The sequence below is a fragment of the Coregonus lavaretus genome, assembly GCF_964263955.1.
Source record: "Coregonus lavaretus genome assembly, contig: SUPER_35_unloc_6, whole genome shotgun sequence".
Classification (NCBI taxonomy): Eukaryota; Metazoa; Chordata; class Actinopteri; order Salmoniformes; family Salmonidae; genus Coregonus; species Coregonus lavaretus.
The window spans coordinates 742,494-803,484 of record NW_028167176.1 but is presented as its reverse complement, the minus strand read 5'-3'; the positions used below and the strand labels follow the sequence as shown (position 1 = coordinate 803,484).

General features: G+C 44.2%; 5 protein-coding genes across 6 annotated transcripts; all 5 read right to left on the bottom strand.

The window, feature by feature from the left end:
- Nucleotides 1–658: 658 nt before the first annotated feature.
- LOC311110469 (fibrinogen-like protein 1) lies at nt 659–1,769 on the bottom strand (the record flags this gene model as incomplete). Its single annotated transcript, XM_084189022.1, has 3 exons — nt 659–822; nt 1,126–1,294; nt 1,710–1,769. The coding sequence occupies 3 exons, from the start codon at nt 1,767–1,769 to the stop codon at nt 659–661; spliced, it is 393 nt and encodes a 130-aa protein (XP_084045148.1).
- A 12,080-nt stretch (nt 1,770–13,849) lies between these two features.
- On the bottom strand, nt 13,850–18,712 carry LOC311110468 (uncharacterized protein). Of its 2 annotated transcripts, XM_084189020.1 has the most exons (4): nt 18,217–18,712; nt 15,808–15,905; nt 15,624–15,726; nt 13,850–15,425 (listed from the first exon to the last, which is right to left on the bottom strand). In XM_084189020.1, exons 1-4 carry the CDS (start codon nt 18,518–18,520, stop codon nt 14,590–14,592), a joined length of 1,341 nt encoding a protein of 446 aa, XP_084045146.1. In that variant the 5' UTR covers nt 18,521–18,712; the 3' UTR covers nt 13,850–14,589. The 2 variants fall into 2 exon arrangements, with proteins under 2 accessions (XP_084045146.1, XP_084045147.1); XM_084189021.1 differs by lacking the exon at nt 18,217–18,712 and having other exon boundaries at nt 13,856–15,425; nt 15,808–15,968.
- Nucleotides 18,713–19,040: 328 nt separating this feature from the next.
- Nucleotides 19,041–24,285, bottom strand: LOC311110452 (uncharacterized protein). The gene is made up of 4 exons (XM_084189001.1): nt 23,867–24,285; nt 23,641–23,732; nt 20,672–20,780; nt 19,041–20,408 (listed from the first exon to the last, which is right to left on the bottom strand). The coding sequence occupies exons 1-4, from the start codon at nt 24,117–24,119 to the stop codon at nt 19,213–19,215; spliced, it is 1,650 nt and encodes a 549-aa protein (XP_084045127.1). The 5' UTR covers nt 24,120–24,285; the 3' UTR covers nt 19,041–19,212.
- A 2,299-nt stretch (nt 24,286–26,584) lies between these two features.
- Nucleotides 26,585–54,357, bottom strand: LOC311110438 (uncharacterized protein; the record flags this gene model as incomplete). The annotated part of the gene is made up of 9 exons (XM_084188985.1): nt 26,585–28,205; nt 34,612–34,684; nt 35,147–35,304; nt 49,673–49,882; nt 50,217–50,348; nt 50,505–50,574; nt 53,554–53,720; nt 54,057–54,188; nt 54,345–54,357. The coding sequence occupies 9 exons, from the start codon at nt 54,355–54,357 to the stop codon at nt 26,887–26,889; spliced, it is 2,274 nt and encodes a 757-aa protein (XP_084045111.1). The 3' UTR covers nt 26,585–26,886.
- A 3,567-nt stretch (nt 54,358–57,924) lies between these two features.
- LOC311110461 (zinc finger Y-chromosomal protein 1-like) lies at nt 57,925–60,323 on the bottom strand. The gene is made up of 3 exons (XM_084189012.1): nt 60,079–60,323; nt 59,575–59,647; nt 57,925–59,423 (listed from the first exon to the last, which is right to left on the bottom strand). Exons 1-3 carry the CDS (start codon nt 60,253–60,255, stop codon nt 58,480–58,482), a joined length of 1,194 nt encoding a protein of 397 aa, XP_084045138.1. The 5' UTR covers nt 60,256–60,323; the 3' UTR covers nt 57,925–58,479.
- Nucleotides 60,324–60,991: the final 668 nt, after the last annotated feature.

Here is a 60,991-nt window from a genome sequence, read left to right as displayed (position 1 = left end):
TTCCAAACAATGTCTTAAAATTAACAAAATCAAAAAGGGTTGTTTTTGAGATATTCATATATATATATATTTTTTTTTATGTTGAATAAATGAATGTGAACATTTGTATTTCAGAGTGGAGACATATTCCATAAGTTAGAGAACACTATGGAGTATAAAGACATCAAGATGTTGTCTGTCATGTACGGTTCACAGATCATATGGTCTTACAGGAGGCATGTATAGGTCTAAAAAGGGCCTAAAGTGGCCACTTTCATCACCATTTTCTAAGAAATGTTTTGTGATACAAATGTAAAAAGCATGTTAAACATCATTCCTCCCAATGAAGTTTCTATGTGAGAATTGCCAGAACAAACGGAGATTCCAAAAATATTTTCTGCTCCTGCTGGCGTGGAATCGCCCAATACATGATCTGTGCTGGAGCTCTGAGAAAGCATACCATGACAATTTGTTGCAAACCTAAAGGTGTTAATTAGGCTATCTAATGTAAAATACATCAAAAATTAGTAGTATTTGTTTATTCCTACAATTGCCCTTACAAAAATTAACAGTACTTATATTGCAGTATAACTGCAGTGCACTGTAACTAAAATAGAATGTACTCATTTGAAAAAGTTATCTATCACCCTCTAAGTAGATAGTGGTGTTTTATTTTCACCTACCTGTCGAAGGACTCGGTTCCGTCCTTTCTCCTCTGGAAGACAGTCCAGCCTCCTCCGTCACTCATGTCACAGAACACCATGAAGGAGGAGGGAGACCGGTCCGGTCTGATCATATACAGGCCACTAACTGAGTTCCCATCCTTAAAGATCTCAGCGCAGTCTACACACACAGAGGACATGGTTACAGGGCATGCACACCAAATGGCACTCGATCCATTCCTTATACAGTGCATTATTTTGGACTATTTTAGTCTGTTTTAAAAACGAAATTGAATAGATCACAATTAACAGCTAATCAAACATGAATCACACAAAAAAACGGATGATAAATTCAGTAAAAAATAAAATAAAAACCAACTTTTCTCTGTGTGGAATGCCCATTAATCCTACCCATTCTATGTTCTACGCATAGAATGACACATAAATAATAACAGGACCTCTGTGGTTCTATCCACTGCCTGACCTTTGTACTGGTCCCCGGTCTGGAGGTGTGTCTGGGGGATCTGAGGCAGCTTCTGGGCCTGGCTGTGGTGAAGCCCCTGGATGTAGCGGTGCTGGTCATTGATCACCCTCACCAGGTCCTCCATCTCAGCCTGCAGACGCCCCACCATCTCCCCACACGGCATTGGGGCCTAGTGGACAGGACGGACAGGGGTGAGGGGGACCCTGTTCACTCTCTCAGGCTGTACAACTCATTTAACAAAACCGTTTTTTTAAAGTCAAAATTGTCCGTTCTATCACAGTTTTCAAGATAAGATAAAGGAACAGTTTGTTAATTTTATGTGATACCCTACAAATGTTAATCTCAGTACATTAAAACAAAAAAATGAATAAAGAAACCTGTTATGATATCATCTGCTATTAACTAAATTATATTTGGATTCAGAGACAGATGATGCATGCACACAAAAACACACACACACACGTGCACGTAAAATACACTAAAATGGCACATAAGATGTCATCATCACAACTTGTGTGGGTGTTACGGAAGTACAATTATGCACAATATGAACCAAAGCCAATCAAAATCTAAATAACGCTTACCGAGTGGCATTCCGTGAGGAACAAAAGCCCCAAAACTACTATGGTGGATGCTCCTGCCATGGCGTGAGCTATGTTCAACCACCAGTGTTACTGCAGCTCTGTTCACCCTACCCTCCGACAACCCACCATGGCAGACACCGGTTGCATCCCAAATGGCACCTGGTCAAAAGTAGTACACTATATAGGGAATAGGGTGCCATTTAGGACACACCCACAAGTGTTCTACTGTACTTTGAGAAATGGCTAGTACCTTCCCACCATAGTCTGGCCATTGACCTTCTTATTAAACCTAGTTGTGTCTAGCGATCTATCGCGTAACAGAGGGTTGCCTTTTGTTGCGTCTTCCTTCTGTCTATCCTCCCTTCTCATAACCAAACTGGTGATACAATACCCCTTTTTACTGACATTATCTTAAACATGGTCCTTCCGACTCTTATTTGAGTTCAACGACTTGTAACTTTCCCCTGCCTAAAGTCAACATTCCCCTTGTTTCATGTTTCAACTCTAGTTTTGATTTACTTCTATTAATTCAACAGGCTTGATTCAGATCTTACCAATCCAGTTTATGATGGATAAGTAAGGCACTTAGGCTATGTTTACACAGCCACCCTAAAAACCCAAATCTGATTTTCTTTCTATATCCAATATTTTTTTTCTGACTGTCCACACTCAGTTTTACATGTGACCCATATCAGCTTTCCACATTCACACTGATGTAGCCTCTGAAGTACCAGACAGATGCATAGATGCGATAAAGAGATCAATGGAACTCGACCAAAACAATGGAAACGCCATGGAAACGCCATGCACATGACCTCCTCCTGGGGGGAAGATTCAGAATCTCCTCATTGCCGCCCATCAAATTTAGCCTACCTTTAGGTTATTGTCTGTATGTGTATTTCACACGTTGGGGTATAAATCTTGAGTATAATGCTTGTATGGATGTCAACCACAACACATGTTCATGTCATCATCAACAATCAACTGCATCACACTTAAAAAAGGACTTCAACTACAACCACCGATTTCTATATGTCTAGCTATGCTACCAGCTTATACAAACAAGAGTTTGCATTTAGAATAACTTTTTTCTAAACCCTAAAAATAACAACTTCTAAATATTATGCCGTGAAAACAGCCAGCCAAATATATCCAAATATGGTGTTAGTAACCACATTGTGAGCCTGTTAGAATTTGACGAATATCCACTTTGTTAGATCAGATTTGCCAATGATGGCGTCCTTGCACATTCCTCAATTAGTGTATATATGAATGGACAAAACATTCATTCCTTTTGTGAAGACTTAATAGCCATTGAAGCCAAATTAAGTCGGTTAAGATGGCGTCTCATGAAGACATAACATGAGCAGTTTGAGCTACTCCAGGAAGTGACATTGCAGGCAAGCTCAGTGCTGCCCCCTCTCATTGAGTAACTCAAATTAAGGCCGACCGGGGTACTGCAGGCTTCCATTAGCAACTCAATTATCCTTAACTTCTTTTGCGTGGGATTTTAAAATAATCGGTCCAAGGACATACATCTGGTGTATTAGAAGAAATTATTGGTACCATTTTTGTTTTCAAAACATTGTTTTATTACACGAAGATTGACCACAAAGATTGCCATTTTTCATTCGCCATAATGGGGATCCAGTTTTCTGCTAACAATGCCTGCAGTATTGCAGTCGGCCTTGATTTTTCCGTGGCGTCAACAAGAGTGGGCAGTTTTTCTTCCCTGGCTTTCTCCCACGTTTTGCGTCATGTTGACCTTTTTACTGCATGTATGCTCATTTCCTGTCACTCTTCCTTAACAGTTTGGAGTGGTTGTCATGATAACGGCAGGCGACGACGTGTAAAAGAAAACATCCGATCTGATTGTCCAGACAGGTCACTTATGGAGGATCTGGTTTGTATCAGCATTGAGATCCACATATGGATGTGGTATAAATCAGAAGTTAAAAGATCAGATTCAATGTGGTTTTGTGCTGTTTACACATTAGGGAAAATATCAGTTAGTTATCACTGTACCCACTTTATTTTACAAGCATTTCTTTACAAGCATTTCGCTACACCCGCAATAACATCTGCTAAACACATGTATGTGACCAATAAAATTTGATTTGATATGCAAATCATTTGCAAAAGATCTGAATTGGGCTGCCTGTGTAAAAGCAGATTTACTAAGTTAGCCCCGGAAGATTTTTCAGAGGGAATTCAACATAGAAGATTGAATGAAAAGGTTAAATAAAAGTGATAGTAAGTAAAAAATCAATTTAGGTAAAGTGTAACGATGACCATTTCATGTTTTAGCTTTGTTTTTGAGCATATATTCCCTATTGAAGAAAATGGTACAAACTTTAGTAAATTTGACTATTCATGTCAAGATGGAAAGCTGCGTTTACACAGGCAGCCCTAATCTGATTTTTTGCCCAATTAATTGCAAAAGAGCTGATGTGATTAGTCAAAAGGCCAATTAGTGGCGGGAAATCAGAACTGGGCTTAAACTGAGCCATAGAGTGTGTTATGTTGTTCCTCCACTAGAGGGCAGTCACCACTCAGCCTATTGTAATCACACAATCGCAAACGCAGGTGGTGGAAGTGTTTGTAGCTATCTCTGCTAGCTGAGTGACGTTAAAACAACCCTCTGATGTCCTACAGATTAGAAAGTCTACACGTTCCTGACTGTCTGCCCTAAACTGTGACAAAACAGTAGGTTGGAATCTCACATTTACCGGTGTTAGTTCAGACTAGAGTGATCTATCTTCACAAACAATGTTGAATTTGTTGTCAGTGAATGATGCTACTAATGTTACAACATTGTTGCGTTAGGTTTGTTTAATTTAAACGTGTCCCTTTATAATGATGATCAGGACCTGTTAGTGGTTGTTTTGTGATGTGATTAAAATGTTGTAAAATGGAAAAAAAATACCATTGTTTTTAAGTTAGGTATTTTTTCTTAAAGTTAAAGATCCCAATTTCGTTTAAAGTTTTCATGTTTAAATGTTCACACTAGTTTGTACACTAGGAATCTGTCTAGAATATTAACAAGTACAGGGGCTGTCTTGTGGTTTGGCCCAGGTATGAGTTGTATGCAGGGAAGGGGTTGTTTGTACACAGCAGGACCTACTGTGGTTTGTATCTATGAAGTGTGCTTTTCTATAGTTTCTGTCAGTGTTATTTTTACTTCATTGGAATCCTCCTGAATGTCTCTTTGATAAAGGACCAATACAGTAATGATTATATTGTCGAACAATCTGAAAGCCCATCTATAGTGTTGTGGCTTTTAAGGGAAGCACAACGTTTAACTGAAACTGTTTTGTTTGTTGGCAGAATAATTATTGTGTGTATCTTTGCCCTTGACCAGCATCGAAATGGTCGCTACACCAGGATGCTAAGAGCGGTAAAAAGGATCCCCTGGTCTCAACACCTGTATGGAGATCTACCCAATCTCCACCCGGGGACTGGCTACCCCTCAGAGCCTGGTTCCTCTCTAAGTTTCTGCCTTTCTAGGGAGTTTTTCCTAGCCACTGTGCTTCTACATTTCGCAGACTCTTATCCAGAGTGACTTACAAGAGCAATTAGGGCTAAGTGAGTCAGCTTGGGGATTCGAACCAGCGTCCTTTCGGTTACTGGCCCAACGCTCTTAACCACTAGGCTACCTGCCGCCCCCATCTGCATTACTTGCTGTTTGGGGTTTTAGGCTGGGTTTCTGTATAGCACTTTGTGACATCTGCTGATGTAAAAAGGGCTTTATACATACAATTTGATTGATTGATTGATCAGTGAGAAGGTCAGGGCTGAGAGGCTGAGATTTTCTTGTCAGTGTGTCAGACATCCCAGGCTGGCTGCCAGCAGTCTCAGACTGTGGGTTCCCTCTCATGGGCGAAGACCTCCAGGAAAACCATACGAAACATATGTGGACAACATCTGCCATGGTCTCAGAACACTGATCTCAGAACACTGATCTCAGAACACTGGTCTCAGAACACTGGTCTCAGAACAGAGGACCTTCCAGCTGTAATGAACCACAGAGAGCTATGAGTAACTCTATAGAAATAATGTTATGAGAGGGATTGTGTATGCACAATCACTGGTTGCTAGGGCCCTTGTTAAGGTCAACGGCATCATGAACTTTAACCAGCACCTGGATATTTTAGTCAAAAACCTGGTTTCCTCTGTCAGGAGGCTGAAACTTGACAGTAAGTGCATCTTCCAGCTAGACAATAACCCCAAGCACTCATAAAAATCCATGTTAAATGGTGACAAAATCAATATTTTGCAATGGCCATCTGTCTCTGGACTTGAAACCCATTGAACACCTGTGGTTTGAATTGAAGAAGGCAGTCCATAAGCGCAGACAAAGGATATCAACGATCTGGAAGGATTCTGTATGGAGGAATGGTCTAAGATCCCTCCCAATGTGTTCTCCAACTCATAAAACATTTTAGAAAAAGACTCAGTGCTGTTATCCTTGCAAGGTGAAGTATGGAAAACCGCTGTGTCAATCATTTTGGCCCCTACCTTTTTTGAGAAAAGTAAATATTACTTGTTAAATGAAATCTTTCCCTGAGCAATTGTATTAGTATAAAATAATATATATATATATTTTAGCATACAATATAGCTCAGTATTTTAATTATTTATTTTAGACAGACATTTTTACTCATCTTTATCAAGGGTGTCAATAATTTTGGAACCCACTGTACATGTATAAGGCTTTTCTTCCTCATATCAAAACAAACTAAAAAAAGATTACTGTATAAATTATTTTGATAAAATAATGTATTAATATTTAGATTACTGTAAATTATTTTGATAAAATAATGTATTAATATTTATATTACTGTATAAATTATTTTGATAAAATAATGTATTAATATTTAGATTACTGTATAATTTATTTTGATAAAATAATGTATTAATATTTATATTACTGTATAAATTATTTTGATAAAATAATGTATTAATATTTTGTTGAATGTGTTTTGAATACATGTATCTGTCCATACAGTCTTATTTATTATGAACTAAAAGGCAAAACTAATCCTAGATCAGCACTCCTACTTTGAGAGGCTTCGTGGATACGGACTCAGGACCCCGAAGCCAGTTCCACTGTTGTTGTTTTTTTCAATCTTCCCCTCCAATCAGGGACTGATTTAGACCCGGGACACCAGGTGGGAGCAATTCATTATCAGGTACAACAGAAAACCATCAGGCTCTGGACCTTTTAGGGTAAGATTTGAAAACCCCTGGTTCACATGATAGCTAAGGTGAGTTGTAGTAAGGTGAGTTCAGAGGTGTGGCCTGAATGGTCTAGTTGATCTCTCCAGAGGTTAGCTGTGTTTGCATTCTGATGTGTTTCTGCCCAGAGGTATTTGTCTGATCTGACCTCCAGGCAAGTGTCTGAGGGAGAGCTGTCTGGCGTAGAGATGCCATCTAACCAACTCCAGCTACCTCCAACTTATGCTGGGTGACAGACAGAAAGCCTGTTGATGCCCACATTATTGATAAGCATGGCCCTGACCAGTAGAGGTCACAGGGAAACCCAATGTGGGTACCACAAAGCTAACAGACCACTATTTTCAACTCCAACGTTGGCTTATTAGTGTACTCTTGAACGTTTCCTTGAATCTCAACCTTAGGAAGCGAAGCGGCGTGCGTGAAGGAGCTGGTGGCTCAGTCATAAGGCTTTCGTCTTGTAAGCATGGAGTTGTGGGTTCAATCCCGGGTAGAGTCTATGGGTGTGTTGGTGGAGTGTGTCAACTGATGGGGGTTAATACTTGAGGTTCCCACTCCTGTGAACAGCAGTGATTATGGAGGGAAACATCTGGAAAAAGTAAACACCTCGTTTTTAAATAGTGCTTTTGCCGATTAAAACACTGTCTACTTTTTCCAGCGGTTTCCCTCCATAACCACTGCTGGTTACTGTTCTGAAACCGCAGGATTTAACCACTCCCACTTATTGTGCCCTTCTATGTGTTTCAGTCACCCCCAGTGGATTTGACTCACTCTGCGGCAGAGTCCTCAGTGGTGAGGCAACCCTAATCCAGAGCCAGCACTGGGTTCAAACCTACAGCCCTGTACTTATGGGGTGAGATCCTTACCCCAGCGCCACAGACTCCTTCACACACATTACACCTCTCTTCGTAATTTTGACATCGACATTCAGTGACTAAAGCAGAAGCGATGGGTTTTCGAACCCATAAGCTCATGGATGAAAGGCATGAACTCAACCCTAGAGCCACCATCTCTTTCATATTCAATCGTTTTCTTTGTAATTTTGACGTTGACATTTGTGTCCACTAAAGCACAATAAATGGGATTTGAACCCATGAATGGAAGGCAAGGACTCTGGCCCTGAGCCACCAAGTCTATCACGTTCATCAGCCTTCTCTTCGAAATGTTGGCGGAAATGTCCATTAACGCAGAAGAGATGGGGTATAAACCTAAAACCTCTTAGAAGAGCAGCAGGGATTGAATCCCACAGCCACAGCCCTCTTCAAATCTGCCTGTGTATTTGACATAATGACATTTTGAAATTAGAAGCACAAACAAAAGCACATACATCTAGGTGAGAACCCACAACCTCTGAGACAGTTGCTTTAACCAGTGCTCCTTAGGCCGGGATTCATTCATCCGATCGAGCTGCAGATGTCGGCTCAATTGGAAATTACCTTTAAATGTAAAACGCGCTAGAGCGCGGTTTCGGATTGAATCCTGGCCTAATATCTTTATTCAGGAGGGGACATTCTGAAAGTGTGAGGCACAAATTAGGTAAGTAATGTTTTTTTCATTAAAATTAACATTTTGGAATAGAGCTGGAAGAAATGCCTCTTGTTTATGCATATATCAGACAGTACACATAAGAACACTTGTTGTTGTTTGTAAATGAAGCCTAATATAAAAAAGGCAGGATTTTGGATTTTTCTGCTTTGAAGAAACTCCTGACTGGTCATGACTGTGACAGACGGACAGACGGACGGACGGACAGACACAGAAAGATCGAGAGACAGACAACCATTGATTCTGTTGTTCATTGTGACTGGCATTGTTTCTGTCTGTGTCTGTTCAGATGACAGGCTAGAGCAAACAACTTTCCACACAGCTCACAGCTAAGAAGGTTAGCATTGGTGTTGGTCACACAGTGCCGCACCGCCTGGTGCTTTTGGCAGCTGTCTATATCCGGGAACCACTTGCGGCACTACAACTTCAAACCACCTGACCAATGGAAATGATCAGATTTGTGGGTGTCATTATTTCATAATGCATTTAATGTTTAAAAAAATATGCGAAACCGAAATTGAACCGTGACTATTTTTTTATAACCTAAACGACCTCAAAAAGCAATAATCACTCAGCACAACGAATTGCAATTTGTACAATATGTTACGAATGTGAAAAACGTATCTGTCATGAATTCCAATTCGTTGTGGTTAACTTTAGCTAGCTCTAGGGGTTAAGGTTAGGAGTTAGGTTATAGGGGAAGGGTTAGCTAACATGCTAAGTAGTTGCAAAGTAGCTAAAGTTGCCTGTGATGAAATTCGAACATGCTACCTTTGGGAAAGGCGATACCTAGTCAGTTGCACAACTGAATGCGTTCAACCGAAATGTGTCTTCCGCATTTAACCCAACCCCTCTGAATCAGAGAGGTGCGGGGAGCTGCTTTAATCGGCGTCCACATCATCTGCGCCCAGGGAGCAGTTGTTGTGGGGGGAACTAACTGCCTTGCTCAAGGGCAAAACGGCAGATTTTTCCACCGGCTCAGGGATTTGAACAACCAACCTTGTCGTTTTTGCCTTAAGTAATCTATCTTATGTAACCATACCAAATGTAACATATCATACAAATTTGAGTGACCCGGATTTAAGTTTACTTTGTTACGTCTAGTCTATGAGACCAGTCTGCGCATTTTATCACCCAAAGAATAGCCCGCATTTACTTTGTATGCTGAAATCGTTTTTTTTTTTTTACCCCCTTTTCTCCCCAATTTCGTGATATCCAATTGGTAGTTACAGTCTTGTCCCATCGCTGCAACTCCCTTACGGACTCGGAAATCGTTGTTTTTGCTAAAAACGTATTTTTTGTGACGTCGCGGCTCAACTCCATTGTAAATCTGGGAATTTAGTTTGGTCTGCTCGTCAGAGGGAGCAGGCGCTCCGCGTTAAACGAATGGGGCCAAGAGATGTGAATTGTTTTGCGCTCAAGAAAAGGGCGCCATTGAAATGAGTGATTACTGGGGTAGCAGTAAATGTAAAAGTTGACCAACTGAAAGGGAAGATTCCCGGTGTTTGTGATGCTCGTTGTTTGGTGCGACGCAGACAGGGTGGTGTGAGTGGTGAAACAGAAGAGTCATTGTCTGTTATTTTGAGTCTTTGCCCGACAAAGGGATGTTAGGATATGTAAGTTATCCTGTAAGAGCTTTTGTGCCGAATACATTACGTTGTGACAGGTGTCAAGCTTATGGGCATGTGGCAGCAGTGTGTAGGAGGGAGGTCTAGGTGTGAGAAGTGTGCAGAAGGGCATGAGACAAAGGAATGTGTAGCATTGGGGAAAGTAGTGGTATGTGTTAATTGTAGGGGTGCCCATGGGGCTGGGGACCAGAAATGTCTCGTGCAAGAGAGGCAGGTTGAGGTTTCCAGGGTAAGAGTAGTGAAGAAGTTGTCATATGCTGAGGCAGTGAAGAAAGTAGAGGAAGATGTGTCAAGGGGGAGGGATCCTGAGAGGAGTGGTGTGAGTAGTAGATCTGTACCAGTACAGAGGGATAGGCCAACAAGTGATATGTTTCAGTAAGATGGGATTTTTAGCTTTTATAGCAATGGTTATCATCTTGACTGCAGGGATGGAGCGTAAGTCACAGAAAATTGAGGTTGTGGTGGCAACTGCAGAGAGGTATTTGCGTGTGCGAGACTTGACATCAGAAGAGTTGTTTCTGCTGCTAAAGCCACTTTCTACCACTCTAAATTCCAAGCATCTGCCTCTAACCCTAGGAAGCTCTTTGCCGCCACCTCCTCCCTGCTAAATCCCCCCCCCCCCTCTCTCTGTGGATGACTTCGTCAACCATTTTGAAAAGAAGGTTGACGACATCCGATCCTCGTTTGTTAAGTCAAATGACACTGCTGGTCCTGCTCACACTGCCCTACCCTATGCTTTGACTTCTTTCTCCCCTCTCTCTCCAGATGAAATCTTGCGACTTGTGACGGCCGGCCACCCCACAACCTGCCCGCTTGACCCTATCCCCTCCTCTCTTCTCCAGACCATCTCCGGTGACCTTCTCCCTTACCTCACCTCGCTCATCAACTCATCCTTGACCGCTGGCTATGTCCCTTCCGTCTTCAAGAGAGCGAGAGTTGCACCCCTTCTCAAAAAACCTACACTCGATCCCTCCGATGTCAACAACTACAGACCAGTATCCCTTCTTTCTTTTCTCTCCAAAACTCTTGAGCGTGCCGTCTTTAGCCAACTCTCTTGCTATCTCTCTCAGAATGACCTTCTTGATCCAAACCAGTCAGGTTTCAAGACTGGTCATTCAACTGAGACTGCTCTTCTCTGTGTCACGGAGGCTCTCCGCACTGCTAAAGCTAACTCTCTCTCCTCTGCTCTTGTCCTTTTAGACCTGTCTGCTGCCTTTGATACTGTGAACCATCAGATCCTCCTCTCCACCCTCTCCGAGTTGGGCATCTCCGGCGCAGCTCACTCTTGGATTGCGTCCTACCTGACCGGTCGCTCCTACCAAGTGGCGTGGCGAGAATCTGTCTCCGCACCATGTGCTCTCACCGCTGGTGTCCCCCAGGGCTCAGTTCTAGGCCCTCTCCTATTCTCGCTATACACCAAATCACTTGGCTCTGTCATATCCTCACATGGCCTCTCCTATCATTGCTACGCAGACGACACACAACTAATCTTTTCCTTTCCCCCTTCTGATAACCAGGTGGCGAATCGCATCTCTGCATGTCTGGCAGACATATCAGTGTGGATGAAGGATCACCACCTCAAGCTAAACCTCGGCAAGACGGAGCTGCTCTTCCTCCCGGGGAAGGACTGCCCGTTCCATGATCTCGCCATCACGGTTGACAACTCCGTTGTGTCCTCCTCCCAGAGTGCGAAGAGCCTTGGCGTGACCCTGGACAACACCCTGTCGTTCTCCGCTAACATCAAGGCGGTGACCCGATCCTGTAGGTTCATGCTCTACAACATTCAGAGAGTTCGACCCTGCCTTACACAGGAAGCGGCACAGGTCCTAATCCAGGCACTTGTCATCTCCCGTCTGGATTACTGCAACTCGCTGTTGGCTGGGCTCCCTGACTGTGCCATTAAACCCCTACAACTCATCCAGAATGCCGCAGCCCGTCTGGTGTTCAACCTTCCCAAGTTCTCTCACGTCACCCCACTCCTCCGCACACTCCACTGGCTTCCAGTTGAAGCTTGCATCTGCTACAAGACCATGGTGCTTGCCTACGGAGCAGTGAGGGGAATGGCACCTCCGTACCTTCAGGCTCTGATCAGTCCCTACACCCAAACGAGGGCATTGCGTTCATCCACCTCTGGCCTGCTGGCCCCCCTACCTCTGCGGATGCACAGTTCCCGCTCAGCCCAGTCAAAACTGTTCGCTGCTCTGGCACCCCAATGGTGGAACAAGCTCCCTCACAACGCCAGGACAGCGGAGTCACTCACCACCTTCCGGAGACACTTGAAACCCCACCTCTTTAAGGAATACCTGGGATAGGATAAAGTAATCCTTCTACCCCCCCCTTACCCCACCCCAAAGAAAGAAAAAAATAAGAAAAAATATTGTAAAGTGGTTATCCCACTGGCTATAAGGTGAATGCACCAATTTGTAAGTCGCTCTGGATAAGAGCGTCTGCCTAATGACGTAAATGTAAATGTGAGAGTTACAGGGTGTGTTAAGTGGTGGTGTCCCATCCTTTCAGGTTGTTGACCTGAGGTAGGACTAAATAGATTTAAATAGTGGAGTAGGGTGGTGTTATTTTATTATAATATTATATTATTTATTTATTTTTTGTGAGTGTAGCGTTAGATGGTAGGGTATTTTTATTAATTTTTTTTCAAGTAAAGTATAAGGGAGTTGTACTCCAGTCTAGTAGGTGGCGGTAATCACCTTTAACTGCCGTTAAAACTCATCGAAGAAGAATTTAATTTAGTCTGCTAACCTACCTGTTGGTGTTGTCACTCTGGCTGTGTGGCAAGTAGTCATTCCATTCATGTTTAATTCTTCTTTCATAGCATTGTATTCTCTCTTGCTGTATTGTATTTCTTGAGCCATTTGTTGCGTTATTTCCAAATATAAAGTGGAGTAGGCATCCTCAAAGAGCTTGCAGATTTCTGCTGCGGCCGTTTCGCTCAACATCTCCATGATCGACACTACCTGTGTTGCAAAATGCTGTCTGAACCCGATATAGCCAGAACGTGATTCCATCTGAACGTCGAAATAACGTTACCAAACAATCAGCTTATGAATATGAATGAAACCTGTCTTGTTTGGCTGAAAAACCTTACAAAAGTAGACTGTTGATTGTTTACATGGGTCGTCACTAAAGTTAGTTACCACAGTCATAATAATAAATAATGTATTCTACTTATATGGCGCTTTTTGAAAGAATCTCAAAGCGCTTCAAAACACACACAAAAAGACAAATACTGTAATTTAGAGTTATTAGAAAGTTCATGGTTTAAGTGGTCATCTGAGGGAGGTGGTCAAGCGGGGAGAGAAAGTCCGTAGGCAGGCAGGAAGCGCGGTCTCATCAAGGTGTCTCGCTGTCTGTCTTTTCCGTAGTAGAACTCAAATCAGATTACGTTTGAGCTAAACCACTGCAGTCCATGGAATCCGTAGTAGGTAGCTAGCTACTCCTTCACTACTACCAAAATGAAGCACCCCACTTGGATGACACTTTATGAATCCGTAATAGGTAGCTAGCTACTCCTTCACTACTACCATAATGAAGCACCCCACTTGGATGACACTTTATGGCTAAACCCCGCCTATTTCTACAATTTATCTTCTTAAAATCTGATTTTAAACCTAACCTTTTCCCATAACATTAACTCCACTGCTATCCTTAAATTCAGACCAAAAAGCTAATTATTATTTTCATGAATTACAATAATAACCAGTGTCGCTGAATAATGACGTGGTTACATACGTTTTAATTTACCGTAAACACATGGTATAATCCGCAGTCTAACGTCTAGGGCAGGGGCCTCCAACCTTTTCTAGCATGATAGATACTTAATAGATACTTAGCACATTATTTTGTTCTCCTCTACCCTGCAACTCTTCCCCAGGTCCTTGGTGTACAAGATATACGTTTTCTGTCAATATACCAAGTATTTCTTTGTTTGGTTTTTACTCAATATTAGAATTATTCATAGAGAAACAACGAACAATCCTCAAATCACATCGGAAGACCAATTTTGAGGTGTGGAAAAAAATGAAGTCAGCCATGTCAGATGAGGGCTCAGTCCAATCTACTGGTCTTTGTAATGTCCTGCTTGGTCCTCCTGAACTTCTTCTAGTGGTACAATGATTAGACGATGATGATGCTGCTGAGTGATAAAACCCATTTCCCAAGTTGGGATTAATAAAGTACTACTCTACTCTAAAAACAAGCCTCTCCCAGCGACAACCCCATCTTGCCTTATGACCAAGGTAAGATGGGATGCATTGTACTAAACAGTCACATAAGTCACATTGTCATCTTTAGGTAAATATTAATTTAGAGTTAACACCATACATTTCTCAACTTCTATCTGTGGACCTATCATCCAAGAGACTAAAAGGCTAAATGTTTTGAGCAGGAAACCTATAGCTAGTGTAAATCACTTCAGATACAGCTAACACACATACTGTACAACACCCTTTCTACAGTCAAGCAGAGAGTTCGTTTTGAGCGTGAGGCGGCTCTCCGCACCGTGACTGCTGTCTGTGTCTCCGGACGCTGCAGAGTTGAGTGAAGGACTGGCCGCACCGAGAGCAGATGTAGGGTTTCTCCTGGGTGTGAACGGTCCTGTGTCTCTTAAGGTGACTTGACGAAATGAAACTCTTCCCGCAGATCGAGCACCGGTACCGCCTTTCGCCGCTGTGGATTAGCAGGTGCACCCGGAGGTTGTTGGGCTGCGCGAACGACTTGCCGCAGTGTGGGCAGCTGAATGGCCGCTGTCCCGTGTGGACCCGCTGGTGCACCTCCAGGGACGCCTGGCTGTGGAAGATGCGGCCACAGAAGTTACACCCCATTGGCTCGTTCGCCGTCGCGGCTCCGTGCGGCTGCCTCTGATTCGCTGGCGGTGCAGGAGGAGGAGGAGCTGTCATGTCAAAGGGGGCGAAGACGCCCATATCGCTGCCGGGGAACTGTCTGGACTGGCTCTCCACGTCAGCCTGGGTTTGGTAGGAGCAAGATGGATGCCCGGCGGCCTCTGCGTTTGCGGCTGCTGCCTGGGCTAAGGAAAGCCCCAGATGCCCCAGGACCCTCTCCTGCATCAGAGCCAGATCCAAACCGGGGCTGTTCAGTATCTCTGTGCTGAGATCTGGTCCCGTTGGCTGCTGGGGTCTCTGGTTCACACCCTCTGTCCCCATCTCTGACTTGAGGATGGCGTCGGATCCACTGGTCCTAGGTGGCTCAGTAGGGTCGTCTGTGGCTGCAGTGGGCGAGCTGTGAGTGTCAGCCATGTGACGTCTCTCGCTGTCATCGTCGTTGGGTTCTGGAACTACCATCAAGGATGAAAAAGGAGTGATCAACACAATGATCAGACATAACTAATGCCTTTTAACACGGCACATTTTTCAGATTTCAACTAAATCCTAAGAGTTTGTCTTCAGCTAAAGGTAAGGGTAGTAGTAGCCTACGTGTTGGGTATTTCAACAGTGAGTGAATAAGTGTGATCAGTATCTGCACTGAAACTTACCAGTGGGTCTACTCTCTGCGCTGATGTTTTGTTCTACCTTCAGGTCCACGCCGCAGCTGTCCACTCTTTCCTGCTTGATTAGGGACAATGCAGTTCTGTCTTCCTGTAAAATAATAATACAGATGACGTTTCAGCCTATTCCATGTCATTTACATTCAATGTTTAAGAGACAGTAAAAACGCACCTGAGGCATGTGGTGGTATTGTGAATGGTCCTCGATTGTAGCCAGGGGCCCTCGGGACTGGTCATTACTCACTGGCATGGCAATAGAAGACACTGAAACTACAAAACATTGTCATTATTAGGATAATTGAAATCATTGTATGAAGATCTGGGCCCATATCCAGAAATGTATACAGTGCATTCAGAAAGTATTCACACCCCTTGACTTTTTTCACATTTTGTTGTGCTACAGCCTGAATTTAAAATGGATTAAAAAAAGAGATTTTTTGTCACTGGCCTACACACAATACCCCATAATGTCAAAGTGGAAAAATGTTTATTTATTTTTTATTTTTTTAACAAATTAATAAAAAATGAAGACTATTTCCCTTTGAGCATAGTGATGTTATTAATTACACTTTGGATGTTGTATGAATAAACCCAGTCACTACAAAGATGCAGGTGTCCTTCCTAACTCAGTTGCCAGAGAGGAAGGAAACCGCTCAGGGGCCAATGGTGAATTTAAAACCGTTAGAGTTTAATGGCTGTGATAAGAGAAAACTGAGGACGGATCAACAACTACTAGCCTAATTGTCAGTGAAAAGAAGGAAGCCTGTACAGAATAAAAATATTCCAAAACATGCATCCTGTTTGCAACAAGGCACTAAAGTAAATGTCCTGAATACAAAGTGTTATGTTTGGGGCAAATCCAATACATTACTGAGTACCACTCTCCATATTTTCAAGCATAGTGATGGCTGAATCATGTTATGGGTATGCTTGTAATCATTAAGGATTGGGGAGTTTTTTAGGATAAAAAAAGAAAGGGAATGAAGCTAAGTACAAGCAAAATCCTAGAGGAAAACATGGTTCAGTCTGCTTTCCACCAGACACTGGGAAATTAATTCCCCTTTCAGCAGGACAATAACCTAAAACACATGGCCAAATCTACACTGGAATTGCTTACAAAGAAGACAGTGAATGTTCCTGAGTGGCCGAGTTACAGTTTTGACTTAAATTTACTTGAAAATATATGGAAAGACCTTAAAATGGTTGTCTAGCAATGATCAACAACCGATTTGACAGCGCTTGAAGAATTTAGAAAAGAATAAGTGGCAGGTGTGGGAAGCTCTTAGAGAATTACCCAGAAAGACTCACAGCTGTAATCACTGCCAAAGGTGCTTCTACAAAATATTGACTCAGAGGTGTGAATACTTATGTACATTATATATCTGTATTTAATTTTCAATAATGTGCAAACATTTCTAAAAACATGTTTTCACTTTGTCATTATGGGGTGTGTGTAGATGGGTGAGAAAAAAAAAAAAATCATTTCTGAATTCAGGCTGTAACACAACAACATGTGGAATAAGTCAAGGGGTATGAATACTTTCTGAAGGCACTGTATGTGTATTTTACCCCAATAATAGTTTAATTGAAATTTAAGCTGCCTATCAATAATTGTTTTTGCAACCAGTGGACAGCCAGTGAAATATGAACTCTTGCAAAAGCTGCATAGTGCTGATTCCAGTTCAATGGAATAAAAGTTCCTCCCTTCTAAACTTCTCTGTGGTATTGTGCTCCATACTGTCAAAAACAAGTTTAATTTAAGAAGACCACGAGTGGGGCTTTTATTGCTCAATCTAATTTGTGCTGATTCCCCGAAAATGCCCTTACAAAAAAAGATTGCAGTCAGAGTGCAGTATGTTGTAAATACTGTGTTGAAAATAAGTTTTCTTTACTGCAGTAATTTTGCAGTATAACTGCAGTTACAGTGCAGTATAACTTTTAATAGATGTAAACAGTTGCAAATTATGGAAATAACAAAGTGTCAGCAACAAAAACATAAACAATAGGCCTACGCAGCAGATGGCTTCATTTTTCACATGCAAATAGCACTTTTCGTGCCATTCCATAAGAGCAGCATTTCTTTTTCAACTCGAAGCAATGGGCCCAATCAGTCCTCCATGACAAGATAAACAACAGAGTAGGCTAATACATCCTTCGTTTTGGGGTTATGCTCAGGTTAAACAATTTGGCTAATCTATATTTCCATATTTCAAGTCCTATTCTGACAGACTTTGTTTTTTAATGTAAAGATATAACCTAATTGTATTATTATCTAGTAGAAAGCAATTGGTTAGAAGCAGCCTACATAACCAACCCATACTGTAAAATGCAACATCCATTTATGGCCAGCTATGAACACTAACATTGATTTATCCTGCAATAGACGTGGTTCAATTGGTAATACTCCTTTTTAAATTCTAATGCATTTTAAGGGGAAAGTAATCAGATTACATTACAATCCCAAAATTACGTTGCTGATTACAATTTGACAGGTAACTAGTAACGGATTACATTTAGAAAGTAACCTACCCAGCCCTGTTTATAACCATTTTTGTTTTAAAATATAATAAACTGTCGGTACCTTCATGTGGTCTAAAATTAATTGCATGCATTTCATTCCGTAGGTCGCGTCTTCTGAGTCTTCGCTCATAGCTCCGCATCTTCACGTCCATTTCGCGTAATTTTCGTCGGAGGACATATTTCTCTTTCTCGGTTTGCTCTCTCTCCCTCTCAATTTGCACTCTTTCCTGCTCCATTTGGGAACGCAGAGAGTTATAACCATCATCAACAATTTTGCAGATTTCGACCACCGCCGAATTGGCTAGCACCTCCATTATCGAAGCTATCTGCAATTGATAACCAACACAGTCCGCCATTGTTGCCATTTCTGCTCTTCATGCACCGTTTAGTCTACAACCGAAATACTTAAGTCAAATTGCCTAACGTTTCTTTAAAATGTCTGCTGATTATACTAGTTAGAATACTTATGTAAAGCCCTAGCTTGTTATTGTTGAATAACGATCCTGCTTCGGGTCTGGAAGGATGCTATCGGGTCGCCGGTTGATGACGTAGCTCTCTTCTTGTTTGACTGTAGAATTCAATGTTTTAGGACATTACCGCCACCTTCCGAGTTTGAAAGTGGAGACAGGACAGAAACAGAATTATTCAAACAAAAAAAATTCTGCACGAGAGCTTACACACAAAGCCAATATTTTTCATAGAATTTAAAATGATTAACCATAAGCCTTACTCAACAGAATGGGAATAATTATTGACAACCCACGTTTGCAGAGCAGCCTTTCGATGATGTAGTAGGTTTGTCAGCAATACTCTCATCATTTAGTGACTTGGAGCAGTTTTTTTATTCAATGCACTGAACAAGCACGCTAACTCCACATAAATTTTCAGGGGGAATGTTTTAATATGTTCACATCACACCAAGAGACATCAGTTCACTTCACACTATTATCACAAAACAACAATGTTTACCATGCATGATGTACAAAAAACTCATTATATCCATAATATTTTACCAACACGATATAAACAGAATGCATTGTCCATTATTATTCAAGACTTAATCCTGCTTTCTACTGTGAACACTCTGGTGCCTCATTAGGTTCCCTAGCACTGAGAAACTCTTCCCGCACTGAGTGCAGCTGAACGGTCTCTCTCCTGTGTGGACGATCTGGTGCACTTTGAGGCTACAGGATTGCGAAAACCTCTTCCCACATACGCTGCAGCCGAACCGCTTTTCTCCCGTGTGAACGCTCATGTGTCTCTTGATGTGGCTGGATTGGGAGAAGCGCTTCCCGCATTGGGTGCAGCTAAAGGGTTTCTCCCTGGTGTGTATTCTCTGGTGGGTCTTAAGCTGGTGCAGGTGCAGGAACTGCTTGTCACACTGGGCGCAGCTGAAGAGTTTCTCCCCCATGTGAATTCTTTGGTGCAGTGCGAGGTCTAGCGAGTTGGAGAACAGCCGCCCACATTCCTGGCAGTTTAATAGTCTGTTTGAGAAGAGGAGGCCTCCTTGTGTCGAGTTTGTAGGGCTGACGAAACCGTCGTTGCCAGGATACGGACAAGAGGCCAGCTCCTCGCCTCCGGCGCCGTCACCTTGGTGGTGAGTCTGTATCCCGTCCATTTCCGACGGAGAGAAAAAATAGTCTAGGGAGGTATCGAATCCTTTTGTGTCCGGTTCGCTGGACTTGCGCCCTTCTAATGACTCGCTCTCCCTCAAGTTAATGTTATTCTGAGAACAGACGTTTGTGCCGTTCCCCAGCTGAACACCCTCCCTGTCCTTCCCAGGTATGTCAACTCCACACTGAGCAGCCTGGCCCATTCCCATAGCTCTCCCTTTGGTCCAGGAGGGCATTCCCGCCTCCATTTTAAGAGTGTCAACTCCTCCGGCCTCCTGCTTCCAGCCCAGTGAGGCAGAGGAAGCCATGCTGTCACACAAGGTCGCGACCCCACTCTGATTCAGGGGCGGCTGGGCATCAAGTGACTTAGTAGAGTCCGTTTCCACCGAATAAGAACAAGACGGATCAAGCATGTCTCTGCCATCCTCTATACGAGAGAGGCCAGCTGCTGTATGAAGGTCTCTCTGATATGTCATACAGTCTGAGCTGTGTGTGTGCTGGAGTGCCGTGCTGTGTCCATTTGCGGTCTGTTGGAGCCTCTGGTTGTCGGCGTCCCGTTTCTCCTCACCGACCTCCACAGGTGAAGTTTCTACATTCAGGATTTGGTCGTTCACAGCAACGTGAGACTGAGACACACTAACTGAGGACAAGAATGAGAGAGACGATAAAACATGACTTTCATGCGATTGTGTAATAATATAATAATATGCCATTTAGCAGACGCTTTTATCCAAAGCGACTTACAGTCATGCGTGCGTACATTTTTGTGTATGGGTGGTCCCGGGGATCGAACCCACTACCTTGGCGTTACAAGCGCCGTGCTCTACCAGCTGAGCTACAGAGGACCACTTTTTGCAACCAGACCATTATGGCCCCATCATATTGGTTAAGTGTTGTACCTACTCAGTGTCCTGGGCTGATGGTTATGCTTTGAGCCACAGTCTCTCAGCTCCACTTCCAGTTCCTCCTCCTTCACAACCACTACCTCAGGATGCTCAGTCGTGTCAAGGGTCTGCAAAACAAAAGGAGGAATCGGACTGAACTCTTAACGGTCCTACTGTAATAACCACACAGTCTATAAGTAAAGTTGGAGTGCGCTCTTCTTAAATAATTCCCTATTTATTCTAAAATAAGTTGAAATTATTATATATTTTTTTATAACTTTTGGTCACCACACCTTATTGGACTTTCAACATTGCAGAATCAATGTCATTTTTGTAAACTTAAGTTTCACTGGCCACTCCAGAACAGTCCAGCGTTTCTTCTTGAACCATTCCAGGGTGTTTTTGGCTACTGGAAGACCAATGACCTTCAACAGAGACACTGGGTTGAATATTGCGTTCCTAAACACCTTGATAATCTGCTGATTTCTTGATGTCTTGCACACATTCAAGGCAGCAAAGTAACCCCACAGCATTGTCAAACCTCCCCCATAATTGATTGTAGGGAGGGTGTTATTTTCTGAAGATCCCACTGCTGAAGGAGACACAAGAAAGCCTGATTTAACTTCTCAAAAACCCACCTAAACGTTCTGTGGACCAATAAAAAAAACATTTGAACTCTTTGGCAATACAGATCAGCGCTGTGTTCACTGACGACCAAATTAAACATTCAATGAAAAGAACACCCTCCCTACAATCAAAGTATGGTGGAGGTTTGATAATGCTGGCGGGTTGCCTTGCTACCTCTGGTAGTGTGCAAGGCATCATGACATCAGCAGATTCAGGTGTTTTGTAGTCCAATGTTAAACCCAGTGTCCAAAAACTGGGTCTCTGTTGAAGGTTATGGGTCTTCCAGCAGGACAACAACCCCAAACACACACACAAGCAACCAGGAATGGTTAAGAAGAGAGGCTGGAATGTTCTGGAGTGGCCAGCAAAGAGTCCAGATCTGAATCACATCAAAAACCTATGGCGAGATCTAAAAACAGCAGTTGGTGGAGGGCATCCCTCCAATATTGAACAATTATAGCAGTTTACGGCTGAAAACTGTAGAAAGGTGCAGCAAGCTCATTGATAGCTACAAGAAGCGTTTGTCTGCAGTTATCTTGGCCAAAGGCTGTGCAACCAAGTACGAGCTCCGGGGTACCAATAATTTTGTCCATGCCATTGTCCACTTCAATTTACAAAAATAAGCAATGTTGAAATTTACAAAAATAAGCAATGTTGAAAATCCAAAAAGGTGTGGTGACCAACGTTTTTATTTGTACTTATTTTTTAAGAAATTGGGAATTATTAAAAGAAGTGCAAGGGTGGCAATATACACTGCTCAAAAAAATAAAGGGAACACTTAAACAACACAATGTAACTCCAAGTCAATCACACTTCTGTGAAATCAAACTGTCCACTTAGGAAGCAACACTGATTGACAATAAATTTCACATGCTGTTGTGCAAATAGAATAGACAACAGGTGGAAATTATAGGCAATTAGCAAGACACCCCCAATAAAGAAGTGGTTCTGCAGGTGGTGACCACAGACCACTTCTCAGTTCCTATGCTTCCTGGCTGATGTTTTGGTCACTTTTGAATGCTGGCGGTGCTTTCACTCTAGTGGTAGCATGAGACGGAGTCTACAACCCACACAAGTAGGTTGAGCTCAGGTAGTGCAGCTCATCCAGGATGGCACATCAATGCGAGCTGTGGCAAGAAGGTTTGCTGTGTCTCTCAGCGTAGTGTCCAGAGCATGGAGGCGCTACCAGGAGACAGGCCAATACATCAGGAGACGTGGAGGAGGCCGTAGGAGGGCAACAACCCAGCAGCAGGACCGCTACCTCCGCCTTTGTGCAAGGAGGAGCAGGAGGAGCACTGCCAGAGCCCTGCAAAATGACATCCAGCAGGCCACAAATGTGCATGTGTCTGCTCAAACGGTCAGAAACAGACTCCATGAGGGTGGTATGAGGGCCCGACGTACACAGGTGGGGTTGGGCTTAAACACCGTGCAGGACGTTTGGCATTTGCCAGAGAACACCAAGATTGGCAAATTCGCCACTGGCGCCCTGTGCTCTTCACAGATGAAAGCAGGTTCACACTGAGCACATGTGACAGACGTGACAGAGTCTGGAGACGCTGTGGAGAACGTTCTGCTGCCTGCAACATCCTCCAGCATGACCGGTTTGGTGGTGGGTCAGTCATGGTGTGGGGTGGCATTTCTTTGGAGGGGCCGCACAGCCCTCCATGTGCTCGCCAGAGGTAGCCTGACTGCCATTAGGTACCGAGATGAGATCCTCAGACCCCTTGTGAGACCATATGCTGGTGCGGTTGGCCCTGGGTTCCTCCTAATGCAAGACAATGCTAGACCTCATGTGGCTGGACTGTGTCAGCAGTTCCTGCAAGAGGAAGGCATTGATGCTATGGACTGGCCCGCCTGTTCCCCAGACCTGAATCCAATTGAGCACATCTGGGATATCATGTCTTGCTCCATCCACCAACGCCACGTTGCACCACAGACTGTCCAGGAGTTGGCGGATGCTTTAGTCCAGGTCTGGGAGGAGATCCCTCAGGAGACCATCCGCCACCTCATCAGGAGCATGCCCAGGCGTTGTAGTGGAGGCCACACACACTACTGTGCCTCATTTTGACTTGTTTTAAGGACATTACATCAAAGTTGGATCAGCCTGTAGTGTGGTTTTCCACTTTAATTTTGAGGGTGACTCCAAATCCAGACCTCCATGGGGTTGATCAATTTGATTTCCATTGATAATTTTTGTGTGATTTTGTTGTCAGCACATTCAACTATGTAAAGAAAAAAGTATTTAATAAGATAATTTCTTTCATTCAGATGTAGGATGTGTTGTTTAAGTGTTCCCTTTATTTTTTTGAGCAGTGTATTTAGCTGCAACTATATCAGATATGTAGCTTAGAATCTACTAACCTCCTCACTGACAGTCCTAATACTCCTGTCCCCAAACACCACGGATCCTCCATTTCTCCTTCCACTGGTGGACTGCTTCTCTCCAACATGATCTATATCGGAGTGGAAAAACAATACATTCACGAGATGCACGGCACTGAGAACCTGCAGTGCACAAATAGTATTTCCTGCACCAAAACTCAGACAGCATTGTTTATCATTGCATTGGGAAACAAAATAAACTCACCTGTTCCTTTCGCACCAGAACAGCTCGTCAAAGGGGGCACGAGGCTTCTTTTGACAGACCGTTCTCTAGAACGAACCTCAACCAGGCGTAGTTTGCTCTTCAAAGCCTGGTTTTCGCTCTGAGTTCTCGATATTTCAAGGCGCAACACGGAATAGCCATCGTCTACAAGCTGGCAGATTTCTGCCACTGCCGCGTTAGCCAATACCTCCATGATGGAGGCGAGCTGAGAGTGAAAATGTACAGAATTCGACATTATCTCTTAACGTTACTTCACTCAAAGATTACACATTAAATGTATTGGATGAGTGGTTTGTAGAGTAAAATTGTCATGTCATCGAAAAGCAGTAGCTATATTTCTGTGTAAATCTTCGGCGATATTGTTTATCTTATGTGTGCAGCTCGCTAGCCGTTAGCGTTTCATTGTTTACTTCCGGGTGGCAGAGGTTATGACGGTAGTCTACCGTAAATACTGATTTATCGACCCAATTCATTTAGGTGTCGTGTGCAAGGGATCTATTCTACTCCACTGATCCTGCCTCCCTTCTTCTGTGGGTTTATGGCGAACTACAACCCAAAAAGGTGTATTGCCGCCACAAACTGGACGGGTTGAAACCAAAACAAGGTAAAAAAAAAAAAAAAACAGGTGGAGAGAGTGCTGGGTAGAGTGAAGGCTGTGAGGATCATGAGAGGCGTGCTGGTTTTGATTTTTTGTGCTTCTGAGGATCAGAATAAACGTGTGTTGAGTCTCAACCAATTTGATAAGTTTGACGTGTCGTGTCTCGTAGGAACAGGGCACCCCTCAAAGGGGTTATATATGGAGTCTCGTGGGAAGTAGATGTTGAAGAGATGAAAAATATTCCTGGAGTGATTGATGCACGTCAGATGAATTGTGTGGTGAATGAAGAAAAAGTGAAGATTCTATCTGTTATTTTGATATGGAGTCTCTCCCTACTTAAGTGCAGTTAGGGTATCTTAACTACAGTCAGAGCATTTATCCCAAGACCAATGCAGTGTGATCATTGTACAGCTTTTGGTCATGTTTCAAGTGTTTGCAGAAGGGAGAAGCAGAGATGTCCAAGTTGAGGAAAATATCATATTATGTGTTATAAAAGTGATGAAAATGTGACATGTTGCAATTGTGGTGGGAACCATGAAGCCACGTCTTTCGAATGCCCCACAAGGGTGAAAGAGAATGAGGTGGCCAAAGTCAGGGCTATCCAGAGCATATCATATGCAGCAGCTGTTAAAAAGGTTGAGGGTTTGAATGGTGCACTTGAAGAGTCCATAGTGGAGGATAGGCCTTCACTGCAGGCTGCAGGTGTTGCCTTTCACCAGCAGGATCCTGACATTTTAAAGGTTAAGTGGGTGGACTTTGTGGCCTTTATTGCTATGGTGATAAATGGCACTGCCAAGGTGGAGAGAAGGTCCAGGAAGATAGAAATCATTGTGGAAGCGTCGGAGCGGTTCCTGGGGCTGAAATATTTCTCAGCAAAGGAGTTACATGGAATATTGTCACAAGCAGTACCACCCTCTCAGGCCCTATTTTATTTGGGTGGATTAAGTTAGTTTCCCTATCACGTATGTATTTTATTTTTTACCTTGTTTTGGTTTCAACCTGTCCAGTTGGTGGCAGCAATACACCTTTTTGTGTTGTAGTCCGTCATAAAACCAACAGAAGAAGAAGCCAGAGGTCCCGCCATTCTGACCTTATCCTCCAATTAATTTTGAGGAGAACAGACGCGAGGAGGAGCATTTGAGATTCTCACAGTGAGAGAACGAAATTACTGACGCAGTTGAGTCGGGGTTGGTCGTTTCGTTCCGGACTGCCGAAGAGGTTGAGCCTGTGACATACCATACATACTTGTTTATCTGCCTCCTTAATTTTGACCAGATATCAATATTTGTGTTGTAAAATGATCATGTCAAGATATCAATCAAATAAAAATACATGTCAATTTGAAAAACCCTTAAAAAGGAAAGCTGTTACTGGATCAACTGATAAGTCTGAAGAAAGATCTATCAATTCCATCATTTTGATTTACATTGACTGTACAACCAACCCTTGCTCTCCAGATGCAATAGTGTGTGATTGCTGCTCGCAATTCGGGCGTTCTTGCATGTGGCTTCTTTAAGTGACACTTAGGGTGCGTTCGTAAATTCACTCTTGCCATCTACTCCGATTTCAGAGCACTCTTGTCTGAGTGTTACAGAGCGCAGAATAACTGATGAATTTACTAAACGCTCAACACCTGTTGAAATCTGTCCGGTGTCAGTAAACGTCAGCAAAAAATGCGTAATTAAATTGTTGCCAGCAGCAGTTACCAACCCTCTGGATAACATGAAAACAGCCTAACAAGCTTTGCTACTGCGAGTTAAATGGTCAGTGTGAGGTGTTCTCTCATTTGTGTCTGGAAGTAGCTAGCAAGCTAGCCAGTTGGCTTGGGTGCTTGACTGCCGTTGAGAGGTCAGAATGCTCGCTCAATGCTCTGAATTTACAAACACACCCTTAATATTCTGGATTTCCCCCACATAGCTCCGCATTGACACAAACTCACTTCCTTGTCAACTTTCTTCACAGGAACCCCGCCACCAGTCTGTGTACCTGGAGTTGTAGCTTAAAAATGGACCAATAGAAGTATAAAGAGAGGTTCCTGCAGATGCATGAACACCCACATGCAGGAAAACCACGAATTGCAGGCCGCAATTAGACTCTTCTCTCCAGATTCAAATACGTTTTATTGTCATGAAAGGAAAACTGCAAGTAACAAAATATAGCCTAAAATAAATTTGCATGAGGATTAGAATAAAACAATTGCTTAAAAAACAAATAATCCAGGTGCCTGAAGAAAGATGTACAGTGAAGGCCACCGCCCTCTGTGCATATGTAATCCCTAGCCAGTCCCATCGAATTCCAGTCCCGTTGAATCCCAGTCCTGTCACTGTTCTACATACTATTTCCCCACTATCTGTCGCCCCTTTATTCAGGTCTATCCTTTTCATACTTTACAAAACAACTTCATTCAGTTGAAGCCATTTAACTTGTCATCTTCAGTGGGGACCAAAAGGGAGCAGTCATTTTCGTGCGTAGGCTGTGCTTCCTCGACTTCTATAGGAGCACTCATGTAGATTTTGACATTGTTACTGTGATCATTGTTCAACTCAGGCTGTGGGACCTGAACTTGACCACCTAGGGCACTCATATCTGGCTTTAGGTCACTGTCAATAGAAGGCTGTGCTCCCTGAACTACCACGGCAGTATCATGATTAGAACATGGCTGGTCCACCTTTAAAGGGTGCTTTTCAAGCTGGTGTTTTTTAAGCTGGTACTGATTTTTAAATCCCTTGTGTCTGAGCTGATGTATGGTGAAAGGGGATTTGAGCCTAAATACCTTGCCACAGACATCGCAGGTATAGTGCATCTTTCTGTGTATTACCATGTGACAGCGCATGTTACTTTTAGTCGCCCAAGTTGTTCCACATATTTCACAGGTGTATCGTATCGGTTCACTCCTTATGGGTGCCTCAGAACTCTCAGCTGACTCAAACTGACCCTCTCGGTCCTTTGACTCAAGTTGTTCGTTGATAGGATCTTCAACAATGGACTTGTGCGCGTCACGATCCCTGCGCTCATTTTTTTCCCTGTGAATGCGCTCATGCCTGATTAACCATTTGATGTACATGAACACTTTTCCACACACAGAACAAGTGGGTTTACAGCTGACAGTCTGCTCCACCAATAGAGGGTGTTTTTCCATCTGGTGTTTTTTGAGATGGTACTGCCTTTGAAAGTCTTCGTTACACTCGGAGCAGCTGAAGGGCCGTTCTCCCTTGTAAACAATGCACTCGTGATTGTCACGATCCTGGCGCTCCTTGAATGTCTTGTCACAGCCTGAGCACCAGTAGTCTTCTCCAATGTGTTTGCGCTCATGGTTGTCGCGCTGTTTAGAATATAAAAACATCTTTCCGCACACAGAGCAACTGTAGGTTTTCACACTGTGTTTGAGTCGCTTGTGCTTGTTCAAGCCGATCTGATGCTTGAATTTCTCACCACAGATATCACAACTAAAAGTCCCTGGGTGTGTTATCATGTGACTTGTCATGCATTTCTTGGTCCCAGTCTTCCCACATATTTTACAGGTGTACCTTGTCTTATATTTCTTCTTCTTTACGGGTGCCGGAGGATCCTCAGTTGACACCAGCAACAGATTCTGTTCTCTCTTGAAGACCTCGACTCCAAGTTCTTTGGATCCCCCAGAGGCTTGACTTCTCTCTTCCTCATCACTTTCTCCTGTGATATTCTGGTTGGCCTTGTGAGTCTCTGGAATCCACTCACTGTAACCTGGAAAGGAAGTCACCAACAATACATTTCACAGGGATGTTTCACAGTGACTCATCATATTGGCCATTACAGAAGCTACAGTGGGAGAAAAAAGTATTTAGTCAGCCACCAATTGTGCAAGTTCTCCCACATAAAAAGATGAGAGAGGCCTGTAATTTTCATCATAGGTACACGTCAACTATGACAGACAAAATGAGGAATTTTTTTCTCCAGAAAATCACATTGTAGGATATTTAATGAATTTATTTGCAAATTATTGTGGAAAATAAGTATTTGGTCAATAACAAAAGTTTCTCAATACTTTGTTATATACCCTTTGTTGGAAATGACACAGGTCAAACGTTTTCTGTAAGTCTTCACAAGGTATTCACACACTGTTGCTGGTATTTTGGCCCATTCCTCCATGCATATCTCCTCTAGAGCAGTGATGTTTTGGGGCTGTCGCTGGGCAACACAGACTTTCAACTCCCTCCAAAGATTTTCTATGGGGTTGAGATCTGGAGACTGGCTAGGCCACTCCAGGACCTTGAAATGCTTCTTACGAAGCCACTCCTTCGTTGCCCGGGCGGTGTGTTTGGGATCATTGTCATGCTGAAAGACCCAGCCACGTTTCATCTTCAATGCCCTTGCTGATGGAAGGAGGTTTTCACTCAAAATCTCACGATACATGGCCCCATTCATTCTTTCCTTTACACGGATCAGTCGTCCTGGTCCCTTTGCAGAAAAACAGCCCCAAAGCATGTTTCCACCCCCATGCTTCACAGTAGGTATGGTGTTCTTTGGATGCAACTCAGCATTCTTTGTCCTCCAAACACGACGAGTTGAGTTTTTACCAAAAAGTTATATTTTGGTTTCATCTGACCATATGACATTCTCCCAATCCTCTTCTGGGTCATCCAAATGCACTCTAGCAAACTTCAGACGGGCCTGGACATGTACTGGCTTAAGCAGGGGGACACGTCTGGCACTGCAGGATTTGAGTCCCTGGCGGCGTAGTGTGTTACTGATGGTAGGCTTTGTTACTTTGGTCCCAGCTCTCTGCAGGTCATTCACTAGGTCCCCCCGTGTGGTTCTGGGATTTTTGCTCACCGTTCTTGTGATCATTTTGACCCCACGGGGTGAGATCTTGCGTGGAGCCCCAGATCGAGGGAGATTATCAGTGGTCTTGTATGTCTTCCATTTCCTAATAATTGCTCCCACAGTTGATTTCTTCAAACCAAGCTGCTTACCTATTGCAGATTCAGTCTTCCCAGCCTGGTGCAGGTCTACAATTTTGTTTCTGGTGTCCTTTGACAGCTCTTTGGTCTTGGCCATAGTGGAGTTTGGAGTGTGACTGTTTGAGGTTGTGGACAGGTGTCTTTTATACTGACAACAAGTTCAAACAGGTGCCATTAATACAGGTAACGAGTGGAGGACAGAGGAGCCTCTTAAAGAAGAAGTTACAGGTCTGTGAGAGCCAGAAATCTTGCTTGTTTGTAGGTGACCAAATACTTATTTTCCACCATAATTTGCAAATAAATTCATTAAAAATCCTACAATGTGATTTTCTGGATTTTTTTCTCATTTTGTCTGTCATAGTTGACGTGTACCTATGATGAAAATTACAGGCCTCTCTCATCTTTTTAAGTGGGAGAACTTGCACAATTGGTGGCTGACTAAATACTTTCAGAAAGTAGTCATACCCCTTGCCTTACTCCACATTTTGTTGCCTGATTTCAAAATGATTAAATATATATATATATATATATATATATATATATATATATATATATATATATATATATATATATATACACACACATACCCATCTACATCCAATACCCCATAATGAAAAAGTGAAAAAAATGTTTATACATTTTTGCACATTTATTGAAAATGAAATACAGAAATCTAATTTACATAGGTATTCACACCCCTTTGCTATGACACTCCAAATTGAGCTCAGGTGCATCCAATTTCATTTAATCATCCTTGAGACGTTGCTACAACTTAATTGAGTCCACCTGTGGCCAATTCAATTGTTTAGACATGAATTATAAAGAAACACACCTGGGCTGCGTTCAGTACGTTTTCTTGTTCTGGAACATTCAATTGAACGGAAACGGTGCTGTACTGAACGACCAGTTGAAAAACGGGGAGGTGTTGGATTGTGGGCATATGTAATTGGTTGTGGAACGCTGTCAGCATTGCCACTGCCCTCGCCACACCCACCAAACAGGAGCAAACATACCTCAAAAGTCTGTTCAAGAACGTTTTGGGGGAAACGTGTCGTTCAGTATAAACCATTCCGCAACGTAGCAAAGGTTCAAGCGAACTGAACTCACCTCTGTCTATATAAAGGTACCACAGTGGACAGTGCATGTCAGAGCAGAAACTATACCATGAAGTCCAAGGAACTGTCCGTAGATCTGATAGAATTATGATATGCCATACACTGTGTGCACAATTTAGGCAAGTTGTATGTTTGAGGATTACTTTTATTATTGAACAACTACAGTGCTCTCGGTCAATCCAAAATGTTAATAAACCTCAAACCTGAATATTTAAGAAAGTAAAAGTGAGGTTTTGGCTTTCTTTGGAGAATATCTATGTGTGCACAATTATTGGGCAACTATTAGTGTGCAGAATTATTATGCAACTAAATGAAAAACGAAAAGTTCCCCATCTCACGTGTTTATTTTCATCTGTTAAAGTGAGAATAATAAACAAACAACTCAAAATTTACAAATAAACATTTGACATTTCAACAACAACAAAAAAAATCTGTGACCAATATAGCCACCCTTCTTTTCAATAACAGTCATAAGCTTTCCATCCATGGAGTCTATCAGTTTCTTGATCTGTTGACAATCAACTTTTTGTGCAGCAGCAACCATAGCCTCCCAGACACTGGTCAGAGAGGGGTACTGTTTTCCTTCACTGTAAATCGACCGTTTAAGAAGGGACCACAAGTTCTCAATAGGGTTTAGGTCAGGTGAGGAAGGGGGCCATGTCATTATTCTTTAATCTTTAAGGCCTTTACTGGCTAGCCACGCAGTGGAGTACTTCGATGCATGCGATGGAGCATTGTCCTGCATAAAAATCATGGTCTTCTTGATAGATGCAGACTTTTTCCTGTACCACTGCTTGAAGAAAGTGTCTTCTAAAAACTGGCAGTAGGTTTGGGAGTTGAGTTTGAGTCCATCTTCAACCCGAAAAGGTCCAACTAGCTCATCTTTAATAATACCAGCCCATACCAGTACCCCACCTCCACCTTGCTGGCGTCTGAGTCGAAGTGGAGCTCCGTGCCCGTTACTGATCCAGCCACGGGCCCATCCATCTGGTCCGTCAAGAGTCACTCATCTCATCAGTCCATAAAACCTTTGAAAAATCTGTCTTCAGATATTTCTTGGCCCAGTCTTGACATTTCAACTTATGTGTCTTGTTCAGTGGTGGTCGGGTTTCAGCCTTCCTTACCTTGGCCATGTCTCTGAGCACTGAACACCGAACACCTTGTACTTCTGGGCACTCCAGGTAGGTTGCAGTTCTGGAATATGACAGCACTGGAGGATAATGGGTTCCTGGTAGCTTCATGTTTGATTCTTCTCAAATCTCTGGCAGTTAATTTGCGTCTTTTTTTTCTCAACACGGTTCTTGCGACCCTGTTGAGTATTTGCAACTAAATGTTTGATGGTTCTGCATCCCTCTGAAATACTTTTTACAATTTTTGACTTTTCAGAGTCAGTTAAATCTCTTTCTTGGCCCATTTTGCCTGAGGAAAATAAGCTGCCTAATAATTATACACACTTTGATATAGGGTGTTGATCTCCTTAGGCCACACCCTCCCTCATTACACAAATAAACATCACCTGATATGCTTAAATCCAATAAGCATTCCAGTTTATACAGCTTGGAGTTGGGAAATATGCATAATAATGATATGGTCAAAATACTGACTTGCCTAATAATTGTGCACACAGTGTATATCTGGGTAAGGGTATAAAACAATTTCTAGAGTATTGAACGTTTCCAAGAGCAAAGTGGTCTCCAGCATTCCGCAATGGAAAAAATATGGAACTACCCAGACTCTGCCTAGAACTGTCCGTCAGACCAAACTGAGCAACCGGGCAAGAAGGACCTTGGCCAGGGAGGTGACCAAGAACCCAAAGAGATGGGAGAACCTGCCAGAAGGACAACAGTCTCTACAGCACTTCACCAATCTGGGCTTTATGGGAGAGTGACCTGATTGAAGCCACTCCTGAGAAAAAGGCAAATGACAGCAAGACTGGAGTTTACAAAAGGGCACGTGAAAGACAGAGCATAAGGCAAAAGATTCTGTGGTCTAATGAGACCAACATTTTACTCTTTGGCCTGAATGCAAAGCGCTATGTCTGTAGAAAACCAGGCACAGCTCATCACCCGTCTAACACCATCCCTACCATGAAGCATGGTGGTGGCAGCATCATGCTATGGGGACACTTTTCAGCGCCAGGGACTGGGAGACTGGAAAGGATAGAGGGAACAATGATAACAGACAAATCCTTGATGAGAACCTGCTTCAGAGTGCAAACGACAGACTGGGGGGGCGAAGATTTACGATCCAACAGGACAATGACCCCAAGTATACAGCCAAAGCAATGCTGGAATGGCTTCAGAACAAGAATGTAAAAGTCCTTAAGTGGCCCAGCCAAAGCCCAGACTGGAATCCCATTGACAATCTGTGGAAATACTTAAAGATTGCTGTTCACCACCGCTCCCCATCTAATTTAACAGAGCTTGAGAAACTCTGCATTAAAGAATGAGAGAAAATACCGAAATCCAGATGCACAAAGCTGGTAGATATACCCAAGACGACCCAAAGCTGTAATCGCTGCCAAAGGTGCTTCAACAAATTATTGACTCAGGGGTGTGAATACTTACTGTAGGTAGGTAGGTCCGGCCGGTCAGGTACACTATATATAGAAAAGTATGTGGACACCCCTTCAAATTAGTGGAATCGGCTATTTCAGCCACACCCGTTGCTGACAGGTGTATAAAATCCAGCACACAGCCATGCAATCTCCATAGACAAACATTGTCAGTAGAATGGCCTTACTGAAGAGCTCGGTGACTTTCAACGTGGCACCGTCATAGAATGCCACCTTTCCAACAAGTCAGTTTGTCAAATTTCTGCCCTGCTAGAGCTGCGCCGGTCAACTGTAGGTGCTGTTATTGTGAAGTGGAAACGTCTAGGAGCAACAACGGCTCAGCCGTGAAGTGGTAGGCCACGCAAGCTCACAGAACGGGACCGCCAAGTGCTGAAGCGCGTAGCGCATAAAAGTTGCCTGTCCTCGGTTGCAACACTCACTACCGAGTTCCAAACTGCCTCTGGAAGCAACGTCAGCACAATAACTGTTTGTCGGGAGCTTCATGAAATGGGTTTCCATGGCCGAGCAGCCGCACACAAGCCTAAGATCACCATGTGCAATGCCAAGCATTGGCTGGAGTGTTGTAAAGCTCGCCGCCATTGGACTCTGGAGTAGTGGAAACGTGTTCTCTGGAGTGATGAATCACGCTTCACCATCTGGCAGTCCGACGGACGAATCTGGGTTTGGCGTACGCCAAGAGAATGCTACCTGCCCCAATGCATAGTGCCAACTGTAAAGTTTGGTGGAGGAGGAATAATGGTCTGGGTCTGTTTTTCATGGTTTGGGCTAGGCCCCTTAGTTCCATTGAAGGGAAATCTTAACGCTACAGCATACAATTACATTCTAGACGATTCTGTGCTTCCAAATTTGTGGCAACGGTTTGGGGAAGGCCCTTTCCTGTTTCAGCATGACAACGCCCCCGTGCACAAAGCGAGGTCCATACAGATATGGTTTGTCGTGCTCGGTGTGGGAGAACTTGACTGCCCTGCACAGAACCCTGACCTCAATCCCCATCGAACACCTTTGGGATTAATTGGAATGCCGACTGCGAACCAGGCCTAATTGCCCAACATCAGTGCCCGACATCACTAATGCTCTTGTGGCTGAATGGAAGCAAGTCCCCACAGCAATGTTCCAACATCTAGTGGAAAGCCTTCCCAGGAGAGTGGAGGCTGTTATAGCAGCAAAGGGGGGGACCAACTCCATATTAATGCCCATGATTTTGGAATGAGACGTTCGACAAGCAGGTGTCCACATACTTTTGGTCATGTAGTGTATGTAAATGAGATTTTTGTATTTCATGCTCAATAACATTGTAAACATTTCTTAAAACATGTTTTCACTTTGTCATTATGGGGTATTGTGTGTAGATGGGTGAGAACAAAATTGATTGAATCCATTTTCGAATTCAGGCTGTAACAACAAAATGTGGAATAAGTCAAGGGGTTTGAATACTTTCTGATGGCGCTGTAGCTCACGCTGCAGAGCTTGAACATAGACAATAATAACTATCAACTGACCTTGAGACTCCATGTCATCATCATCCGTTTCCTCCTGTTTAATGACCAGTGGTGCTGACCATGTCTCCACTCCCTTCCAAAAGACAACCAATGCTGTTATGAACTCTTATCAGCCTTTAGGCCAGTAGATCATACAGCAACAGTTACAACCATCTTGTTGTAGGGGTTTTCCATTACAAAACATAATACAGCAGGGGAATGACACTAAAATAATGGAATATGTTGAAGACAAATCATGGAATATATTTAACACGAATAAATATACTTGGAAGGGCATGTTTTATGCTTAAATGAGAATCCTTGTGAAACCAGCCCTTAAAAAGGTTTATCTGTAGCCTAGATGGTATATTGAGTTTATCTAAGGGTCATTCAAAGCCTTAACATACTATTTACAGCTACAGGCCTGCTACACAGGACGTGACATTTTTGCTGGCCGTGAGCTCACATGGTTTTCAATTAAATATGGCTGAGCGTAGTCTCTGTGAGACATATCTACCCTTACAAATTCGGCAGACAGAGCACAAGCTCCGCTCACCTTTTCAGTCATCTGACCAAAAGCCTGTGATGGCTGTTCTTCCTCTGGTACCAGTGACTGTGGACCTTCGTGTTCCACAGTAGGGTCACCTTCTAGCCAAAGACCATTGGCCTCTTGTTCATTGAGGATTTGCTCCACAACTGGGAAGTTTCTGAAACCTGGTGAGGGGGCTAACATACAAATACAGATGAAAATGTCTGAAAATGTTGTTCATACAGGGATAATGAGGCTCAGATTTCACCAAAACATGTAGTGGAAATATGCCACCACTCGTCATGATGGCATACATTTACCATAGTACAGTCGTGGTCAAAAGTTTTGAGAATGACACAAATACTAATTTTCACAAAGTCTGCTGCCTCAGTTTTGATGATGGCAATTTGCATGTACTCCAGAATGTCATGAAGAGTGATCAGATTAATTGCAATGAATTGCAAAGTCCCTCTTTGCCATGAAAATGAACTTAATCCCAAAAAAACATTTCCACTGCATTTCAGCCCTGCCACAAAAGGACCAGCTGCCATCATGTCAGTGATTCTCTCGTTAACACAGGTGGGAGTGTTGACGAGGACAAGGCTGGAGATCACTCTGTCATGCTGATTGAGTTAGAATAACAGAATGAAAGCTTTAAAAGGAGGGTGGTGCTTGAAATCATTGTTCTTCCTCTGTTAACCATGGTTACCTGCAAGGAAACACGTGCCGTCATCATTGCTTTGCACAAAAAGGGCTTCACAGGCAAGGAGATTGCTGCTAGTAAGATTGCACCTAAATCAACCATTTATCGGATCATCAAGAACTTCAAGGAGAGAGGTTCAATTGTTGTGAAGAAGGCGTCAGGGCGCCCAAGAAAGTCCAGCAAGCGCCAGGATAATCTTCTAAAGTCCCCGAGTCTTCAGCAAGTCCCCGAGTGGCGCAGTGGTCTAAGGCTGTGCCACTAGAGATCCTGGTTCGAATCCAGGCTCTGTCGTAACCGGCCGCGACCGGGAGACCCATGGGGCGGCGCACAATTGGCCCAGCGTCGTCCAGGGTAGGGGAGGGAATGGCCGGCAGGGGTGTAGCTCAGTTGGTAGAGCATGGCGTTTGCAACGCCAGGGTTGTGGGTTTGATTCCCACAGGGGACCAGTATAAAAAAATAATGTATGCACTCACTAACTGTAAGTCGCTCTGGATAAGAGCGTCTGCTAAATGACTAAAATGTAAATGTAAAGTTGATTCAGCTGCGGGATCGGGGCACCACCAGTGCAGAGCTTGCTCAGAAATGGCAGCAGGCAGGTGTGAGTGCATCTGCACGAACAGTGAGGCGAAGACTTTTGGAGGATGGCCTGGTGTCAAGAAGGACAGCAAAGAAGCCACTTCTCTCCAGGAAAAACATCAGGGACAGACTGATATTCTGAGGTACAGGGATTGGACTGCTGAGGACTGGGGTAAAGTCATTTTCTCTGATGAATCCCCTTTGCGATTGTTTGGGGCATCTGGAAAACACCTTGTCCGGAGAAGACAAGGTGAGCGCTACCATCAGTCCTGTGTCATGCCAACAGTAAAGCATCCTGAGACCATTCATGTGTGGGGTTGCTTCTCAGCCAAGGGAGTGGGCTCACTCACAATTTTGCCTAAGAACACAGCCATGAATAAAGAATGGTACCAACACATCCTCCGAGAGCAACTTCTCCCAACCATCCAAGAACAGTTTGGTGACGACCAATGCCTTTTCCAACATGATGGAGCACCTTGACATAAGGCAAAAGCGATAACTAAGTGGCTCGGGGAACAAAACATCAACATTTTGGGTCCATGGCCAGGAAACTCCCCAGACCTTAATCCCATTGAGAACCTGTGGTCGATCCTCAAGAGGCGGGTGGACAAACAAAAACCCACAAATTCTGACTAACTCCAAGCATTGATTATGCAAGAATGGGCTGCCATCAGTCAGGATGTGGCCCAGAAGTTAATTGACAGCATGCCAGGGCGGATTGCAGAGGTCTTGAAAAAGAAGGGTCAACACTGCAAATATTGACTCTTTGCATAAACTTAATGTAATTGTCAATAAAAGCCTTTGACACTTATGGAATGCTTGTAATTATACTTCATTATACCATAGTAACATCTGACAAAAATATCTCATAACACTGAAGCAGCGAACTTTGTGAAGACCAATACTTGTGTCATTCTCAAAACCTTTGACCACGACTGTATTTGCAAAGCACCTTTTCACAACTAGGGGTGTAGGGCGCCCCCCACAGACTGCATCCCGAAGGTCCAGCAGAGGGCGCTATTGTTCCCTCAGTAATAACAGCGCCCTCTGGGGCTGCACAGACAGGCGACTGCTAGCTAGCCGACGTATCTATTTGTATCCCAGCTTCCTACAGACAAATCGCCAATAGGCATAACTACCTGTAGATATTTAATCTCACCGTCTTTTTGAACGCTCTCCATCCTGTTCGCTGGCTTCTCCTTCCCGATGCTATTCTCCATCGCCTGCAATTCTGTCCTCGAACTTTGGTTTTGTTCATGCAACATTTCCACTCGAAGAGCAGCATACGTTTCTCCCATAAATTGACAGATGTCTTGCAAGGCTGTTGCTGTCAAAGTTTCCATAATGGACGCAACACGAGAACGAAAGGCGAGTTCGAAAGACATGGTTGATACAAAAGAATAAAAAACTGACTGCGAGAGAAGGCTACTGGCGGAATGGTTGAAAGTGTTGGCTGTTTCCAGAGATACCGTTTCTTCTTCGTGTGGTTTTTCGGACTAGACACTTTATTACGTACTGCTGCCTTTCACAGCTCGGAGTGTGAATTGCAATAAATACCAGAGAAAGAGGCGAAGCGAGACGTTTTACTCAGCCCAAAATCTGTCCACGAAAGTAAGCCCACGCACGAGTGAGGAATTTTGTATGGAGGAAATGAGTGTCGAATTTGGTCAACAAAACATTTTATTGTTAATTTGCTAGGTGAGGCTTATTTGCCCGAATATACGTGTTGTAATGGGTAGGTTGTTACGAATGCACTGATAAGTGGACACACAAGGCATCTCGCAAATTTTGGGGTTAAAAACAACAACTATCGGAAGTTGTGACTGTTGTCATAGAGATAGATAACCCATTTTAGCATGGACATTGCCATTGAGGGCTTCTCCCATTTTAAAGTAGTCAACTGGGTGGGGATTCCTATGAGTTGGGAACATAGAAATATAATAGGTCTGGAACCTCTAAACTTAGCAAATTGACTGGTAAACGCATGGGTACACTTGCAATGATTTTCGTGTTAATGTTCATTTAAATGATGCTAACTGATGTGGTTCATTCAATTATATTTATTTTATAATGTCAGTTTAAACAAAGCACAGCAAAGATTGATTTAGATTATTTAGATTTCGATCACGTGTCAAACTCATTCCACGGAGGGCCGAGTGTCTGCGGGTTTTCGCTCCTCCCTTGTACTTGATTGATTAATTAAGTAGGGTGGCAGGAGGGGGAAGGGAGGGAGTCAGGAGGGGGACAGGAGGGAGGCAGGAGGGGTACAGGAGGGGTACAGGAGGGAGGCAGTAGGGAGACAGGAGGAGGACAGGAGGGGGACATGAGGGAGACAGGAGGAGGACAGGAGGGGTACAGGAGGGGGACATGAGGGAGACAGGAGGAGGACAGGAGGGAGACAGGATAGTGACTGTTCAGCAGCTTGATGGTCTGGGGGTAGAAACTATTGGCCAGTCCTCCAGTTATTGCCCTGATGCTCCTGTACTGCCGGCGTCTGAGTGAAGGAAGCAGGGAGAACAGGCCGTGGCTCGGGTGGCTTGGGTCCCTGATTATCTTCTTGGCCTTCCTGTGACACCTGGTGTTGTAGGTGTCCTGGAGGGCAGGCAGTGTGCACCCAATGGTGCATTCGGCTGAGCGAACCACCCTCTGTAATGCCTTGTGGTCCGCAGCGGTGGAGTTGCCGTACCAGGCTGTAATGCAGCCCGGCAGTATGCTCTCGATGGTGCTTCTGTAGAACACTGCGAGGGCCCTCTGGGACAGGCCCAAATTTCTTCAGCATCCTGAGGTTGAAGAGTCGCTGACGTGCCTTCTTCACCACGGTGTCCGTGTGGTTTGACCATTTCAGCTTCTCGAGGATGTGCACGCCAAGGAACTTATCCTTTTTGACCATCTATACGGCAGCCCTGTTGATGAGGATGGGGGCGTGCCCAGCCTGGTTCCTCCTGAAGTCCACAATCAGCTCCTTTGTTTTGCTGACATTGAGGTAGAGGTTGTTTACCTGGCACCACGCCGTCAGAGTGCCTTCCTTCTCCGTGTAGGCCATCTCGTCGTTGTTGGTAATCAGGCCTACTACGGTTGTGTCGTCAGCGAACTTGAGGATGGAGTTGGAACTGTGTGAGGCCACGCAGTCGTCGGTATACAAGGAGTACAGGAGGGGACTGAGGACGCACCCTTGTGTGGCCCCCATGTTGAGAATCAGTGTCGAGGAGGTAATGTTGCCTACCTTCACCACCTGGGGGCGGTCCGTTAGGAAGTCCAGGACCCAATTGCAAAGGGAGGAGTTCAGTCCCAGGGCTGTGAGCTTTGTGGTGATCTTAGAGGGCACTATAGTATTGAAGGTTGAGCTGTAGTCGATGAACACATCCTAACATATGCATTCCTTTTGTCCAGGTGTGGTGAGGGCAGTGTGCAGTGCAATGGCCATTGCATCATCTGTGGATCTGTCAGGGTGGTAGGCGAATTGGAGAGGGTCGAGTGTGTTGGGCAGGGAGGAGGTGATATGGTCTTTGAATAGCCTCTTGAAGCACTATTCATGATGACGGCGGTGAGTGCTACGGGACGACAGTCTTTCAGTTCAGCTACTTTCCCTTTCTTGGGCACGGGGATGATAGTGGACATCTTGAAGCATGTGGGGGTAGTGGCCTGAGTTAGAGAGAAAATTTCAGAAAACACAACAGCCAGCTGGTCTGCACATGCTCTGAGGGCGTGGCTAGGGAAGACGTCTGGGCCGGCAGCCTTGCGAGGGTTAACACGTTTGAATTACTTCCATACGTCCTCCCTGGAGACCGTAAGTACATAGCCCTCGTTGTCCTTTGGGGCTCTCCTCGGCAGCTCAGCGTCGTCGTTGTGCTCTAAGCGTGAGAAAAAGGTGTTGATGTCCGCAACGTGGCTGGCTTTCTTTTTGTAATCTGTGATCGTTAGGAGCCCCTGCCACATACGCCTTGTGGGTACAATTCCTGCTTTTACTTCCTGCTTTGCTCCTATGTCTACACTTGCAATGGCCACCAGTCCCCCACATCATTGACTTGAATGGGGACACCCATTCTATTCATTCTATGGTTGGGAGCAATCAGCCAATGACAAAGAACATTTACTACTTTAAAATGGATTTAGCCTCAATAGCGCTACCCACGCTGTCACAGAAGCTATAATGGCACAGATACAAAGATGAGTCCTCCATCTCTAGGGTGTCAAACTCATTCCACAGAGGGCTGAGTGCCTGCAGGTTTTTTTTTTTTTTTTAAGACCTAGACAACCAGGTGAGGGGAGTTCCTTACTAATTAGGGACCTTAATTCATCAATCAAGTACAATGGAGGGAGGAGCGAAAAGGCGTATCTGCCCTCTCATTTGCTAGAATGGTCCCATCTGGAGCCATATTTAGGATGCGTTTGTAAATTCACTCTGGTTATCTACTCTGATTTCAGACCACTCTGGTCTGAGTGTGCCAGAGCGCAGAATAACTGATGAATTTATGAACTTGCAACACCTGCTGAATATGACCGGTGTCAGTAAATGTCGGCAAAAAAAGTAATTAAATTGCAGTTACAGTCACTAAAGCTCTAGAAAACATGAAAACAGCCTAACCAGCTCTGCTAGGGCGAGTAAAATGGTCAGAGTGAGGTGTTCTCTTATTTGTGTCTGGAAGGAGCTAGCAAGCTAGCCAGCTTTAGCCAGTTAGCTTGGGTGCTTGACTGCCATTGTGAGGTCAGAACGCTCAGATCGCTCAGATCAACCCTACTCCTCAGCCAGAGCGTCCAGTGTGCGCTCTGAACGCTCCTCTGAGAGCAAGATGCTCTGAACAGGCAATCTGACAATGCTCTGAATTTACGAATGACCCAGACACTGGAGACAATTTACGAACGCACCCTTATAGAATTTGGCCAACTTAGAATTGTTTATATTGTATTAAATTCTAGATATTCAGTTACATAGCATTGTTTAAATATTCCCCATGTAATGTTAATGGAGCGCTAACATGGCTTCCATAGAATGTTGAAGTGTCAAGTACTATCTGCATCATATAACGCAGAAACCAATGACCTAACTCTCTAACTACATGGCTCTGGTCCGGTCTGATCTCACCTCCTTCCTTCCATATTTGAGGACATGTATTTAATTGTCAGAGCAGTCATATTTGAGGACATGTATTTCATTGTTAGAGCAGTCACACGAATATCTTGTCAATATAATAGACAATCTTTGTAAATAATAGTTAACCGCCTCCTTAATTTTCCTGCTGTTATCAATATTTGTGTTGTAAAATAATAAAATGTAAAATCACGTTGACTTATTTTTATTCCTCTCAAAAAACATGTAAAGTTGACAAACCTATTAAAGGAAAGCTGTTACTGGAACAACTGATAAGTCAGAAGAAAGATCTATCAATTCCATCACTTTGATTTACACTGCACAAAAACATAAATGCAACAATTTCAAAGATTTTACTGAGTTACAGTTCATATAAGGAAATCAGTCAATAGAAATAAATAAATTAGGCCCTAATCTATGGATTTCACACAACTGGGCAGGGGCCCAGCCAACCATAATGAGTTTTCCCCCACAAAGAAATACTCCTCAGCACCGCCTCAGACGATCCCGGATGTGGAGGTCCTGGGTTGGCGTGGTTACACGTGGTCTGCGGTTTTGAGGCCAGTTGGAAATACTGCCAAATTCTCTAAAATGATGTTGGAGGCGACTTATGGTAGAGAACTGAACATTGCACATTCCCTCAAAACTTTAGACATCTGTGGCATTGTGTTGTGTGAACTTTTATTGTCCCCAGCACAAGTTGCACCTGTATAATGATCATGCTGTTTAATCAGCTTCTTGATATGCCACACCTGTCAGATGGATGGATTATCTTGGCAAATAAGAAATGCTCACTAACAGGGATGTAAACAAATTTGTGCACAAAATTTGAGAGAAATAAGCTTTTTGTGTGTATGGAACATTTATGGGATCTTTTATTACATCTCATGAAACATGGGACCAACATTTTACATGTATACTGAACAAAAATATAAAACGCAACATTGCTTGTACAACCCTAGCTGTCCAGATTCAATAGTCTGTGATTGCGGCCAACAATTTGGGGCGTTCCTGCATGTGGGCATTCCCCCCCTCGAGCATCCCATTGGTTCCTGTATGTGGGCATTCCCCCCCTCGAGCATCCCATTGGTTCCTGCATGTGGGCATTCCCCCCCTCGAGCATCCCATTGGTTCCTGCATGTGGGCATTCCCCCCCTCGAGCATCCCATTGGTTCCTGTATGTGGGCATTCCCCCCCTCGAGCATCCCATTGGTTCATGTATGTGGGCATTCCCCCCCTAGAGCATCCCATTGGTTCCTGTATGTGGGCATTCCCCCCCTCGAGCATCCCATTGGTTCCTGTATGTGGGCATTCCCCCCTCGAGCATCCCATTGGTTCCTGTATGTGGGCATTCCCCCCACCGAGCATCCCATTGGTTCCTGCATGTGGGCATTCCCCCCCTCGAGCATCCCATTGGTTCCTGTATGTGGGCATTCCCCCCACAGAGAATCCCATTGGTTCCTGTATGTGGGCATTCCCCCCCTCGAGCACCCCATTGGTTCCTGTATGTGGGCATTCCCCCCACCGAGCATCCCATTGGTTCCTGCATGTGGGCATTCCCCCCCTCGAGCATCCCATTGGTTCCTGTATGTGGGCATTCCCCCCACCGAGCATCCCATTGGTTCCTGCATGTGGGCATTCCCCCCACCGAGCATCCCATTGGTTCCTGCATGTGGGCATTCCCCCCCTCGAGTATCCCATTGGTTCCTGTATGTGGGCATTCCCCCCCTCGAGTATCCCATTGGTTCCTGTATGTGGGCATTCCCCCCCTCGAGCATCCCATTGGTTCCTGTATGTGGGCATTCCCCCCACCGAGAATCCCATTGGTTCCTGCATGTGGGCATTCCCCCCCTCGAGCATCCCATTGGTTCCTGTATGTGGGCATTCCCCCCACCGAGCATCCCATTGGTTCCTGCATGTGGGCATTCCCCCCCTCGAGCATCCCATTGGTTCCTGTATGTGGGCATTCCCCCCACTGAGCATCCCATTGGTTCCTGTATGTGGGCATTCCCCCCCTCGAGTATCCCATTGGTTCCTGTATGTGGGCATTCCCCCCCTCGAGTATCCCATTGGTTCCTGTATGTGGGCATTCCCCCCCTCGAGCATCCCATTGGTTCCTGTATGTGGGCATTCCCCCCACCGAGCATCCCATTGGTTCCTGCATGTGGGCATTCCCCCCACCGAGCATCCCATTGGTTCCTGTATGTGGGCATTCCCCCCCCCCCCCGAGCATCCCATTGGTTCCTGCATGTGGGCATTCCCCCCACCGAGCATCCCATTGGTTCCTGCATGTGGCTTGTGTTTACATGACTCTTTTGATCTTCTGGATTTTCTCTATTTTATTAAAATGTGGGTCAAATAAAAAGTATTTGTTTTTATTTAGGCTATGACATCATTGTAGTATAATTAATGTGCAATGTTTTAGCTTAAAATGTATGTGTAATCTGTTAATGTGTTGGATAGCAGATATACTAGCCACCCCACCCCTCTCTTAATCAAAGCGCTGTGAGGAAGTGATGTAAAAAATAAACAGACACAATAACTTCAACAGAACTGCGGAAAAGCAGTGCTCGGCAGACTGGGGGCGAAGAACACGGTCTACCGCTGTCCTAGCTAGCTAGCTACCGGTGGTGTTACCCATGCCTGTGTACCGGAGTTCTAGCTAACTCGATAGGCTAGCACACAGTGTCCTTCACCGAGCACCTGCCCTCGCCATAACGCTAACAGAACTGCGGCACTGTCTACCGGTGTCGCCCCCGCCTCCAGCCTGTGCACCAGAGTCCTAGCTAGCAGATGCAGGAACACCACGAATTACAGGCCGCAATGACACCCTTATCTCCAGATTCAAATACGTTTTATTGGCATGAAAGATAAAATCCAATGTTGCCAAAGCAACACAACACTCAAAACAATATAGAATATGGGCTGAAAGAATACTGTCAAACTGATGCTGCACGGTTGCAAGTAACAAAATACGGCCTAAAATAAATTAACATGAGGATTAGAATCAAATAATTGCTTCTTTTTTTTAATCATCCAGGTGCCTGAGGAAAGATGTGCAGTGAAAGCCACCGGCCTCTGAACATATGTTATCCCCTGCCAGTCCCATCAAATTCCAGTCCCGTCGCTGTTCTACACACTGTTGCCCCTTTATTCATGTTTATCCTTGTTTTTAATTTACAAAACGACTTCATTCAGTTGAAGCCATTTCACTTGTCATTTGCAGTGGGGTCCAAAAGGGAGCTGACATTTACAGGCGTAGTCTGACATTGGTACTTATTCAACTGAGGCTGTGCGACCTGAACTTGTCCACCTAGGGCACTCATATCTACCTTCAGGTTGCGGTCAATAGAAGGCTGTGCTCCCTGAACTACCATGGCAGTATCATAATCAGAACATGGCTGCTCCACCTTTAAAGGGTGCTTTTCAAGTTGGTGTTTTTTAAGATAGTACATATTTTTAAAGTCCTTGTTGCACTGTGAGCAGCTGAAGGCCCGGTCTCCCTTGTGTCTGAGCTGATTTTTTTACATTTACATTTTAGTCATTTAGCAGACGCTCTTAACCAGAGCGACTTACAGGAGCAATTAGGGTTAAGTGCCTTGCTCAAGAGCACATTAACGTCATTTAGCAGACGCTCTTAGCCAGAGCGACTCACAAATTGGTGCGTTCACCCTATAGCCAGTGGGATAACCACTTTACAATTTGGGGGGGGGGGGGGGGTTAGAAGGAATACTTTAGCCTATCCCAGGTATTCCTTAAAGAGGTGGGGTTTCAAATGTCTCCGGAAGGTGGTGAGTGACTCCGCTGTCCTGGCGTCGTGAGGGAGCTTGTTCCACCATTGGGGTGCCAGAGCAGCGAACAGTTTTGACTGGGCTGAGCGGGAGCTGTGCTTCCGCAGAGGAAGGGGAGCCAGCAGGCCAGAGGTGGATGAACGCAATGTCCTCGTTTGGGTGTAGGGACTGATCAGAGCCTGAAGGTACAGAGGTGCCGTTCCCCTCACTGCTCCAAAGGCAAGCACCATGGTCTTGTAGCGGATGCGAGCTTCAATTGGAAGCCAGTGGAGTGTGCGGAGGAGGGGGGTGACGTGAGAGAACTTGGGAAGGTTGAACACCAGACGGGCTGCGGCATTCTGGATGAGTTGTAGGGGTTTAATGGCACAGGCAGGGAGCCCAGCCAACAGCGAGTTGCAGTAGTCCAGACGGGAGATGACAAGTGCCTGGACCAGGACCTGCGCCGCTTCCTGTGTAAGGCAGGGTCGCACTCTCCGAATGTTGTAGAGCATGAACCTGCAGGAGCGGGTCACCGCCTTGATGTTGGCGGAGAACGACAGGGTGTTGTCCAGGGTCACGCCTAGGCTCTTCGCACTCTGGGAGGAGGACACAGCGGAGTTGTCTACCGTGATGGCGAGATCATGGAACGGGCAGTCCTTCCCCGGGAGGAAGAGCAGCTCCGTCTTGCCAGGGTTCAGCTTGAGGTGGTGATCCGTCATCCATACTGATATGTCTGCCAGACATGCAGAGATGCGATTCGCCACCTGGTTATCAGAAGGGGGAAAGGAGAAGATTAGTTGTGTATCGTCAGCGTAGCAATGATAGGAGAGACCATGTGAGGATATGACAGAGCCAAGTGACTTGGTGTATAGGGAGAAAAGGAGAGGGCCCAGAACCGATCCCTGGGGGACACCAGTGGTGAGAGCACGTGGTGCGGAGACAGCTTCCCGCCACGCCACTTGGTAGGAGCGACCGGTCAGGTAGGACGCAATCCAGGAGTGAGCCGCGCCGGAGATGCCCATTTCGGAGAGGGTGGAGAGGAGGATCTGATGGTTCACAGTATCAAAGGCAGCAGACAGGTCTAGAAGGACAAGAGCAGAGGAGAGGGAGTTAGCTTTAGCAGTGCGGAGAGTCTCTGTGACACAGAGAAGAGCAGTCTCAGTTGAATGACCAGTCCTGAAACCTGATTGGTTTGGATCAAGAAGGTCATTCTGAGAGAGATAGCAAGAGAGTTGGCTAAAGACGGCACGCTCAATAGTTTTGGAAAGAAAAGAAAGAAGGGATACTGGTCTGTAGTTGTTGACATCAGTGGGGTCGAGTGTTGGTTTTTTGAGAAGGGGAGTAACTCTCGCTCTCTTGAAGACGGAAGGGACATGGCCAGCGGTCAAGGATGAGTTGATCAGCGAGGTGAGGTAGGGGAGAAGGTCACCGGAGATGGTCTGGAGAAGGGAGGAGGGGATGGGGTCAAGCGGGCAGGTTGTTGGGCGGCCTGCAGTCACAAGTCGCAGGATCTTATCTGGAGAGAGAGGGGAGAAAGAAGTCAAAGCATAGGGTAGGGCAGTGTGAGCAGGACCAGCAGTGTCATTAGACTTAACAAACAAGGATCGGATGTCGTCAACCTTCTTTTCAAAGTGGTTGACGAAGTCATCCACAGAGAGAGAGGAGGGGGGGGGGGGGGGGGAGGGAGGATTCAGGAGGGAGGAAAATGTGGCAAAGAGCTTCCTAGGGTTAGAGGCAGATGCTTGGAATTTAGAGTGGTAGAAGGTGGCCTTAGCAGCAGAAACAGATGAAGAAAATGTAGAGAGGAGGGAGTGAAAGGATGCCAGGTCGGCAGGGAATTTAGTTTTCTTCCATTTCCGCTCCGCTGCCCGGAGCTCTGTTCTGTGAGCTCGCAATGAGTCATCAAGCCACGGAGCTGGAGGGGAGGACCGAGCCGGCCGGGAGGATAGGGGACACAGAGAGTCAAAGGATGCAGAAAGGGAGGAGAGGAGGGTTGAGGAGGCAGAATCAGGAGATTGGAGGGAGAAGGATTGAGCAGAGGGAAGAGATGATAGGATGGAAGAGGAGAGAGTAGTGGGAGAGAGAGAGCGAAGGTTGCGGCGGCGCATTACCATCTGTGTAGGGGCAGAGTGAGTAGTGTGGGAGGAGAGTGAGAGAGAAAAGGAAACAAAGTAGTGGTCGGAGACCTGGAGGGGAGTTGCAGTGAGATTAGTAGAGGAGCAGCATCTAGTGAAGATGAGGTCAAGCGTATTGCCTGCCTTGTGAGTAGGGGGGGACGGTGAGAGGGTGAGGTCAAAAGAGGAGAGGAGTGGAAAGAAGGAGGCAGAGAGAAATGAGTCAAATGTGGACATAGGGAGGTTGAAATCCCCCAAAACTGTGAGGGGTGAGCCATCCTCAGGGAAGGAACTTATCAAGGCGTCAAGGTCATTGATGAACTCTCCAAGGGAACCTGGAGGGCGATAGATGACAAGGATATTAAGCTTAAATGGGCTAGTGACTGTGACAGCATGGAATTCAAATGAGGAGATAGACAGATGGGTTAGGGGAAAAATTGAGAATGTCCACTTGGGAGAGATGAGGATTCCTGTACCACCACCCCTCTGACCAGATGCTCTCGGGGTATGCGAGAACACATGGTCAGACGAGGAGAGAGCAGTAGGAGTAGCGGTGTTTTCAGTGGTGATCCATGTTTCCGTCAGCGCCAGGAAGTCGAGGGACTGGAGGTTGGCATAGGCTGGGATGAAGTCAGCTTTGTTGGCAGCAGAACGGCAGTTCCAGAGGCTGCCTGCGACCTGGAACTCCACGTGGGTGGTGCGTGCAGGGACCACCAGATTGGAGAGGCAGCAGCCACGCGGTGTGGTGCGTTTGTGTAGCCTGTGCAGAGAGGAGAGAACAGGGATAGGCAGAGGCATAGTTGACAGGCTGTAGCAAATGGCTACAAAAATGCAGAGGAGATCGGAATGAAATGGGCTAAGCATCTGGGAGCGGAGAGAGCAGGGCCTCCCTCACCAAAACTTCTACCTCGGAAACTAAAATTGTTTCACTGAACCACCCGAAGAAAAAAAAAAAAACTCTCCCAACTTCCGCCTTTGGAAATCAGAATTGTTGTGAACCACAGCGGTTCAATGTTTAAAAGAATAGACTCAACCCACTTTGTTCAGCTAGCCAACTATGACTCCATAGCCAACTAGCAGACTAGCATCCAATAACAATAACACACCGTTTAGCGCCAACACTTGGTCACAACAAACCACCAATATTGTGATAACACACTAAACAGATCATTCGTGTCTGTGTCAAGTTCCTTACATGACGCAGCAATGATTAGACGTTGGCTAGCTAGGACAAGTAAATTGTGGCAGGCAGCTTCGTGCCTCGATACTAACCCACAATTACCCACGGAAAGCTACAATAACAACAATACTAACCTACAATAAATACAATACCTAACTACAGCTAACTACCTACCTACGATCTAATACATGGTTAAGCAAAAGTTAAACGTTGGGTAGGACTACATTACCGTTGGAGCCAGCTCTCCAGCGTTGCTAATCGTTACCAATAGCTACCCGCTAGCTAGCCTCGTGCCTCGATACTAATCCACAATTACCCACGGAAAGCTACAACAACCACAATACTAACCTACAATAAATTCAATACCTAACTACAGCTAACTACCTACCTACGATCTAATACATGGTTAGGCAAAAGTTAAACGTTGGGTAGGACTACATTACCGTTGGAACCAGCTCTCCAGCGTTGCTAATCGTTACCAATAGCTACCCGCTAGCTAGCTAGCCTCGTGCCTCGAAACTAACCCACAATTACCCACGGAAAGCTACAATAACAACAATACTAACCTACAATAAATACAATACCTAACTACAGCTAACTACCTACCTACGATCTAATACATGGTTAAGCAAAAGTTAAACGTTGGGTAGGACTACATTACCGTTGGAGTTGCTAAACGTTACCAATAGCTACCCGCTAGCTAGCTAGCCTCGTGCCTCGAAACTAACCCACAATTACCCACGGAAAGCTACAATAACAACAATACTAACCTACAATAAATACAATACCTAACTACAGCTAACTACCTACCTACGATCTAATACATGGTTAAGCTTTACTCAACACTACATGTAGCTTACCTCCTACTTACCTCCAACCAGAGAAAAACACGTCCTCTCCCGAGCTCTAAGCCCTGGTATAGGGCTGATGTATGGTGAACGGGGATTTGAGCCTAAATACCTTGCTACAGACATCGCAGGTATAGCGCTTCTTTCTGTGTATTACCATGTGTTTGGTCATGCCACCTTTAGTCCCCCAAGTTGTTCCACATATTTCACAGGTGTACCGTATTGCTTCACTCCTTATAGATTTTTCAGAACTCTCCGCTGACTCAAACTGACTCTGTTGGTCCTCAAAGTGCTTTGACTCAGGCTCTGGGTCAACAGTCTGCTCCACCATTAGAGAGTGTTTTTCCAGCTGGTGTTGTTTGAGATGGTACAGCCTTTGAAAGTCCTTGTTGCACTCTGAACAGCTGAAGGGCCGGTCTCCCTTATAAACAATGCAATCATGCGTGTCACGATCCCTGCGTTCCTTGAACGTCTCGCCACAGTCTGAACACCAATAGTTTTTTCCAGTGTGAACACACTCATGCGTGTCGCGAGATGTGGCCTGCCGGAAGGTTTTTCCACACACCGAGCAACTGTAAGTGATCCCTGGGGTGTGTTTGGAGCGTGTGTCTGGTCAAGAAGTCTTGACGCTTGAATTTCTTGCCACAGATATCGCAGCTGAAGGGCAGCCCTGTGTGCTTTATCATGTGACTTGTCATTCTGCCTTTATTGGTCTCAATCTTTCCACATATTTCACAGGTGTTCCTTTTTATATTTATATTATTATATTTATTCTTCATGGGTGCTGCAGCATCCACAGCTGACACCAGCAACTGACTCTGTTCTCTGTTGAAGTCGTCGTGTCCAAGTTCTTTGGATCCCCCAGAGGCTTGACTTCTCTCTTCCTCATCACTTTCTCCTGTGATATTCTGGTTGGCCTTGTGAGTCTCTAAAATCCACTTGTTGTAACCTGGAAAGGAAGTCACCAACAATACATTTCACAGGGATGTTTCACAGCGACCCATCATATTGGCCAATACAGAAGCTATAATTGTTTCAAAGAAGAGTAAAGCTCAGCTTGTCTGTTTTGTATTGAACATTGATTAAAATAATAACTTCCACTGACCTTGAGACTCCATGTCATCATCATCATCCTCCTGTTTTATGACCAGTGGTGCTGGCCATGTCCCCACCCCCTTCCAAAAGACAATTAATGGCGTTATCAGCTTTTAAGCTAGTAGATCATACAGCAACAGTTACACAAGCATCTTGTTGTGGGTAAAACATTTGTTTAATAAAAACTATATGTTGAACACAAATCATGAAACACAAGAAGGGTATTTATATATTTAACTCTTAAAGGAGAATCCTTGGGAAACCAACCCTAAAACGTTTTATCTGTAGCCTAGATGGTATATAGCGTTTATCTAGGTGTCATTCAAAGCCTTAGTGTACTATTTACAGTTACAGGCCTGCTACACTGGATGTGTAACTTTTGCTGGGCGTGAGATGCTCATATGGCTTTCAACTAAACCTGTGCCTAAACAACGCGGCTCTGTGAGACATATCTACCCTTACAAAATCAACGGCCAAACCACAAGCGCAACTCACCGTGTCTGTTGTCTGACTAAGAGGCTGTGATTGCTCTTCTCCCACTGGTACCAGTGATGGCGGACCTTTTTCTTCCACAGTAGGATCACGTTCTAGCCAAATACCATTGGCCTCTTGTTCATTGAGGATTTGATCAACGACTGGGAAGTTTCTCAAACCTGGTGGGGGAGCCAACAAACAAATACAGATTTAGATTTTCTGAAAATGTGCTTCAACACAATAACAAGGCTCAGATTTCACTAAACTGTGATAATATAGGCCATCAGCACTCATAATGGCATATATTTATATGTCAAATAGATTAGATTGTATTTGTAAAGCACCTTTTCACTGCTTGTAATTAATACTTTAATGGACAGACGTAGAGCCAGGGCGCCCCCCACAGACCACACATTCAGCAAGGGAGGACGACTGCTAAACAATCTTACATGTGGGGAAGTAACAGTTAGTTAGCTATAGCCTATTTGTATCCAACCCCTACTCATAACTGTCTGTAGATTTATTCTCACCGAGGTTTTGCATTCTCTCCATGCAGTTCGCTGGCTTCTCCGTCCAGGTGCTATTCTCCATCACCTGCAACTTTGTCTTTATCCTTGAACTTTGATTTTGTTCATGCACCATTTCCACTCGAAGAGCAGCATAGGTTTCTACCATAAGTTGACAGATGTCTTGCATGGCTGTTGCTGTCAAAGTTTCCATTATGGATGCAACACGAGAACGAAAGGCGAGTTCGAAAGGCATGGCTACAAACATAAAGGAGATGATAGATGTGATGTGACAGTCAGTCAGACAACCACAATTGCATACTCCTCGCGTCCTCTCTCCTATCCTCCTCAAAACACATTGGAGGAAAAAGCCAGAGGTCCCGTCACTCTGACTTTCTCCTCCAATGGGTTTTGAGGAGGCACGCAGACGCGAGGAGTTCGCACTTGAAATGTTCCCAGTGAGAGAACGAAATTACTGGCGCAGTTGAGTTGGGGTTGGTCGTTTCGTTCCAGACTGCGGACGAGGTTGAGCCGGTGACATACCGTAAATACTCGTTTATCTGCCTCCTTAATTTGACCAGTTATCAATATTTGTGTTGCAAAAAAAATAATGTCAAGATATATTGAAAAACCCTTAAAAGGAAAGCTGTTACTTAATCAACTGATAATTCAGAAGAAAGAACAATTCCATCATTTTGATTTACATTGCTTGTACAACCAACCCTTGCTGTCCAGATTCAATAGTGTGTGATTGCGGCCCACAATTCTGGCCGTTCCTGCATGTATGCATTCCAGCATGTGGCTTGTGTTTAAATTACACTTTTAATATTCTGGATTTCCCCATATAGCTCTGCATTGACATGATTGGTTGAGGTAGGTGGGGGCGGGAGGTCCTATATAAAACACAAACTCACTTCCTTGACAACATCCTGCACAGGACCCCCGCCTCCAGCCTGTGTACCTGGAGTCCTAGCTTAATTGACCAATAGAAGTATAAAGAGGGGTTCCTGCAGATGCATGAACACCCACATGCAGGAAGACCACGAATTGCAGGCCATAATTACACCCATCTCTCCAGATTCAAACAAGTTTTATTGTCATGAAAGGAAAAATCCAAGCTGCAAGTAACAAAATCCTAAAATAAATGAACACGAGGATTAGAATCAAATAATTGCTTTAAAAAAATCATCCAGGTGCCTGAGGAAAGATGTACAGTGAAGGCCACTGCTCTCTGCGCATATGTAATCCCTAGCCAGTCCCATCGGATTCCAGTCCCGTTGAATCCCAGTCCCGTCGCTGTTCTACACACTATTTCCCCACTATCTGTCGCCCCTTTATTCATGTCTATCCTTTTCGTACTTTACAAAACAACTTCATTCAGTTGAAGCCATTTAACTTGTCATCTTCAGTGGGGACCAAAAGGGAGCAGCCATTTTCATGCGTAGGCTGTGCTTCCTCAACTTCTATAGGAACACTCATGTAGATTTTGACATTGTTACTGTGATCATTGTTCAACTCAGGCTGTGGGACCTGAACTTGTCCATCTAGGACACTCATATCTGTCTTTAGGTCACTGTCAATAGAAGGCTGTGCTCTCTGAACCACCATGGCAGTACCATGATCAGAACATGGCTGGTCCACCTTTAAAGGGTGCTTTTCAAGCTGGTGTTTTTTAAGCTGGTACTGATTTTTAAATCCCTTGTGTCTGAGCTGATGTATGGTGAAAGGGGATTTGAGCCTAAATACCTTGCCACAGACATCGCAGGTATAGTGCATCTTTCTGTGTATTACCATGTGACTGCGCATGCTACTTTTAGTCGCCCAAGTTGTTCCACATATTTCACAGGTGTATCGTATCGGTTCACTCCTTATGGGTGCCTCAGAACTCTCAGCTGACTCAAACTGACCCTCTCGGTCCTTTGACTCAAGTTGTTCGTTGATAGGATCTTCAACAATGGACTTGTGCGCGTCACGATCCCTGTGCTCATTTTTTTCCCTGTGAGAGCGCTCATGCCTGATTAACCATTTGATGTACATGAACACTTTTCCACACACAGAACAAGTGGGTTTACAGCTGACAGTCTGCTCCACCAATAGAGGGTGTTTTTCCATCTGGTGTTTTTTGAGATGGTACTGCCTTTCAAAGTCTTTGTTACACTCGGAGCAGCTGAAGGGCCGTTCTCCCTTGTAAACAATGCAATCATGCGTGTCACGATCCCTGCGCTCCTTGAACGTCTCGCCACAGTCTGAACACCAATAGTTTTTTCCAGTGTGACCACGCTCATGCGTGTCGCGAGATGTGGCCTGCCGGAAGGTTTTTCCACACACAGAGCAACTATAAGTGATCCCTGGGTTGTGTTTGGAGCGTTTGTGTCTGGTCAAGAAGTCTTGACGCTTGAATTTCTTGGCACAGATATCGCAGCTAAAGGGCAGCCCTGTGTGCTTTATCATGTGACTTGTCATTCTGCCTTTATTGGTCTCAATCTTTCCACATATTTCACAGGTGTTCCTTTTTATATTTATATTATTATATTTATTCTTCATGGGTGCTGCAGCATCCCCAGTTGACACCAGCAACTGACTCTGTTCTCTGTTGAAGTCGTCGAGTCCAAGTTCTTTGGATCCCCCAGAGGCTTGACTTCTCTCTTCCTCATCACTTTCTCCTGTGATATTCTGGTTGGCCTTGTGTGTCTCTGGAATCCACTTGTTGTAACCTGGAAAGGAAGTCACCAACAATACATTTCACAGGGATGTTTCACAGCGACCCATCATATTGGCCAATACAGAAGCTATAATTGTTTCAAAGAAGAGTAAAGCTCAGCTTGTCTGTTTTGTATTGAACATTGATTAAAAGAATAACTTCCACTGACCTTGAGACTCCATGTCATCATCATCATCATCCTCCTCCTCCTGTTTTATGACCAGTGGTGCTGGCCATGTCTCCACCCCCTTCCAAAAGACAATTAATGTAATTAACTTATCTGCCTTTACTAAACTTGTAGATCATACATAAGCAGTTACATCTTTCTTTCGGTTACAATACAGGAGGAATTACATGATTTAGGTGTCATGTCATATGTTGAACACAAATAAATGTATTTGGAAGGGCATGTTTTATACTAGCTGTGCGGGCTACAAGGAGAAGCAGCCCAGCTGGTAGGATAAACCGCTGTAGTCGCACAAAATTGAATATATAACATTGCGGATAACGTTCGTAATGACAATTTAATGTGTATAACATCTAAAGACATGCATCACTATACTGAGACTGTTGCCGTTCCTAAAATGAGGTATTTGTGTGTTAGTTTTTTAGCCTTTGTTCATGTTTTTATGTGCCCCTACAACTGCTGAACGAGCATGAGGAAGTATATCGCTGGAGTGGTAAGGTTCTCAAAAACAAGTGAGATAGCAACAACAACAAAAAGGTGTCTGTGTACTTCTATAACATGCAATTTACATCGAAAATAGTGATTTGGTTCAAATAAAGTTTACTTCGCCTTTACAGGAAAATCATTGTGGAACCAGACCTAAAACGTTTTATCTGTAGCCTAGATGGTATATAGCGTTTATCTAGGTGTCATTCAAAGCCTTAGTGTACTATTTACAGTTACAGGCCTGCTACACTGGATGTGTAACTTTTGCTGGGCGTGAGATGCTCATATGGTTTTCAATTAAACCTGTGCCTAAACAACGCGCTCTGTGAGACATATCTACCCTTACAAAATCAACGGCCAAACCACAAGCGGAACTCACCATGTCTGTTGTCTGACTAAGAGCCTGTGATTGCTCTTCTCCCACTGGTACCAGTGATGGCGGACCTTTTTCTTCCACAGTAGGATCACGTTCTAGCCAAATACCATTGGCCTCTTGTTCATTGAGGATTTGATCAACGACTGGGAAGTTTCTCAAACCTGGTGGGGGAGTTAACATACAAACACAGATTTAGATTTTCTGAAAATGTGGATCAACACAAAATCGGGATAACGAGGCTCAGATTTCATAAATATAATGGAAATATGCCATCACTCATGGTATAGCTACGTTTATCTGAGAAATAGATTGTATTCGCTATATAGTTAGTACCTTTTCACTAAGGAGATGATAGGAGCTAAGCAATAGGGCAATTACTGGCTAGCAGACTTAACTCCACTTCATGGTGAAGGAAGTTTCTCTTTCACCATGAAGTGGAGTTTAGTCCGCTAACTACAAGCCATAATTGGAGCCAGGACGCCCGTCCGTCACAGACAGGCGACTGCTAGCTAGTTAGCCATCCTCTTCGCTCTGGGAGATGTGTAACGATACAGGTCTCCAGGAGCGAAAAGTCTACTAGCTAGCTAGCCGACATGTGGGGAAGTAATTGTATCCGAGCTTCCTACACAGACAAATAGCCTATACGCATAATACCTAATTTAGCGAGTCATTACTCACCGGTTTTTTTTATACTGTCCATGCAGATCGCTGGCTTCTCCTTCCCGATGCTATTCTCCATCGCCTGTGACTTTATCGATCTTTGGTTTTGTTCATGCACCATTTCCACTCGTAGAGCAGCACACGTTTCTCCCATAAGTTGACAGATGTCTTGCAAGGCTTTTTCTGTCAAAGTTTCTATAATGGAGGCAACCCGAGAACGAAAAGCGAGTTCGAAAGACATGGCTACAAAATTCACCAGTCTCGCTAATTTAGCCTGGTAAATGTTAGCTAGTGTGCTAGAATGAAATGAATGTGGAACCAAATATGTTATAAATTAAAACTAAACCCTTCTGTCTGTGGTGGAACGATTGAATTGCTGGTGGCCGTTTGGTTCCGGACAGCTGACGAGGTTGCTCCGGTGATATACCGTAAACACTCGTTTATCTGCCACCTTAAATTGACCAGCTGTTTGAGTGTTTGTGTTATACATGCAAAATAATAAAATTAAACGATGTAACAGGTTGACACATTTTTATTCCTCTCAAAAAGCAAGAACATAGAGTTGACAAACCTTTAAAATGCTGTTACTGAAACCACTGATGTCACAAGAAAGATCTCAATTCCATCATTTTCATTAACACCTCTTCTACAACCCTTGCTGTCCAGATTCAAAAATGATTTACTGACATGAAAGGGAAAATCCAATATTCAAAACAATACACAATTGCAGGTAACACAATACACCCTTAAATAAATTAAGACCGGTGTTACGATACTGATAGTTTCACAGGAGGTTGGTGGCGCCTTAATTGTGGAGGACGGGCTCGTGATAATGGCTGGAGCGGAATTCGTGGAATGGTATCAATTACATGTGTTTGATGCCATTACATTTACGCCGTTCCAGGCATTATTATGAGCCTTCCTCCCCTCAGCCTCCACTGGATGGTTTGTCGGGACTGATGGTTTGTTTACATAGCTGATGGTTTCTATGGCTGTAGCTAGATGGAGTAGGCCTACAGCTACATCTAGTTGTCGCGTCAGGGACAACAGTTGTTGACAACTTGCTAAACCTAATTTGCTACATTAGTTATTCTAACCTGCTACGTTAGTTCTCCTAACCTGCTAATTGATTAGACCCTCCTTTACAGCAACACTGCTGGCTTCAGAGCGAAGTGAAATCCCATAAGGCACAGCGTTATTGAGTTTGTGTAATTTCACACAAAATAATGGCGGGTGCCTAATTATATGCCACGTGCATTCGTTTATGGCGGATTTCGATACTTGACACATGTACAAGATTAAATACCTCCCAAATTAAAATGTGTAACTGTTACTGAGGTTTATATCTTGTATAACAACAGGGGTAATTTGTTTTGAATTTCATGCTTGTTTTATTATTTAAAAGTGGAACATGAATTGCATCATTCAAGTCATGTGTGTCCCGAGTTGATGGGTTTATTGATCCCCTTGCCTGGCTACCCAAACGCAACGCTCCAGCCAAACGCCACGCCCACAAACGTTTATTCTCTGCAACGAGTCTGTATTTAAATCCTTCCAGATGATTTGTAGAATGCAAACACATAACGGTTCTGATTGGTCCAAGAAACCGATGGGTGAGAATCTCCCCTTTCACAGTGGGGTCACAGTTTGTAGCCAAAAACGAGTCCCGTGGGACTCGCGGTGGATTGAGACGCAGTCCATGCAAAAAACTGGACTGACCAATTTAGATATTTTCAAATACATCCAACTTAAAAGTTTAATATCAATACATTGGTACACGTTGTCCGAGAGAGATTTACATGGTTATCAAAACGTCACACCAGGATAAGCCTACACGAAACACAGCCCTTATTTTAAGTGTTTCTAAAATCCCCTATGGAGAAAATGAATGGTGGAAAAACGATTGGAACCATTTCCCAGTTTGACCGCTAGGTTTTATGGGTATTATGACAGCTCCACTGTGGGGCTCTATTGGCACAAATTGGAGGGAATGTTGGAACATAAATAACAAAATTACAAAGAACAAAAATGTACACTTAATCCAGTATAAACTAATGTATAGAATTTATTACACAAGAAACGAAATTCACAAATTATACAGCACAACGGCAAAATTATGTCTTAAGTGTAAAACTAACGATGACTCAATAACCCATGCCTTCTGGGAATGCTATAAAGTCCAAAAGTTATGGGCGGAGTTAGAAAGTTGGCTGTCAGAAGTATTACAATGTAAATGTACTTTTAATCCGTCTGTCTGCATATTTCAAGACATGGCATACGTGGGTGCAGTGAGATACCCAATGTGTTGGACGATACTTTTCTCGTCAATCATCTTAAACGTATACTTAAACTGTAAAATCAACCAATCCTCCATCGTTAACACAATGGAAAGGTCAAATGCTTTATTATCTAAATGTTGAAACAGAGAGAGAGAAACAAAATGGTGCAGTTTGAGGCCATGTGGCGGAGACTGTTGCGGGCGCTGGAGATGGGGGTGTGAGCAGGTGGGTCTGGGCAGGGTGATGTTGTGGCTGTTTGTCTGCGTCTGTATGTTGTCGTTTGTATGCGTATGTTTCGTACGGTTTAACATTTTTTTTACGTATCATGACCAGGACGTGGCTGGTCCACCATTAGAGGGTGCTTTTCTAGCTGGTGTTTTTTGAGATGGTACTGTCTTTCAAAGTCCTCATTGCACTCTGAGCATCTGAAGGGCCGATCTCCCTTATAAACAATGCACTCGTGCGTATCGCGATCCTGGCGCTCCTTGAACGTCTTGCCACAGCCTGAGCACCAGTAGTCTTCTCCAATGTGTTTGCGTTCATGGTTGTCTCGCGATTTAGGATATACAAACATCATTCCACACACAGAGCAACTGCAGGGTTTTTCTATAGTCTCCTCAACTCGATTTTCTGGGTCGTCAGTCTGCTCCACCATTAGAGGGTGTTTTTCCAGCTGGTGTTGTTTGAGATGGTACTGCCTTTGAAAGGCTTCACTGCATTCGGAACAGCTGAAGGGACGTTCTCCTTTGTAAACAATGCACTCGTGCGTGTCACGATCCCCGCGCTCCTTGAACATCTCACCACAGTCTGAGCACCAATAGTTTTTTCCAGCGTGACCACGCTCATGCGTGTCACGAGATGTGGCCTGCAGGAAGGTTTTTTCGCACATAGAGCAACTGTAGGTTTTCACTGTGTGTTTGGATCGCTGGTGCCTGGTCAAGAAATTCTGAAACTTGAATTTCTCACCACAGATATTGCAGCTAAAGGGCATCCCTGTGTGTGTTATCATGTGACTTGTCATTCTGCGTTTTTTGTTCTCAGTCTTTCCACATATTTCACAAGTGTACCTTTTATTATATTTCTTCTTTACGGGTGCCGGAGCATCCTCAGTTGACACCAGCAACGGACTCTGTTCTCTCTTTAAGTCCTCGAGTCCAAGTTCTTTGGATCCCCCAGAGGCTTGACTTCTCTCTGGCTCATCACTTTCTCCTGTGATATTCTGGTTGGCCTTGTGAGTCTCTGGAATCCACTCGCTGTAACCTGGAAAGGAAGTCACCAACAATACATTTCACAGGGATGTTTCACAGTGACCCATATTGGCCAATACAGAAGCTAAGAGTATAACTCCTACTGCAGAGTTTGCCTGTGCTTCTTGTATTAAACATACATTCAAATAATAGCTTCAACTGACCTTGAGACTCCATGTCATCATCATCCATTTCCTCCTGTTTAATGACCAGTGGTGCTGACCATGTCTCCACCCCCTTCCAAAAGACAACCAATGCTGTTATGAACTCTTATCAGCCTTTAGGCCAGTAGATCATACAGCAACAGTTACACTAGCATCTTTGTTAAAACAATTGTTTTTTATATATAAAAACAAAACAGGGGGAATGACACCAAAATAATGTTATTGTACACATATACATTTCTTCAGAAGGGCATTTATGTTTAAATGAGTATCCTTGGGAGCCCTAAACGTTTTATCATCTGTAGCCTAGACAGTATAGAGCTTGCCTAGGCATCATTCAAAGCCTTATTATTTGCAGTTACAGACCTGCTACACAGGACGTGACACTTTTGCAGAGCACGAGTTCGCATGGTTTTCAATTAAATATGGCTGGGCCTAGCCAGAGCAGCTCTGAGACATATCTACCCTTACAAAATCAGCAGCCAAACCACAAGCTAAACTCACCATGTCTGTCATCTGACCAAGAGGCTGCAATGGCTCTTCTCCCTCTGGTAACAGTGATGGTGGACCTTTGTCTTCCACAGTAGGATCACCTTCTAGCCAAAGACCATTGGCCTCTTGTTCATTGAGGATTTGCTCCACGACTGGGAAGTTTCTCAAACCTGTTGGGGAAGCTAACATACAAAAACAGATTGAGATTTTCTAAAAATGTTGTTCAACACAAAACAGGGATATCGAGGCTCAGATTTCACAAACAGTGGCGTAAAGTACTTAAGTAAAAATACTTTAACATACCAAAAAACGACTTCAGTAGTATCTGTACTTTACCATTTATATTTGACAACTTTTACTAAACTACATTCCTACAGAAAATAGTGTACTTTTTACTCCATATATTTTCCCTGACATCCAAAAGTACTTCTTACATTGACAGGAAAATGGTCCAATTCACACACTTATCAAGAGAACATCCCTGGTCATCCCTACTGCCTCTGATCTGGCGGACTCACTAAACACAAATGCTTCCTTTGTAAACTGTCTGTGTGTTGGAGTGTGCCCATGGCTATCCGTCAATAAAAATATGAAAATTGTGCCTTCTGGTTTGCTTAAAATAAGGAATTTGAAATGGTTTATACTTCTACTTTTGATACTTAAGTACATTTTAGGAATTCCATTTACTTTTAATACTTAAGTATATTTAAAACCCAAATACTTTGACTTTTACTCAATTAGTATTTTACTGGGTGACTTTCACTTTAACATGAGTCATTTTCTATTAACCTCCTGAGAACCAAGGAAAATATGGTTTTTCCTAATCATATTTTTTGTGATTCAATAACTGTTTAGGGTTAAAAAAAGCATCCTACAATTTCCACATTTTAATTTAAAAAATTTATTTTACAGCATGTCCACTGTA

Bases quoted from the DNA above. Each gene is read 5' to 3' on its own strand.
- LOC311110468 (XM_084189020.1), bottom strand. From the start codon at position 18,520: ATGGCAACAATGGCGGACTGTGTTGGTTATCAATTGCAGATAGCTTCG. The intron at 15,906-18,216 runs GTACCGACAGTT...AATGTTTTGTAG, and splicing joins TAATTTTAGACCACATGAAG to TTTCAGTGTCTTCTATTGCC. The intron at 15,727-15,807 runs GTGCGTTTTTAC...ATTATTTTACAG, and splicing joins AATACCACCACATGCCTCAG to GAAGACAGAACTGCATTGTC.
- LOC311110452 (XM_084189001.1), bottom strand. From the start codon at position 24,119: ATGTCGAATTCTGTACATTTTCACTCTCAGCTCGCCTCCATCATGGAG. The intron at 23,733-23,866 runs GTGAGTTTATTT...ACTCCGATATAG, and splicing joins TTCTGGTGCGAAAGGAACAG to ATCATGTTGGAGAGAAGCAG. The intron at 20,409-20,671 runs GTAGGTACAACA...TCTTGTCCTCAG, and splicing joins CCATCAGCCCAGGACACTGA to TTAGTGTGTCTCAGTCTCAC.
- LOC311110461 (XM_084189012.1), bottom strand. From the start codon at position 60,255: ATGTTAGCTTCCCCAACAGGTTTGAGAAACTTCCCAGTCGTGGAGCAA. The intron at 59,648-60,078 runs GTGAGTTTAGCT...GTCTTTTGGAAG, and splicing joins TTGGTCAGATGACAGACATG to GGGGTGGAGACATGGTCAGC. The intron at 59,424-59,574 runs GTCAGTTGAAGC...CTTCCTTTCCAG, and splicing joins TGATGACATGGAGTCTCAAG to GTTACAGCGAGTGGATTCCA.